Here is a 72,089-nt window from a genome sequence, read left to right on the forward strand (position 1 = left end):
TGCGCAGTTGCCAAAAACTGAGTCGCAAAGGCTGTGGAGAAGGAAAGAAGATCGTCTGGTCGGCCAAAATTAACTGGTTCTCCAGCCAGGCAGAATATTAAAATCTCTAGCAATGATAGACCAAATAGTTCCTAGAAGTTCATTATTACTTGAGTCAATCACCTAATCTTTTACCTTAAACAAATTTACAAACACTTTGCCCAGACACTCCGCCCTGGAAATGAGGTCATTCAAGTAAATTTAAGTACATGGTTTTGCCTTGGGCATGATGAATCCGTCGTTCAGGTGATATTAGGAAAACGCATGTTGGAACCAAAGTAATTCAGTCATGGTTAGGTTATCTACTGCCAGAGCATGGTTTAAAACAAGATCCCTAGCGCTTTAACTTAAAACGCGCCTACTCCTGTCTCATAACTGACATCTAGCCTCGCTTTGCAGCCGTAAGTTACAATTTCTAAGTGGCAAAAAGTGTCAGTGCGACCTCAGCAATTGCCGGCGACATCTGTTCCACAAATGCTGTCACTGCCAGTACGGAGGATGAATTTCTCGCTTCAGATCTCCATCATTAGTCTATACAGCTTTCCGACCTGACCGAGTCAATATCACTTTGCTTCCTAGCTCAGAGTTTTGTTGCCCTTAGTGTCCCAACCAACAGTCAAGATAAAACAACACTCTTCTAAGCTCTCTGCAAAAAGACGGCCAAAATTTACTGGTTCTCCAGCCAGGCAGAATATTAAAATCTCTATCAATGATAGACCAAATAGTACCTAGAAGTTCATTATTACTTGAGTCAATCACCTAATCCTTTACCTTAAACAAATTTACAAACACTTTGCCCAGACACTCCGCCCTGGAAATGAGAGGCAACTCGGACCAATCTGAAAGAACTCGAGCTACCGGCTCTCCGAAAGACGATGCCAGTTTCACCACTCTGGCTAATTTTTAGGACATCGCGCAATCAATGAGTATGTATCCAACTTTCAAAACGAGTCAGGGTGATAAGCTACAAGCTTTGGTGCCAGGGAAGTGGAGGAGAAATTCAGGATGGTCCTAATTTGAGATAGCGGTCCTCGGTCCCCTCCCCAACGACCTTATATGTGGAGAAAACTGCTGCCTAAAATATTGTAAGGTATCCGCATTTTTCGGACGTTGCATAAGGTTCATACGTACGATACAGAATAAATTTCCCAAAAAATAACTCTATATTGTCAACAGGAAGTAATCTCATGTACCGAATTACAAATCAATATCTATCCTTATAACGATAGGGGCGGGTTGGAGACCAGCGCACGTGGCTAATGGCATTGGGAAACCCCAATTAACATAAACAAAAGAAGGCCCAGCTGCAGTGCAGAAAGAAATAAGGCGAGTACAATATAATACCTTATAGAATAAACACAGACGAGACCGTGGGTAAATGGTGATACTACATTAACGAGGCTAGCGGCGAGCCGGCCAAGAAAAATAAGAATTCACCCGTAACGAGGAAGCAGTTGGCCGAAGCCATACTGTGTGACATTGTAGAATCGCAGTGGGGAGAGTAACGTCATATAAAAGCATTTTGAGAATTAAATTAACACACAGACAGCTCTCGTCTCGCAGCGGGCCACACACGTGCATGTAGTAAAATTAGCGAAAACGTTGAGACTCAAACTTTACGTTTGCGAAGTGAGAGTGGTACTCTTCACCTATCATGGTGACAAATATAAGCGGTAGTTCATATTCCTGCGGGAATTTTTGCGGGCTGAGATTTGTACACGTCGCTCCATCCCATAGCGAGTGTGCAATTGCCATTAATTTCGACTAGGGAACATTCGACGTTCTACGGAACACAGGAAAGTTAAGACTGATTGAATTAAGTAAAGGCCAGAGTAGGGAATTAGTGTTTCAGATCCAGCATGGAGACAACGCTGCCACAGTTCTCGACTGGTAGTTTACCAATGCCCTTTAGGCAAGATTAAACGTTGAATCGAGATTTTGCTCGCTCCTACTTGCGTACAATTTGAATATAGAAATTCAAGAGTTAATTACTAACATACCCTCCATAGAATACATGAGAATTTTCCTTAGTTCAAAAGATAAAGTTCATTCTCCACCAACTTAGCCCATTGGTCAGCTACGACAATGTAGATGTAAATATCATTCATAAAGGTTTAATTGTTTCATTTGTCATAATATTTTCATACATACAGATAAAGTTTTCATAATCACATATTCAATGCCTAAATGTTAATTAATTGGTTGAGAGTTGAAATTAATTAAAGCTTTTTCTTGTTTATGACTTGAACCTTGACAGGAGGAGTCATGTGTGTCAGCGATCCCGCACTTCCGCTTTTCCGCCCGCAGCTGCCTCAGTGCCGCAACAGTACTCAAAAAGCACACTAAGCAGTCCTAGGTGCAACTCGAAGTGCAGTGAGTGGAAAAATATTTGGCAGAGTGGAATAGTAACCTCCGAAATCACCACATACGGTATGCCAAAAGGATCTCTTTATCTCTCTATTGATTTACTAACAATCTCAGTGAGAATGAAACCGACCGGCGGGATGTAACTTGACCCGATACATGACATTCCAACCCGGGGAAAATTTGTGCCGATCACGACGTACATTAATACGGAAATTATGAATTAAATCTTGACGTCTCAGTCTCCTGTCGTTAGTTACTAGAAAAACGGAAAGACGTAAAGTAGGTAATATGGTACCGTGCCAAGGGAGGTACGTAATGGGGTATTGTTGATTTCCTTACTGTTACTTATTTAATAATGTTCATAGACACTGACATTGCCATCACTCTTATTCACGAGAGGGTGCTCCGTTGCGCTAAACTTAACTGGAAGGTGGCGGTCTAGGTTGTCGGATGTTGACAGGTCAAATACACCGATTTGTTTGTATTCCGTTTGCGCCCATGCGGCTTAGATGACTCCTTTTGTACATTTCATCGGCTACTGGTTTTCTAGCCTGTAACCACGTGAAATTGTTTGTCTTACTTTGGCAACTTACTCCGTCGAAAAAAAAATTAGCGCAGCTGGAAGTCGATTTTGATCTGTTGACGGCAAATGCGACCTGAGGGATAGTAGATGTGCTGATATTGATTTCAACGTCGTCTGCCAACGGATAGCGTAGTGTCATAGCTACCAGAGCACCATCTGTTACTACCCTTTAACAGGGAACGCTCACAGCCAGAAGGTTCACTGCGTTGCAGACATGTGAAACACATAGGCAACCATGCCATGGAAACGCATTCGTACATTCTACAGCAAAGGGAGAGAGTTTGGAAGAGGTCAATTGTGGCCTTCCGAGCGGCGAGATGGTTCCTTGCAGAACTGCCACACAAGTTGGACGGGCTGCATCAGTTTTGCAACGATGCCGGTATCAGTGACCACGTGGACATTCTCACACAAGCAGACGAGGTTCTGGACGTCCACGCAGCACAGACGCCTACCAGGATCGTCGTGTTGTAAAGGCAGCATTGGAAAATCGTACAGCTACCACAGTGCAGGTAAGGTTGCTAGTGAATCCACGCATCTCAACACCTGTTGTTGTGAACCCGTTATTCAAATGGTTCAGATGGCTCTGATCACTATGGGACTTATATCTGAGGTCATCAGGCCCCTATAACTCAGAACTACTTAAACCTAACTAACCTAAGGACATCACACACATCCATTGCCGAGGCGCCTAGAACCGTTTGGCCATCCCGGCCGGCTAGGAGCTTCAGTCTGGAACCCTGCGACCGCTATTGTTGCAGGTTCGAATCTTGTCTCGGGCATGGATGTGTATGATGTCCTTAGGTTAGTAGGTTTAAGTAGTTCTTCTAGGGGACTGATAACCACAGCAGTTAAGTCCCATAGTGCTCAGAGCCATTTGAACCATTTTTGAGGCGCCTAGAACCGGTCGGCCACAGCGGCCGGCGAACCGGTTATTGCTAGTGGGACTGTGGGCACGCACACCTCTAGCCCGTCTTCCACTGACGCCACAGCATCAACGTGCACAGCTCGGCAGGTACCGTTGGTCATCAGAGATGAAAGCAGATTCTGCTTGCACGCAAGTGTTGGTCGGTTGTATAAAAGTGGAAATGGAGAGAGCTGTCTCGTAGAGTGAGTTACTCCATGACACAACCAACATTTCTTACAGCAGGCCTGGGATAACGTTTCCCAGGACGGTACTCGCCGTCTGCACTTTTGACTGGATACCGGAGTCAGCGCCCCCATAGCCATTTGTACTAATGTGGGTCGATGGATGGCACCTCTGAACCGCTTGTGTTGTTGATCTGCAAGTGTAATCATTTTATGTACTCCATATGACCTGTTGCATCAATAAATCTTGGGTATTTGGAAACTCCTATAAGGGTGTATTTTTCTTCCGGCCGTGTATATTTGAATTCAATATGAGACTGGCCACGGGGACTTTATGTTTATAGTTATTTCCCATTATGAGTTACTACAGCTGATTCCTTCTAATCCTGCTTAAGTACATTCAAGTAATTCGTCTCGAGGCGCCTTTTAATACAGGTTTGATTCGGTATGTTACAGGCCTACGCAATTTGCCATGAAGATCTTAGATTACAACGCCTCGTAGCTGGCTATTGCATATAAGGCTCGCTATGTTTATAAACCAAATTGTCTGTCCACACAGACGTGTTCATCTTCAATTCTTAACCAAATTTCATCTAAAACACTTCACCAGTTATAAAATTAGTTTGATTCTGATAGCCTGCATCTGTTAAATGTTACTAAAGTTATTTATGCAGTGAGATTTCGTACACGTAAGATTGGTCAGTACTGCCTCAAGTCGGTCTTTCGAGACGAGACGTTTTGTTTCGTAAAGACATCTGTATATAAAGTTTCATCACTTGAAACGGCCTCCCCTTGGCAGGCATTTATCAACTTCTGAAGTTGTTTGACCAACTATAGTTCTTGACCTGTAGTTGTCTTTTAAGGAGCAGCATTGTATGGAAATTAATAACGCTTACTGCAACTGCTTTTTATGGTTCAAATGGCTCTAAGCACTGTGGGACTTAAGATCTGAGGTCATCAGTCCCGTAGACTTAGAACTACGTAAATCTAACTAACCTAAGGACATCCATGCCCGAGGCAGGATTCTAACTTCAGACCGTAGTGATTTTTATGCTAATTACTTTGATAAGGAAAGGAAGGGAGTCTGCTTTTGTAGTTATTTCCTTGCAATGACTCGTTTTAAGCATTGTATTTACTGGTGCGGTAAGCCTTCGGTTTAACTGCCTTATCTGCTAGTCATCGGTGTTGCCATTATTAAATTGTGTATTCTACTAATTGTAAAGTGTTCAAAGGTTTTCTGATATTGTATCAGTGTAAACACTTATTAACTCTGCACCTGACTATTCCTTAACCAGCTCCCAACCGTCTCACTGATAATGGTTGAAACACAGCGAATATAAAATGCATTCTGCCTGGATCACGAAAAGCATTTGTGGTTCAAATGGTTCAAATGGCTCTGAGCACTATGGGACTTAACATCTGTGGTCATCAGTCCCCTAGAACTTAGAACTACTTAAACCTAACCAACCTAAGGACATCACACACATCCATGCCAGAGGCAGGATTCGAACCTGCGACCGTAGCAGTCGCGCGGTTCCGGACTGAGCGACCAGAACCGCTAGACCACCGCGGCCGGCGCATTTGTGGAGATGATTAATTTTTTAACATTTACTATAAATTTGTTATGAATTCTTTTCTGGAGATATTTTTCTCAGATACAGATTTGTACAGGCGTGTAACATGGCCGATATGCACTTCGGACAAGAAGAAAAGGGAAGCTTTTGATACGCAATGCTACAGAAGAATAGAGAAGATTAGATGGGTAGATTACACAACCAGTGAGTAACTGCTGGCCCAACATGAGGATCAGATGATAGGACACACCTAGTGGCACCAGGGAATCGTCATTTGCTAATAGAGGGAAGTGTTTGGGGTAAAAACTATAGAGCGAGACCATGGCTAAAATACGGTAAAGTTTATATTTATATATATTGCAGTAGATCTGCAGAGATTCAGCGACTCGCACAGGACAGACTGTCGTAGGGAGTTACATCAAACTGGTCTTTGGACTGAAGTCCACAACTCAATAAGAAGTGGAATGATAGACTCATTCGAAAGTGAAATACATGGTAGACTTTGGTTCATTCGTAGAACACTAGGAAACTAGGAAGTCTGTAGGCATGCGAGTTATCGTAGAAAGTCATGACTCCCATAGGAAAGGTACCAAATAGGACTAACGGCGGATACTGAACGCATTAAGAGATGGGGGGGGGGGGGGGGGGGTGAAGAGGGGCGTGAATGGTTCCAGGTCTGTTTGACTCACGCGGGAACGGGAAACCTGAAGCGTGAAGTGGCAAACTATTGAACATAGACGCCAATTATCCCATGACAGCTTGCTCCCAAAATTTCGCGAGCCATTGTTAACTAAAGAAACTAACAGTTTTCTTCATCTCCCACGTACCACTCCCGCACATTCGCCTATCCGAGCTTGCTCTTTGTTGATGGGACGTAAAACCCCAATCCTCTTTCTTTCCTCTACAGTTATTAAGAAGGGTGGCTTTTGGAACCTAACCTTCAGTTATAACTCAATGAAATAGGTTATTTCTTTCAGTGTTCCAGCGAAGGGTTATTAACAGATTGCTAAATAATATAGGAGTGGGAAAGCATGAAAATGTGCGGCAAATTTCATGCACTCTTTAAGAATTTAACAAGCAAGAAGTAGGATACTTGAGTAAAAATTGCTTGGAAGTTGGCGGATCTTTAATTAAGGAAAATGCTCCGTGGGACGGAATTCTGAACTTGCACTTTTTTTTTGGTCAACAATCATCCGACTGGATTGATAGGGCCCGCGACGAATTTCTATCCTGCGTCCTGTACCAACCTCTTCATCTCAGAGTACCACTTGCAACCTAGGTCCTCAATTATTTGCTGGATGTATTCGAATCTCTGTCTTCCTCTACAGCTTTTGCCCTCTACAACTCCCTGTAGTACCATGGAAGTCATTCCCTCATGTCTTAACCAATGTCCTATTATCCTCTCGCTTCTCCTTATCAGTGTTTTCCACATTTACCTTTCCTCTCCGATTGTGCAGAGAACCTCCTCATTCCTTACCTTATCAGTCCACCTTATTGTCAACATTCGTCTGTAGCACCACATCTCAAATGCTTCGATTCTCCTCTGTTCCGGTTTTCCCATAGTCCATGTTTCACTAAGATACAATTCTGTACTAAGATACAATTCTGTACTCCAGACGTACATTCCCAGAAATTTATTCCTTCAATTAAGGCCGATATTTGATATTAGTAGACTTCTCTTGGACAGGAATGCCCTTTTTGCCAGTGCTAGTCCGCTTCTAATGTCTTCCTTGCCCAGTCCGTCACTGGTTATTTTACTGCCTAGGTAGCTGAATTCCTTAAGTTCATCTACTTCGTGACCATCGATCCTGATATTAAGTTTTTCGCTGTTCTCGTTTCTACTACTTCTCATGATCTTCGCCTTTCTTCGATATACTCTCAACCTATACTCTGTACTCATTATACTATACATTCCATTCAGCAGATCATGTAATTCTTCTTCAGTTTCACTCAGGAAAGCAATGTCACAGCTAATCGTATCATTGATATCCTTTCACCTTGAATTTTAATTCCTCTCCTGGACCTTTCCTTTATTTCCACCATTGCTTTCTCGATGTACAGATTGAACAGTTGGGGCAAAAGGCTACAGCCTTGTCTTAAACCATTTTTAATACGAGCACTTCGTTCTTGGTCGTCCACTCTTATTATACCCTCTTGGCTATTGTACATATTGTATATGACCCGTCTCTCCCTATAACTTACCCTTACTTTTTTCAGAATTTCGATCATCTTGCACCATTTTACATTGTCGAACACAAATCCTTTGAAAGTGTCTCTATTTTTCTTTAGTCTTGCTTGCATTACTAACCGCAACGTCAGAAATGCCTCTCTCGTGCCTTTACCTTTCCTAAAGCCAAACTGATCGTCATCTAGCGCATCCTCAATTTTCTTTTCCATTCTTCTGTATATTACTCTTGTAACCAACTTGGATGCATGAGCTGATAAGGTGATTGTGCGATAATTCTCGCACTTGTCACCTCTTGCCGTCTTCGGAATTGTTTGAATGATGCTTTTCCGAAAGTCAGATGATATGTCGCCAGACTCCTCTATTTTACATACCAACGTGAATAGTTGTTTTGGTGTTACTTCCCGCAATGATTTTAGAAATTCTGACGGAATGTTATCTATCCCTTTTGCCTTATTCGATCTTAAGTCCTCCAAAGCTCTTTTAAATTCTAATACTGGATACCTTATCTCTTCTACATCGACTGCTGTTTCTCCTTCTGTCACACCAGACAAATGTTTCCTCTCGTAGAGGCTTTCATTGTATTCTTTAAAACTATCCGCTCTCTCTTCTCCACTTAATAGGGGAATTCCCGTTGTACTCTTAATGTTATCACCCTTGGTTTTAATGCCAGCGAAGGTTGTTTCGACTTTCCTGTATGCTGAGTCTATACTTCCAACAGACATTATTTTCAATGTCTTCACATTTTTCCTGCAGCCATTTTATCTTAGCTTCCCTGCAATTCCTATTTATTTCATTACTCAGCGACTTGTATTTCTGTACTATCGAGTTTCCCAGAACATTTTTGTACTTCCTCCTTTCATCGATCAATTGAAGTACACTCCTGTAAACTGAAATAAGAACACCGTGAATTCATTGTCCCAGGAAGGGGAAACTTTATTGACACATTCCTGGGGTCAGATACATCACATGATCACACTGACAGAACCACAGGCACATAGACATAGGCAACAGAGCATGCACAATGTCGGCACTAGTACAGTGTATATCCACCTTTCGCAGCAATGCAGGCTGCTATTCTCCCATGGAGACGATCGTAGAGATGCTGGATGTAGTCCTGTGGAACGGCTTGCCATCCCATTTCCACCTGGCGCCTCAGTTGGACCAGCGTTCGTGCTGGACGTGCAGACCGCGTGAGACGACGCTTCATCCAGTCCCAAACATGCTCAATGGGGGACAGATCCGGAGATCTTGCTGGCCAGGGTAGTTGACTTACACCTTCTAGAGCACGTTGGGTGGCACGGGATACATGCGGACGTGCATTGTCCTGTTGGAACAGCAAGTTCCCTTGCCGGTCTAGGAATGGTAGAACGATGGGTTCGATGACGGTTTGGATGTACCGTGCACTATTCAGTGTCCCCTCGACGATCACCAGTGGTGTACGGCCAGTGTAGGAGATCGCTCCCCACACCATGATGCCGGGTGTTGGCCCTGTGTGCCTCGGTCGTATGCAGTCCTGATTGTGGCGCTCACCTGCACGGCGCCAAACACGCATACGACCATCATTGGCACCAAGGCAGAAGCGATCCTCATCGCTGAACACGACACGTCTCCATTCGTCCCTCCATTCACGCCTGTCGCGACACCACTGGAGGCGGGCTGCACGATGTTGGGGCGTGAGCGGAAGACAGCCTAACGGTGTGCGGGACCGTAGCCCAGCTTCATGGAGACGGTTGCGAATGGTCCTCGCCGATACCCCAGGAGCAACAGTGTCTCTAATTTGCTGGGAAGTGGCGGTGCGGTCCCCTACGGCACTGCGTAGGATCCTACGGTCTTGGCGTGCATCCGTGCGTCCCTGCGGTCCGGTCCCAGGTCGACGGGCACGTGCACCTTCCGCCGACCACTGGCGACAACATCGATGTACTGTGGAGACCTCACGCCCCACGTGTTGAGCAATTCGGCGGTACGTCCACCCGGCCTCCCGCATGCCCACTCTACGCCCTCGCTCAAAGTCCGTCAACTGCACATACGGTTCACGTCCACGCTGTCGCGGCATGCTACCAGTGTTAAAGACTGCGATGGAGCTCCGTATGCCACGGCAAACTGGCTGACACTGACGGCGGCGGTGCACAAATGCTGCGCAGCTAGCGCCATTCGACGGCCAACACCGCGGTTCCTGGTGTGTCCGCTGTGCCGTGCGTGTGATCATTGCTTGTACAGCCCTCTCGCAGTGTCCGGAGCAAGTATGGTGGGTCTGACACACCGGTGTCAATGTGTACTTTTTTCCATTTCCAGGAGTGTATTTCTTCTGCTACCCATGGTTTCTCTTTGTACCTATGTGTTCTTTCCCACCTTCTGTGATGGCCCTTTTTAGAGATGAACATTCCTCTTCAACTGTACTATCTACTGAGCTGTTCCTTATTGATGTATTGAATTTCAAGCGTATCTCGTCATTCTTTAGTACTTCCTTATCCCACTTCTTTGCGCATTTATTCTTCCTGACGTCTTAAACTTCAGCCTACTCTTCATCACTACTATATTGTGATCTGAGTATATATCTGCTCCTGAGTACGTCTTACAATCCAGTATCTGACTTCGGAATCTCTGACCATGATGTAATCTAATTGAAATCTTCCCTTATCACCTGGTCTTTTCCAGGTATACCTCTTCCTCTTGTGATTCTTGAACAGATTATTAGCTAGTACTAGCTAAAGCTTGTTATAGAACTCAATAAGTCATTCTCTCCTCTCATTCCTTGTTCCAAGCCCATATTCTCCTGTAACCTTTTCTTCTACTCCTTCCCCTGCATTTGCATTCCAGTCCCCCATGACTATTACACTTTCACCCACCTTTACATAGTGTATTACCCTCTCAATATCCTCGTACACTTTCTTTATCTCTTCATCTTCAGCTTTCGACGTTGGCATGTGTACCTGAACAATCGTTGTTGGTTTTGGTTTGCAGTCGATTCTGATAATAACAATCATATCACTGAACTGTTCACAGTAACATACTCTCTGCCCTGCCGTCCTATTCATAACGAATTCTACTCCAGTTATACCATTTTCTGTTGCTGTTGATATTACCCGATACTCATCTGACCAGAAATCGTTGTCTTCTTTCCACTTCACTTCACTGACCCCTGCTACATCCAGATTGAGCCCGTGCATTTCCCTTTTCAGATTTTCTAGTTTCCCTACCACGTTCAAGCTCGTGACATAACACTCCCCGACACGTAGAACGTCATCCTTTCGTTGATTATTCAATCTTTTTCTCATGGTAACCTCCCCCCTGGGTGTCCCCTCCGGAGATCTGAATGGGGGACTATTTTGGAATCTTTTGCCAATGGAGAGGTCTCGTAGTAAGAAAGCAAATAATTATTAAAAACGTAAAATCATTGCAGAAATCTGTGCACTCAGAGAAAATTTTCGATATTCTAGGATGGAAATTCATATTAATAATTGTGAGAAGTAGAAAATGAATATAGTTAATCTCATACTGAAGAAAGTGAAAAATAGATGCTTTTATGTAAGTAATTTGTGGAAGACGCAGTGAAGAAACAGATAAAATCATAAGAGAAATCAAGCTGCAGTTCGCGGTTGTTCCTGCCCACTTGAATTAAATGAGCTGTGTTACCTATGAAACGAAAGCACCTGGTTAGAACAAAAAAGTTAAAGAAATGTTTTTGCAGTATCTGTTATTGTGCTGCAGGCTATGATAATTTTGCAAGTAAAGCAGACGAACAAGATAGAGGACAGACGAGAAAAGGTGTACATCAGAGGAATTTACCAGAGAAAGGGTGGTGTTAATTATAAATGTGCTGCTGCATTGAGAAGAATGTTAGCTGTTCTTTAGCAGGAGACGTAGATGAAGAAAAGCTCGAGGTAAACAAGAAATAGGGAATATGACGTGAATTACAGATCCCGTTGAGTGTGATAAGCATAAATAGATGGACATACTTATACGAGATGTAAATCACTGGAGAAATATAAAGTAATATGATTTACCCGATCTCCCTTCGTTAGATCTGATCCCCGGTATCATCTAGACTGGTTGATGAACTGCTTTAAGTAATTTTATCTGGTGCGGTCGCCAGCTGTATCATACCTTATCTTATGCTGGATAATTTTGTTTTAGCTGGGTAGTTAGCGGAGTTGTGGCAGCAGAGATAAAACTGCTCTAAGACAGCATTCTTCAAATGGTTCAAATGGCTCTAAGCACTACGGGACTTAACATCTGAGGTCATCAGTCCCCTAGACTTAGAAATACTTAAACCTAACTAAACTAAGGACATCACACACATCCATGCCCGAGGTAGGATTCGAACCTGCGACCGTAGCAGCACCGCGGTTCCGGACTGAAGCGCCTGGACAGCATTCTACCGAAAAATATCGCCGGGAAACAACAGTAGCTTCCGCGAAACAAAACTGAAAAACTACTGTCCCTAGTGAGGGAGGCACATGTACTAAGTGCTTACACTTAATAGCGGACATAATAATCTCAGTTGCAGTAGGAGATGAGGTTATCTTTGAAATATTTGCATGTCATTTCCGTTTTCAGTTAATCAGAAGGAGAATACAGACAGGCGAATACAGCATAATAGAAAATTAGTATCTTAAATGAAAGACACCTGAGTGTAAACTTCCACACTGATATTATAAGTGAGAAAGTATCTCTGCCTGTTGTTTTTTGACTACTAATCCGATTAACCGATATCGATAAAATTTGGTGTGGAGAGAGTTCGAAATTTGAGGAAGAACACAGGTTACTTTAGAAAGTGTGTAGCACAGATATTAATTGATCTCAAGAATATTGCACGAATTAGGGAAGAAACATTTATTCTATGAAGAAACTGTTTAGTTTGACTTCCGAACTGCGTTACATTTGTAAAATGGTTACACAACCCATTCAGAGAGATTAATGCATACTTTCATACTGCTATTATTAAATCAGAAAGTAATTCTGAGGAAGTGTGAAACCTGAGGAAGGACATTAGCTACTTAGAAAGTTGTGTTATCTTTTTCACTATATTCCTTTACAGCGTCAATCCAATGTTACTGTGTGCGCGGTTCACAACCTGGCATAGATGTACAGTTTTTGTGGAGGTACAAAGTCCGACGGTAACACCGAGAACCATATTTAAAAACATTACGATATCCGCCTAAAACGAAAGTCAGATTTAGCACATAGATGATAGAGAGTTCGAAATGAGAACGTTACTCCAGCGGCCGACTGTGCAGGGATCCCCTTCAGAGAGAATAACTGCTCAGCAGTTAGTCGCCCTGAAGAGACCTTTGCAATTCGGCCGAAACGTCAATACTATGGTTATTTCAGCATTTCATAATGATGCATTATAATACCCAAAAAGTTTTTAATAAAAATCAACAAAATGTCTCTTGTGTGGCTGTTGTATGCATTTGTGCAAATAGCTTATCAATTTTAAAGTAATTGTAGTATATATTTTAGATAATGTCTTCGTTACTTTTTTAATACTGCTCTCTATTATTTGCCTAACCATTCCCTCTCTTGCTTTATTCTTCACCGCCCTATGCATCGTCTATGACGGATGGCTCTGCGCTGCAGCAGTTCAATAGAAAATGTAAACACAAAACACACATTCAGCTGTCTGTATTTCGGATGTAATTCATTTATGCGACCAGTTACAGCGTTTCGCTACGCCGTCTTCAGGCCCCTGTGATAAAACAACAACAAGAAAGGCATAATAAACTGGCGCGATATTAAATTTAAGAAATCAGTCACATACAGTTGAGATATGTAGTAAACATTCAGTTCAATCATAAAACCAAAGCCATATTCAACTGTATGAGAAGCAGCCCTTATACATAGTAACACAAAGAATTACGTGACATACGACCCAAAAACCAAACCAGGAAAGTGGACGACATATAATCATATTTGACAGCGAGTAGGATTAGCCAAATACTTCGTACCAGTTAGTAATAGAAAGTACTCTGTAGAATACTTAGTTGTTGGTCCACTCTACCATTATCATGTCCCTCCTTTTCGATATGTGAATTTAATGTTGTTTTATTGACGACGTAACGAATAGCGAGTACACTCAAGAATCACAAGAGAGGGAGGTGTACTTCGAAAAGGGCGGGAGATTCGGAACGATTTCGCTTAAATTACATCACGGTGAGGCAGATATTCCAAACGCAGAAATTGAATTGTAAGGCATAGCCTACCCAGGAGCAGATATACTCAAATCACAATACAGGAGTCGTAAAGAGTAGTGTGAAATTTAACAGACTAACTAGGAAAAATCAGTAAGCAAAGAAATGCGATAAGAAAGTACTAAGGAATGAAGAAATAGGCTGGAAGTTCGCTAAGCCTATAGATACTGCGTTAATGAAATGCTGTGTAGGCAGTTCAGCTGAATAGGAGTGAACATTTCTAAAAAGAGTAATCACTGCAGGAGAAAAGAATAACGTAAGTACAAAGAATGTAACTGGGAAGAAGCCGTGGATAACAGAAGAAATACATCAGTTAGTCGATGAAAGACGGAAGTCCAAAAATGTTCAGGGAAAGTCAGGAAAACAGAAATACGAGTCGCTTAGGAACGAAATAAACAGGGATTGCAGGGAAATGTGAAGAAATCGAGAATGAAATTATTCCCTGAAGAGCTGAGTAAGTATACAGGGAAGTCAAAACAACCTTCGGTGAAATTAAAAGCAAGGGTGGGAACATTAAGAGTGCAATGGGAATTCCCCTATTAAATGCAGAGGACAGAGCGGATAAGTGAAAAGAGTACACTGAAAGCTTCTATAGGGAAGACTTGCCTGATGTGACAGAAAAGAACCGGAGACCGATGTAAGAGAGACAGGGGATGCAGTATAACAGTCAGAATTGAAAAGTACGGCAGAAAGTATAGATAACAATCTATCAGAATGTTTAAAATCATCGGGGAAGTGGTAGCAAAACAAGTATTCACGTTGGCGTGTGGAACATAAGATTCTGGCAATATATCATCTGCCTTTCGGAAAAACTTCATCCACATAATTGAAAAGAGAGCAAAAGCCAACAAGTGCAAGAATTAACTCACAGTCAGGTCAACAGCTCACGAATCCACATTACTGACAAGAATAATATACAGAAGAATGGAAAAGAAAAGTCAGGATGTGTTAGATGACGATCAGTTTGGCTTTACGAAAGGTAATGGCACCAGAGTGGCAATTCTGACGTTTCAGTTGATAACGGAAGCGAGACACGTTCGTAGGATTTGTTCACCTGGATAAAGCGTTCGACAGTGTCAAATCTTATAAGATGTTCGAAATTCTGAGGAAAATGGGGGTAAGCTATGGGGAAAGATGGATGACATACAACTTGTACAAGCACCATGAGGGAATAAATGACAATGGAAGACCAAGACCGAAGTACTCGGACTGAAAAGAGTGTAAGACAGCTGTGTAGTCTTTCAGCAGTACTGTTCAATCTATACATCGAGAAAGCAATGATGGACATAAAAGAAAGGTTCAGGAATGGAATTAAGAGTCAGGGTGAAAGGATATCAAAGATAAAATTCGCTGATGACATTGCTACCCTCAGTGAAAATGAAGAAGAATTAAAGGATCCGCTGAATAGCATGAACAGCCTATTGAGTATAGAGCGTGGGCTGAGGGTGAATTGAAGAAAGACGAAAGTAATGAGAAGTAGCAGAAACGAGAACTGCAAGAAACACAACGTCAGGAATGATGATCATGAAGTAAATGAAGTTAAGGAATTCCGCACCTAGGCAGCAGAACAACCCATGACGGACGGAGCAAGGAGGACAAACAATGGCTCTGAGCACTATGGGACTTAACTGCTGAGGTCATCAGTCCCCTAGAACTTAGAACTACTTAAACCTAACTAACCTAAGGACATCACACACATCCATGCCCGAGGCAGGATTCGAACCTGCGACCGTAACGGTCGCGCGGTTCCAGACTGTAGGGCCTAGAGACGCTCGGCCACACTGGCCGGCCAAGGAGGACATCAAAAGCTGAGTAGCACTTGCTAAAAGGGCATTCCTGGTCAAGAGAAGTCTACTACTATCAAACATAGGCCTTGATTTGAGGAAAAAAATTCTGGAAATGTTCGTTTGGAGCATAGAATTGTATAGCAGTGAGATAAGACCTGTGAGACAACCGAAAAAGAAGAGAGTCGAAGCATTTAAGATGTGGTGATACAGACAAATGTTGAAAATAAGGTGGAATGTTAACGTAAGGAATGAGGAGGTTCTGCGCAGACTCGAAGAGGAAGGGGGTATGCGGAAAACATTGACAAGGAGAAGAGACAGGATGATCGGGTATGTGTTAAGACATCAGGGAGTAACATCCGTGGTGCTGGAGGGAGCTGTAGAGGGTAGGAAGTGTAGAGGAAGACTGAGATTGGAGCACATCCAGAAAATAATTGAGGACGTAGGTTGCAAGTGCTGTTCTGAGATGGAGGTACACACAGGAGATGAATTTTGTGGCAGAACGCTTCAGAAATATGATGACTCAAAATGTTATTACATGCCTGCGGTAGGGCTATTCCTCTTATTTTGCAGCTTATGACCATAACCTTTTTTTCACAATTCGTGACTGATCATAAATGAGAATCGTTTAAAGTTTTTTAAATCTATGTTATTCAGTTAAACATAATCTTATCAGTGTAATATGTTTATTTATAGACCTGAATATGATGATTAAGTGAATGAAAGTAGTTATCAACTCCGACTGTTTGCTGTTTAAACTGTTGCAGTAAATTTCCGTGGCTAATGCTTTCAGAGACTCTCGAGACGTAAAAGTCTTTTATCGAGCGGGAGCCGGTGGGAGCGGATGGCACACTAAACCTCCGCCCTCTCGTCTGCAGACGCGGCCTCGGGGCCGCCCAGCAGGTAGCCGCTGCAGAGCGACCCGGCGGTGCGGCCTGTGCTATTGGCTCCCGCTGCCCGCTGAATAAACGACGGCAGCGCCGCTAATGGCGCTTGCGGTCGCCGCTGCAGGTTTTGTTACGGTCTAAGCAACGTCGCGTGCATATTTCAGTAATCGCGAACAGCGGAAAGCACTCAGCAGCCACCGCGCCCTGATTTGGGCAACTTATTACTTATAAACAGCGCGGCCCGGCCCGGCTCGGCTCACCCGTGTGCCGTTTAAGCTGCCGCCGCCCCCACCGCACGCACGCACTTATCACGTCGCCGGCGCTTCACGAGCGCCGCTCTGCCTCCCACGTTGACACTTGTCCGCCGCCGTGCAGCGACACTCGCTGCCGCCGCTGTTCACTGCGGCTAATAAATAACGGCGCACTCGACACGCCCGCAAATACAGACGGTCGGCGTAGGAGGTGTGCCAAGTGCTGTGAGCCGCTCGGACGCCGGGGTGGCAAACGTCGCTGGCGACTGTTTTTGCACATACGGCCACAACTTCCATACGTTTTGAAACTGAAAACATGGTCCGTTACGGCCTGTCTAAATGTCAATCTACTAATGACAAAATAAACACGACACTGATGTCATATTCTATAATACATATTACGAGGGTCGTTCAAGAAGTAATGTCCCACATTTTTTTTCCTCTGAACATATTTATTGTTAAGAGTCAGAACTTGGTGACAACATGCATCAACATGCTTTGTCCATGTCCTATTTTTCTACGTAGTCTCCATCACGTACTATGGCCGTTCGCCAACGTTGTGAAAGAACATGTATTCCCTGTCCTGTTGGCGCTGCTGTGTTTTCACTGCATGACTGATACTCTCGTCATCTTCCCCGCAGAGAATCCCTAAGCGGCCCAAAGAGATTGAAGTCCGAGAGTACCAGGTCTGGACTGTAGGGTGGATGATGAAATGATGTCCAGCCCAATTTGGTTAAGTATTTCCGGGTTCTCAGACTTGTGTGTGGGCGTGCGTTATCGTGTCGGAGCAAGATTTCTGCTCGATTCTTGTCCGATGGAACACGTTGGAAACGGTTCTTGAGTTTATTCAGAATCTTCACGTATGCCACTGAATTGACGGTTGACCCTCTTGGCATCACATCCACGAGAATGACGCCCTCCAAATCCCAGCAGACTGTCACCATGACATTCCGGTCAGAGGGGGTTGTCTTCAATTTCTTCTTTTGGGGTGAATGAGGATGATACCACTCCATGGACCACCTTTTTGTTTCCGGTCCAAAGTGATGCACACAGCTTTCGTATCCTGTAACGATCCGTGACAGAAAGGAGTCTCCGTCGGTCTCAAAACGCTCCAACAAATCAGATGAAATGGTCTTTCTTTGAATCTTGTGGTCCGCTGTGAGCATTGGTGGTACCCATCGTGAGCACCTCTTTGAATATCCGAGTCTCGGTCACTGCAGACGCACATCTACATCTACATCTACATGGATATTCTGCAAATCATATTTAAGTGCCTGCTGACCGACAACTGTGGAGGCAATCGTCGAGTTGTGATGCGCCGGTCGTCACGAATAATGGCCTCTGCACGATTCATCATGCCTGGAGCAGTGACTGTGACAAGACGTCACGAGCGTGACTGATCATGGAGCTCTGTTTCTGCATTTCGTGAGGCTATAACTTTCTTTACCCATCGCCCAACTGTATTCCTATCAACTGCAGCATCGCCATACACTGCACAAAAAATTTTATCGATGTTCACCACCGTTTCTTTTTTTGAACACAAGAATTTAATAGCAGGACGTTGCTTGTAACTTGAATCGTACGTATACGCCATTATGACGCTCTGCTACGGCTCTGCCATCTGTCAGAACGGTTCGAAACTTCACCAACGCACAGAAAAAACATCAAATGTGAAGCACCAACAAGGACGTTTGTCTTTGTATATTAATGGCTTTAAAAAAAAAATGGGGTGTTATTTATTAACGACCCTCGTAGTTTATAAAGGATTTTCTGCTCTTACACTACCTTCAAAGAATGGTAATTAGTAAAGATATGTCCACATAACAAAGCTTAGTACTGAATGATTAGATGCACTTCCCTTGTTTTTCACTTGTAACTTCAGATATTGCTAATAATTCCATCCAGACAACTTTGTAAAACATCCCTCTCACACACATGCCTTTTTTTTTTTTTTGCTGTATGTGCTGTAGTTTCTCATACCTTGTAACAAAATTGACTTCGTATACTTACAGTTCGCACGCATCCAAGGGTCAGAAGGGTTGGACCCAAATGAAGATTAACCCTACATTCCTACTGGTGGGTCTCCCGGACCCTGAATTGTGTGAGCGATTCGTTTTCGTTAGGTTCACAACACTGCACACGAGCATTGTTCCTTGTAGCTTCCTACCTTACACAGCTGTGCCACTTGCTCCTCAAGTGACGGCGGAAGTCCACTGTCTAGGAGTGCTTGTAGCGTGTTTGAGTCAGCCAGACCGACCATAGCAAATAGGTAAATTCTTGTTGGGGCTATAGGACCCAGAGTAGCGATGGTGACATCGTTTGTCCCAACACAAATACGTTTGTAGCACGCATTCAGACTGCTGAATCTGCCTATTTATTTCAGACGACGGCTATAATGTATGTAACCGAAGTTCTGTGTTCACGATGCAATGCGAAATGAAATCGTTAGTGACGAATCAGGTGACGGAGACGTAGACGTCGAACTGTATAGTGAACACGATACGGAAAGCGACGAAAGCGGGGATAACAGTGATAGATATCAGAACAATAAGAAATATTTTGTTCGTAAGGACAAGCGTACTAAATGAATGAAAGACGTGCCTCCTCCACGTATCAGAACGAGGACACATAATATTGTCTCACATATTCCTGGTGTGAGGGGAATGGCAAACAATAAAAGGTCAGATGTAGAAATATGGCAGCTGTTTTTTACGACCGCGCGACCACTACGGTCGCAGGTTCGAATCCTGCCTCGGGCATGGATGTTTGTGATGTCCTTGGGTTAGTTAGGTTTAAGTAGTTCTAAGTTATAGGGGACTGATGACCTCAGCTGTTAAGTCCCATAGTGCTTAGAGCCATTTTGTTTTGTTTTTTACGGATGAAATAATGGATGAAGAAATGATACATACTAACCAATGTATCGAATCCGCTAAGTCGAGGTACTCTTCGTCTCAGACCTTCGTTCATGAGACAGATAAAGGTGAAATCGAAGCATTTCTTGGTCTGTTGTATTTTGGAGGAATCTACAAGGTTGGTAGGGTTAATTTAAAAGAACTCTGGGACAGAAACTGAACGGGATTGGAATTATTCTACCCTACAATGACCGTACAGAGATTCAGGTTTCTGGCACAGTGTCTGAGAATGGACGATAAGTCATCGAGGTCCGACAGGCGAAAAGAGGATAAACTGTCTCCTGTACGAAAGATACTTGATTTTTTCACCAATAACGGCAAAGCACACTATTTTGTTGGAGAATATGTCACTGTAGATGAAATGCTTGTCAAACTTCGAGGACGATGTAGTTTTCAAATGTGTATTCCTTACAAATCAGGCAAATATGGAATAAAAGTGTTCAATCTAGCCGATGCAAGAGCGGTGTACACGTCTAATTTAGAAGTTTATTTAGGTGAGCAGTTAGATGGGCCGTATAAGTTGAGTAATCGTGTAGCTGATGTCGTCAGAAGGTTTTGTAATCTTATTTCCAAAACATCAAGGAACATAAGGATGGATAACTGGTTTACGAGCTATAAACTGGCCCTGTCACTTCAGAAACAACATAAATTAACACCTTTGGGAACAGTAACGAAGAACAAGATGGAAATTGCCCCAGAATTCGTGAACACAAGAGGTAGAAATGCTTTTACAAGTATCTTTGGCTTTCAGAAGACGTGGACATTACTGAGTTATGTAGCAAAGAAAAACAGGTGCCTACTTATAATGAGTACTGTGCAGCATGACAACAAAATAGATGCAAAAACTGGGGAAGAAATGAAGCCGGAGATGATAACTCTGTATAATGCTACTAAGGGTGGGGTGGATTTAGTATATCAGATGTGTACCACATGTGATATAGCAAGAACAACTAGAAGGTTGCCGTTGGCCTTCATCTTTTGCTTACTGAATGTAGCATGCATAAATAGCCTCGTTATCTTCAGAGATAAAAACCGGGGGAAGACCACGAGGAGGGACTTTCTGAAATCACTTGGGAAGGCTCTTGTCAGAGGCCAATTACTACACAGGGCTGGCAGTAAGGATATCAACCGACCTCTCAAAAGAGCTGTCAATAGATTGGCGGGGGTCGAACAGCAAGACGATCAGTGTGTGAACCAGAGTACTGTGCCTAAGAGAGGACGGTGCTATGGGTGTGAAGATAGCAAAACGCAATATATTTGTTACAAATGCTACAAGTTTGTGTGTCTCAAAAAACACTCAACTTTAAATTTTAAAGACTGCATGTAGTGTCCTGGTGTGGTAAAACAAAATGTGGAAAGAGTGCGTTCAAATGACATTGTGGAGACTCTCCGTTTACTTGCAACGTTTTCGTACACGTTTTCTACTCATATGTTCATACCTGAGTTTGGTTTCCGTAGCTTTTATTGCTCTACTTTGTGTACTATGACACACGACACTCACATTGTGTAACCGTTTTTGTCCTGTACGGTATGTAAATGTTAGAATCACTATCTAATTTGCTTACGTAGTTGTAAAGGACAACAATTTACTCAAACCAAAAGCAAAACGTGTTTGTTTACTTCATGTAGACCACATACTTGAATGTGAAGCCCTTTTGTGCTCCCTATACTTAACATATCAGACTGATACGCAGGTCCGGTCTGTGAGACCCCCCGTAGCAACGGTGGTACAAACGAACACAGTAGCAACGCAGGGTTAAGTACCATTCCTAAACTTCATAAGAGTGTTTATTGATAAGTACACAACACGACTGAAATGCTATCTTCAGACAATATTAAAAACAAGTTTAGTACTTACTACAGTAGTCCGATGAATACAGAACAAGAGCCTCCAGGCTTCGTTAAAGCTTTGAAATAACAGTTGAACAATTATTCTGAAGTGCTAATGGTAAAATAACTTCCAAGTCGAATGTAATTTAGCAATAATTATCAAGCAGTTTTTAAAACTACAGGAATGATAATTGACTTTACTAAATAGAAACTCAAAACGGGAAATATCTAGCGCTCCAAGAGCTGCACCAAAGCTAAAATAAAATCTTACCAATAAGAGAAGTTGTAGAATAACCGCGGTATCACAAATACCGTCGCTGACTGGCCAACCGACCCGCCGCACCGACTTTTGGGATAAGCACGGGAGCAAAACATATTTACAACAAACACAGTACTCTTTTAGAAGTACACGTAACAATTAAATACCAATTCAAGGCTTCCACCGCAGTATTAGTTCTGAGTTCAGCTTGGGGGGAGATCGATGAAAACATTGTCCGTTTGATCAGTACAAATGTGAAACTTATGAATGAGAAAGCACACGACACTGGTATAAAATTGTACAGCTGTTTTCGGCTGTTCTGCTACCTTGAAGAACTGGAAATTAATAAACATATCTCTACACGTCCATGCTTAGTACTGAGCGATCGGACACACTTGCCTCACTCACCACTTCTAACTACAGATATTGGTAACAATCACATCCAGACCACTCCTCCTACTCGGAAGTCGCATTTTCCTTCATTTCAGTTACTGTGGTTTCAAGTTGAGCCTTCAGCTGTATACGTGAAACCTCATTTCTCAGCCGGTTTCACGTATTACAAGCATCATCACTGGATAAAATGCTATACAGTGAAAAATGAAAACGACGTTCATATAAAATAAGGCATCATCATTTGTTCTATACAAATAAATGTCATGAGGAAGTACATACAAACAGTAAAACTGACTCCAGTACGATTCTTACAGGTAGTGTCACCTGTAGTTCCACTTGCCCTGTGTAGAGTTTTTATTAAATACAACGAATATTTACATCTAACACTCTAGTTATTGGCAGAGACAGGAATCGCTTACAGAAAGACGCTCTGAATTTCTTCCGCCAAATGTTTTGGGTGACTGCATTATTTTACTTGTCCCTGCCCACTTACTCTGTCGTCAGCCATTGAGCAAACCGAATGCAATTAGACACCACTGCTGGAGAAGCTCACTTAATAGTATTATTGTACTGAATATACCAATGGCGCTCGTATTAGTACAGGTGACCCCGGCTGATATAACTTGATATTTTGGAAAGAAATAATAACGCTAAGGTAAAGAAATTTACTGCTTAAGCGTACCCGTTTCTTAGTCGTAGCAAACATGAGCGTTACTAAAGTTCTCACTCAATTTTTATTCTTGTACAAATGTACTCCTCTCAGAAAAAGTGTTGTTATTCAGATATTATTCTGAAAGACCTGAAATTAGTTTTTACAGAAGAGCCATCTACACAGATCACAAATTGAAGTACTAGTGTTTAAGTTGAGATATTTAATTTTTCAATTAATTATATTTTTTCTCGCTGTATGTGGCACGCTATACTTGTTTAAAGGTTAAGCAGTTTATAATTAGTTGTTAAGAGAAGATTTACCTTGTCTAGTTACCTCACTGGAACATGTCACCATACATTTGACTTATTTTTCTTCATTTCAGAACCATTGTTGTAATTTGCCATTTAGTTCATCATTTAATGTATCACATACGTTGAGGAGTGCGCGGCTCGTGATCATACCCTTTATTGTTTGTCATCTTCTCCTTACGATACTACCGCCTCGTTTTCTTATTCGATCTACTGGTGTCACTAAGTTCCTGTCTTACCTGCCCGTGCGTGGCAGTAGCAACGCTTATCGATAAGAGCACTGTCGTATTATCTTTGAAGCGACCGCCAGTATTTCCAGCTCTTGTGGAGCTGGGAGCTCACTCGGTGTGCAGCAGTAATGGAGTCGGGATGGAGCTCCAGTAAGGACTACACAGCCAGTACTCGCCGACCGCTGGCGACACACATGCACTGTCCGGCGGAAGGAGACTTGGCGGGGACGACCGTTGGTTGGTCGTTCGGTAGGTCGCCTTATGGAGCGACGTGTATTTGGCCTTCTGACCGCTTCTGGGCGCCTTCAATTGGTCATCTTGAGCGACTTGGGTCGGTTCCTTCCCTGTGCAGAAATGTCGGGTGACCAATGGGCCGATGTTCCCTGTCTCCGGGTCGTCGTGTCTGGAGTTCAATTGGGAGCTCAGTTGGACACGGAGCAGCAATAGTGTACGGAGCAGCGGTCAGGGACGAAAGAGCGTCGGGCACGGAGCCCCAGTGAGGTGTGGACAGCCAGTACATGCCAACCGCTGGCGACACACTTGCACTGTCCGACTGCAGAAGACTGGAGTGAGGAGGACCGTTGGTTGGTCGTTCGGTCGGTCGTCTCATCGTCCGACGTGTGTTTGGTCTTTTGACCGTTTACGGGTGTGGGGAGTTGCTAGGTTATGGCGGAGCAGCGAGGAAGTCTCTGCGGCGTGTAGTCGGGCCGGGGCCGCTGGGGGCGTGCTTGCGCCGTCGGAGTTGTGTGGCACTAGCTGCGAGAACTGCTAAGTTCGTCGCCCACAGCCATACTGGAGTTAAGTAATCAGAGAACCCATCATGAAAGCTCAACTGTTGTGACATCCCTTTGTTGATTGCTGGTTGTTGCTTCCTGGGCTGTCTGGACAAGCAGCAACGTGATGGTGTGTTAGAGTCGGCAAAATTTTGCAGCCGTCTTCCTGTTTGGTGTTTAACCTTTGAAATGATTATAATTTATTAGTGAAGTGCACCAGTGGTATCTTCTCCCTGGTGGCCATTAACGTTCCAGTTACGTGCCCTGGTCGTTAGCGTAGCCTTGCAGCCGTGTGTTTTCCTCGCCATGATGATGCTGTCCGGCACAGCGTGTAGTTCGACAGCTTGGTGTTGTTCTCTTTTTCTCTTTGAGTGTTTATTCTACCTTGACTGTGTTTATACGCCAATTATTAAGACATAATTTTGCTGCGATCTTCGTCTTCACTGGTACTTTTGGCTGTCGTACTGTTCTTAGGGTGGAAGGGAATTGATAAGGCGGAAGGTTGGTTCGTCAGTCGTCCGTAGATCTTGCTGCAACCCGATTGTTTAGTGTTACGCTTGACTGTCTGTCTCACTTAAACTGTGATTAGAGTTTCCTCCTCAGGCCGACCCTTGGAACAGTTCTGAGCACCACTGTTTGTTGTTTGTGATCGTCATTTTATTTGGTCATAGGTTCTGTGCCAGGCCTCTAGCCGTGTATTAATATTGTCTGTTTTATGTTTAGTATATGGCCTTCAGCTGAACTTCATAACAACGGCCTTCAGCCGTGTTTCATTTAAAATTCTTGTTGCTCTGTATTTAGGCCTTCAGCCGCGTTTGTTTCAGAATCAGTGGCTTTAATATGCAAATTCTTGTCTATAAGGTTTGTCTTTAATTATTTTTAATTCTTGAAATGGCCTTCAGCCGTGTTCTGTAAATGTTTATCATAAGGTTGTCTTTAATTATTCTTGAGTAATTGCTTGCGCCTTCAGCCGACAAGATACTTACAGGTTTTTTAAGATGTTTTTCTGTTCTACTGTGTAGAGGATTATCTTTAAAATGTCTCTTTATTTATGTAAAGAAATTTGTAATGGTGCTTTCAGCCGAAGAATTAACTTCAATTTTCCGTAATATGGCCTTTACCTGGAAGATATTGTAGTTTTACTTAAATTACTCTAAGCCCTGGTGTTTTAAAGTTTTAAAGGCAATCATTTAAACTTATTCTGGAGAAGTTACTTGGGCCCCCAGCCGTGAAGTGATCTTTGTTGTTTTAAAGAGAACTGTGCATTGATTTAAGGAGTAATGTTGTGTGTGTGTTCCTTTATAACTAACAGTAACTGACCTTGGCCACTTTCCACAACCTGATCCGCTCTGTCCTGCGAACCCAGATTTCATATGTAATCCAAGTTAAATAGTTTTACACCACATTTCATTGAAATAATTTCTCTCTTTTTAGTCATAAATTAAACATCAACGTTTATAAACACGGAAAAGCTACTGTGATACTGTATAGATGCAGCAAATTTGAAATTACACAATCACACATGTATTTATTGGTACCTGATAATCGCGTAACAACCGAAAACCAGTTTGTGAGTATTACAGGTGTCGTGTGTTTATTTTTCAGTTTTAATGCATAAATTATTGTTCCAGAAATCAAGGGAAAAGTCACTTAATGCAATATCAAATTAATTTTCCCAATGGCCAATTGTCGCGCGGTATTAGCCGAGCGGTCTCAGGCGCTGCAGTTACGGACTGTGCGGCTGATCCCGGCGGAGGTTCGAGTCCTCCTTCGGGCATGGGTGTGTGTGTTTGTCCTTGGGATAATTTAGATTAAGTTGTGTGTAAGCTTAGGGACTGATGACCTTAGCAGTTAGGTCCCATAAGATTTCACACACATTTGAACATTTTGAACAATGGCAAATTTAGATACTGAAATCATTATCAAGAAACCAGTAAACATGCCAAAATTCAGATACAATAAAAGATGTAACGTACACCAAATGACACAGTCATGAATTTAACATAGAATACAGTATAACAGATTCATATAAACTCTACTTTAACCAGGAAAAGTAGGTAACAGCATTCCTAATCTTCGTTTACGTTATGGTCACCAATTTTGATGGTAAGTTTCTCTCAGTTCTCATGCCTGCTACTTCAAATTACTTTCGCACTCCTTCGCTTTACTCTCAAAACATATTCTGTACTCGTTAGACTGTACATTCCAGTTCACAGAACCCGTAATTCTCCTTCACTTTCACTGGACGTATTTTATTTCCGTCGTTGCTTCTTCGATGTTTAGATTGAATAGCAGGAGCAAAAGACTAAATTTTCGTCAGACATCTTTTTCAATACCTGCTTCCACGCACTGGGGTAGTTCCATGTATACTTAAAGATATCTTAGATAAATGCAGTTTACGTAACTGTACAAACTGATAGCAAAATTGTGGTTTCATATGTGTATTTTGTATTGCTACTTTATCTAACACATAGTTCTTGACGTTCTTGATATTGGGTTTATTTAGCTATGAATTTGTAACCAGTGTTACGTGTATTGTATTTCGGGACTTAATTATGTGATTATTCCCATTCCTTAAGCCGAGGACGGTGATCTACCTTTAATATATGCCATCTGTGATACTTTTGAAAAGTGTCACATATATCTTACTCGACAGATAGATCTTCACAGATGGACATTTTTTACTTTCAAATGGTTCAAATGGCTCTGAGCACTATAGGACTTAACGGCTGAGGTCATCAGTCCCCTAGAACTTAGAACTACTTAAACCTAACTAACCTAAGGACATCACAAACATCCACGTCCGAGGCAGGATTCGAACCTGCGACCGTAGCAGTCTTGCGGTTCCAGACTGTAGCGCCTAGAACCGCTCGGCCACCCCGGCCAGCTTTTACTTTCATTTTGCGTTTTGCTTTTTCTTAAATGTCGTTTTGTAACTTGTTTAACTGAAAAATTCCTATCCACTGAATTGTTCTCTTCCTTTTTATTTTACTATGTGTTAAACCATCATCTGTCTCTTCCACTCTGATTATAATTAATACCGTTTTCACGTAATACGAGTATGAAGTGTGTGTTTTAAGTAAGTGTCGTTCCTAAAAATGACCACTAGCGCACAGTGGTCAGTAATTCGCGCATGCATGCTGAGTACCTGCTTGTACTGGCTACTCATACAATCGTCGACACAAGGCCGGAAGGAGTAGGTGTCGTGGGGGTCATGGAGATTGTACTTCTGAAGCTTGTGTGATTTTATACAAGTAGATTATGCGGATGACGTTAGTATCCAGCAGTAATGTTTGGTAGTCTACTAGAGTAATAAAGCATTCCAAGCTACTGGAGAAAAGTTACAGGTCTTTCGCCTGCCCTGTTTGTGTGTTTTGCCGATGCTGTTAAACGTATGTCTGTGTAATTGAGGTCTGTCTTTAATAGGATAACAGAACTCGTTTTATAATGGGTTACTATAAACAATTAGGATACAGAAAATTTCCGCTGTGGGAATCAATAAAGGTTCTGCAGACTGCGACGATGTGATACCTCGATCTGTTCGTCTATAAGTTCTAAAAATGGCACAGATGATTACAAAATGTGATTCAGTGTACCTTACTTGTCATCTTATGAGTAAAAAGAAGCTTATGGACTACGAGACAACTCTGTCAATGGATTAATAACTTCCCAATAAACATAACTCTGGAAAGAAAGTGAGATTGATGAATTAACTTAGGCTGTATGCGAGAAGGATTGCTCACGATATACATAAATGCTTAAAAAATTTATTACATGAGACAATTGCAGATATTCGCTGTTTTAACAAGGTCTTTCAGTCTGTTTGCACTATGTGATTAAAAGTATCAGGACACCCCCAAAAACATACATTTCTCGTATTAGGTGCATTGTGCTGCCACCTACTGCCAGGTACTCCATATCAGTGACCTCAGCAATGATTAGACATTGAGAGAGAGCAGAATGGGGCGCACCGCGAAACTCACGGACTTTGAACGTGGTCAGGTGATTGGACGTCGCTTGTGTCATACACATGTACGCGAGATTTTCACACTCCTGAACATCCCTAGGTCCATTGTTGCCGAAGTGATAGTGAAGTGGAATCATGAAGGGACACGTACATAACACAAGCGTACAGGTCGACCTCGTCTGTTGGCTGACAGAAACGGCTGACAGTTGAAGAGGGTCGTACTATGTAATGGGCAGACATCTCTCCTGACCATCACACAGGAATTCCAAACTGTGTCAGCATCCAGTGAAAGTAGTATGACAGTTGGGTGGGAGGTGAGAAAACTTGGGTTTCATGGTCGAGCGGCTGCTCATAAGCCACACATCACGCCGGTAAATGCCAAACGATGCTTCGTTTGGTGTAACGTGCGTAAAGATTGGACAATTGAACAGTGTAAAAACGTCGTATGGAGTGACGAATCACGGTACACAATGTGGCGATCCGATGGCAGGGTGTGGGTATGGCGAATGCCCGGTGAACGTCATCTGACAGCGTCTGAAGTATCAACAGTAAAATTCGGAGTCGGTGGTGTTATGGTGTGGTAGTGTTTTTGATGGAGTGGCGTGCACTTCTTGTTGATTTGCGTGTCACTATCACAGCACAGGGCTACGTTGATGTTTTAAGCATCTTCTTGTTTCCCACTGTTGAAGATCAATTCGGGGATGGTGATCGCATCTATCAACGCGATCGAGCACCTGTTCATATTGTACGGCCTGTGGCGGATTGGTTACACGACAATAACAGCCCTGTAATGGACTGGCCTGCACAGAGTCCTGACCAGAATCCTAAAGAAAACCTTTAGGATGTTTTGGAACGTCGACTTTATACCAGACCTCACCGATCGACATCGATACCTCTCCTCCGTGCAGCACTCCGTGAAGAATGGGCTGCCATTCTCCAACAAACATAACAGCACCTGATTGAACGTGGGAGAGTGGAAGTTGTCATCAAGGCTAAGGGTGAGCCAACACCATAATGAATTCCAGTATTACCGTTGGAGGACCTCATGAACTTGTCAGTCATTTTCAGCCAGGTGTCCGTATACTTTTGATCACATAGTGTATAATAGGTCCACAACTTTGATTTCACCGTTTCTCCGTTTCTTCTCGAAGTTCTAGCCTTTATTGCGAAAAAGTTACAAAAATTTACAAGTAATAGCTATAGCTGGCCACTACTTTTGCCATCTTTCGAGCAGCATACGAATTTCGCGGCGGAAGAACTGGATGTCGTTTGAGAAGATCCATGAATCGGTCCAATTTTGCACTTTTTCATACAACCAGAAGTGCTGGTACGTTAGGCCCTGTGCTATTTATCAAAGACGGTAGTAATCGGAGGGTGCAACGACTGTAGAATTGGCAGGAGGCGAAGGGTTCTCCACTTCAACGTTTCCAAGTACGTTTCGATGGGTTTTGCTACGTAGATCCAACACTGTCATCCTGGAAAATCATCTTTTAATTTCTGTCACTGTATTGTCGCCGTTTGTCTTTCAGTGTTCGACTCAAACGCATCATCTGCCGTCGATAACGATCTCCTGTGATTGTTTCCGTCGGATTCAGTAGCTTCACAAACCTTCTTTCTTCCACTGCCATGCCGGTCTTCGACGTCAGAATCACCGTCCTTGACATTTTCTAAACATTCTCTGCACGTTTTTCCGCTAATAGTTGCCTCACCATAGGTCTCACTCAGCATCTTATGAGTCTCAGCCGCAAATTTTTTCATATTATAGAAGAAAACTGAACTTACCGCAAATGACGAGAATTGGCTAGTTGACATAATAAATCGAGAAGAACTGTATGATGCTATCGCAAATCGTCTAGTATTTTCATGGCGCTATATTTACAGATGTCTGAGATTATTGTGACACTTATGACCTACCATCTGCACCACCACTTGCCATGACTGCCATCGCCGGCCGCTTTGGACGATCGGCTCTAGGCGCTTCAGTCTGGAATCGCGCGACCGCTGTACTCGCAGGGTCGAATCCTGCCTCGGGCATGGATGTGTGTGATGTCCTTAGGTTAGTTAGGTTTAAGTTGTTCTAAATTCTAGGGGACTGCTGACCTCAGATGTTAAGTCCCATAGCGCTCAGAGCCATTTGAACCAATTTTGACTGCCATCTGCCGCAAACGGCGGAAGCGAAGTTCTAGACCTAATATAAGAAATGATTAACCACGTGTCAAGTACATTTCACAGACTGTGACCAATTCCGTAGAACTATAAACCTCAAAAACTAGGAAAACCTTTGTTAAGGAATTTTTGATTGTGTTATTTATGGACTACTCTTCAGCTGATCCTTAAACTCTTTCTTTGAAATAAAATTTCGCTCTCCCAAAGGGAATTTCCAAAACAGAAAACTCATTCTACTCTTGTACGAAAATCAAAGCACAAAATCAGACGTGAATGGAAACTGAAGGCTACATCCACTGAAGGGGAGTGGGACAGGGTTCCGCACTATACCAGTACTTGTTCAACGTGTTCACTGAGGTAGTCGTGTCCAAATTTAGGCGGAAGACAGAAGGTATCACAATCAATGGACAACAGATACACTGTATGAGGTTTCCAGATGTATTGCATTAACGGCAGATTCGGAGAAGGAACTCAGTAAAATGCTGCGAGATTTATCTACACTAAAGGAAGGAAAATTGAAACTGAATGCTTCAAAAATGAAGCAATAAGGGTAGGGAATGTAATGGAGATACCCCTACAGGCATCAAGATAGCTGTCTGCAGTTGGACATCATAGTTTTTCATGAGACATGCTGTTTCCTCCTGTATGGAACTACAACAGCAAGTCTTTGCTGCCTACGTCAGTGCTGCTACTTTGTAGGCAATGTCATCACAAAAATCGGAAGGAGAATTACGCTTCCTAAACGGGCCTCCGGGAAAAAGAGACAGCTCTTGACGAACAGGACATTAGTATCAAAACTACGAAAGAATTCTTCAAAACATTTGTCTGGAGTATTATGTTATATGGCCGTGAAACTTGTGTCGTGAAGAAACATGATATACAACGCCTGGAAGCAACGTGAAGGTAGAGAAGGTTGCTGAAAATAAGTTGGAAAGAGAAAAACTCGGACGTGGCTTCTCAAGGAAGCAGATGAAACAAGGGAGTCGACCACTGTCATAGAACAGAGGAAAATTAGAAGAAAATAAAATTCGTTGTCCACACGATGCGTCAACACGAATTCTTGACCACAATGTTAGAGAGAGAGAGGTTTTAGGGCATAAAGGAAGAGAAAGATCGCCGAAGAATCATTTGGATCTATGATGGATGGGGTTAAATTCAAACAGTATTCTGACTTTAACAGCGACAAGGGCTATCATATAGAAAATAATAACGGTGGGTCACAAACGGCCTATACAACCATTAAAGTGTCTAAACTTTTCATGTCCAATATGTCCATTAAGAGCCGAAAACATTCCATAATATGTTCGTTCATTCATTAGAGACGGGCAGCTAGCCGTAGTCTCACTTTGTAGTTTTTTTCGCGGGATTCGAAGTTTGCTCGTTTATGGAGGTACAAGAGTAAGTTTTGCTGACTACGCATCCGCTCTGCATGCCGTATTTGAGTCCCCTCACATGTTGGGGAGCAAAAGGAATGAACTTTCCTCCTTGTTGGAGAACTTTAAGTGCCATGGAGGAGTTCCGCAAAACATCGGTGAAATATATTTGTTTACGTCGTTTGCGAGAGACGAAATAGCCTTCAATGCATTTACCTTCGCTGCTGAGGGATAACAGCGCTGTAGAGAAATGGGCTTTTCCAACATTTCGTCTTTTATTCGAGGTCATCGCAACATTCTTGTAAAGGGCTCTTATGTGGATTTATTGTTCATTCCGTCTGGCTGAAACAACTTGTTACCTGAATAAAAAACACTGCAAAGTATTAATGAAGCAATATCGATGTATGAAGAGACATATTGTGACGGATTTTTATTGTTACTTTTCGGTGACTTTTCTCAATACGTTCGATCAATACATTTCTGTAATTCCAGCGTTTGGAAATTCTTGCTTAACGTCAGTTCACAATGAACAGTCTTCAGTTACGTTACCAGATATCCTAGAAAATTTAAAATCGTGTTGTTTGTTTACCATGTTAAACCATACGGGAGCAGTTTACCATTACTTTGGTTATTCTCTTTGTACACCAGTTCTTCTGTTCTTGCTTTAACTTATTCACAATACATTCTGTTTTAGTATTCACATTAGCTTCAAAATTTAGTTGAGGTGTCATCCTCTAATGTATCATAAGTACATTTCCAGTTATGAACGTGGAGTACTAGGATACCATAATGAAAAACTTTTCATCTCTAAGCAATTTGTAACGGAAAAATGACAATCATGTACTTCCACTGCCAAATGTTACCTTAGCAATGAAAAATGATACAGCGTATTCAGCAAATGAATCCAGTATTGCTGTAAACGATATTGTTCCTCCTTAGAGCCCAGTATTCAGTAGCACTTTCTCAGGAACCCAAATTTATCTATTAGTCTCTCAGGATCATACCTGCACCTGTGGTTTTCATTAACTGGAGTTTTAAATTAATCTTTAAGTATGAGGGTTAAATCACGTTTGATTGTCCCAAGTATCCTAATAATTCAGACGGGATATCGTGTACTTCAAGTTCCTTGTTTCGATATAGGTGAAATTGTGGTTAATCAAATTCTTCTCTCAGTAGTGCGACCTCCATTTCCCTTTCCGTAATATTTTCTTCAGATTTCTTGCCTATATACAGACCTTTAATATATTTGCTATCTTTCAGCTTTCCATTGTTTGTTTAATACAGGAATGCCTTCAGGACTCTCTATATTTATACTGCTGCTCCTCTTTTCTCTAAATGTTTCTTCAGGTTTCCATTGCGGAGCGAACATCATTCCCAGGCACATGAATATTTCTGCAACTTCGAAATTCCAGCTTCTCCTGTTTTTCCATTTTCACCCTCCTGTCAATCTCATTTTTACACATCTGTATTCAACTTGGCCTGCTTTGTTTGCCGCATGTTTATATTTTCTGATTTCATCAGTGAAATTTAGTATACTTCATTACGGACCACATTCAGGATCTTGTCTTCTAGCGAGTTGATCTACTGCTGCCATTGATATTTTATCTTTCAAAGGTATTATTCATTGTCTGTTCCACATATTTCATGTATTTCAGCCAGTCGTACCGTTATGCTCCATACGAAACGGCCAGCTCTAGTTCTTTCAGTTCATCCAGGCACCATTTTAGTTTCTTACTTTTGAATTACCTGTTCAGCTTTATTTCACCTTTTATGAAGAAATGTGACCAGAGTCTGCCGTATGAAATGTTTTGCGTTTTAGATGTCGGGTTTTCAAGTCTTTCTTACCATTACAAAATCTGTCTGAAATCTTCTGCTGTCTTTAGGCACCGTGCGAGGTAGCGAAGTAGTTAGTACACTGGACTGTTAATCGAAAGGACGACGATTCAAACCCACGTCCGGCCGTCCTGTTTTAAGTTTTACGTCATTTCCGTAAGTCCCTTTAGGTAAATGCCGGCTGGTTCCCTTGAAAGGACACGGCAGATTTCCTTCCCCATTCCTCTCTCAGACGATGGGATCGATCACCTCGCTGTTTAGTCCACTCCCCCAAATGAACCAACCAGCTGTCTCTAAGTCACTTCAGCCGGCCGAAGTGGCCGCGCGGTTCTGGCGCTGCAGTCTGGAACCGCGAGACCGCTACGGTCGCAGGTTCGAATCCTGCCTCGGGCATGGATGTGTGTGATGTCCTTAGGTTAGTTAGGCTTAACTAGTTCTAAGTTCTAGGGGACTAATGACCTCAGCAGTTGAGTCCCATAGTGCTCAGAGCCATTTGAACCATCTAAGTCACGTCCGCGTACACAACCTCCATTGATGATCCTTCAACAATGTGTTAGTAATGATTAAATGGCGCTCTGTGCAAATATCCTTTCTTTCAGTCCTTTCGTCCTTTCATTTTCCGCTATAACTTTTCGTTCCCTTTCATTTCCTAGCGTGGAATGTGAATCTCCATCACAATTAAATTTTTATATCCCTTGTGTATCTGAATAACTCCTTTTATCTCATCATTCACTCTGCCAGTCTGATCTCCAGAAATAATACGTGTTAGACTTTAGGAAAGACTGGGAAGAGTAAGAATATCCGAAGGTCACAGCTCAGAATACGTTTGTAGCCTAATGTTTGGCCTCCTCTTTGCCCAAACAGGTTTTCTGAAGAGTTCTTCAATGTCTGCTAGAGTATTAAACAGCGATTCCGAATATAAAGAGCAGCTTGACTCCAGCAGCTTGCCATTAAAGTTATAGTACGACATTTACGGTATATCGAGTTTGGTGTTCGGTTTGATAATTTACTTATAATTTGTACTATAGGTTTGTTGCCAGAAGAGACACCTATCTGATACAGTGAGAGGGACTACAAATGATTCAGAAAGGCAAGTGACGGATAGATCACCAGTGGCTGACCGTCTTATTGGATTGTGCCAATAAAAAAGGTTAGATGACAATTCTTTGCACGTCGTTCTTGAAAAGTAAGCGATTGTTACAGTCTCTAACCACACATCATGACAGAATGTACTTTGTATTCTTTCGATGATAAGTCTAATAATCAATTTAAGGTAAGGATAAAGTATTATTGCAATCCGCTGAGCTCAGGGTTTGTAATATGCCCGAACGATCGAGAGGTATGGTTTGGTACAGAGGGTCGATGACTCACGCTGAAATGTGCACAGAAACACAGTAAAGTGAGTCATGACTTATTACATCAAAGGTGCTCAGCGGGCCATCTGGTGAACTCGGCAATGGCGCAACTCGCGGTGCGTGCGTATGTCAGCGCCAACGCCTACACCGGAAATTGCAACGTCAGCGCCCCGTCACCCAGTCTTGCGGACGTGGTGCCCCTGTGCACGCCACGGCTAAGTGGCCACCTCGTGCTTTAGCTGCGACTATAGCGCGGAAAACAGCTGACTGCTCCCTGAAATGCGCCTCGTGGATCCCATGCAGAGTGCCGAAGGGAAACAGCTGGTCTCAGTCGTTGTAGTGAGCCATAGCATTTCCAGCCATCCATCCATGGCGGCTCGGCACCCTGGAGGCCACGAATCCGCGCCCCGGCCCCGCCACTGCGGACGGCAGCTTGCAGTCCGCCGGACGAGGTCACCCAGAGAGCGGACGCCAGCAGCCATCTCGCTCCTCGCACCGGTGCAGCTCCAAGGTGTCGCACGCCCCACCGCAGCTATGACGCGTCCGTGCCGCGGAGGTTGGAGGTAGCTCCAGCGTGCCGGTTGGCCGCCGATCTCCACCACTAGAAAGTCGCCGTGGTTGGCATGCAACTTAATCATTCTATCCAGTTCTAGAGCGGACATAACGGTGACACGACTGCCTGTTTTCAGCGTCCGGGCCCATTTATTTACACGTCTTTTCCCCACGCCTCTGACGTAGTTCCTCTGGAGGGGCGAGTGGAGAGCTCTTTTACTTCAGTTTAAGCTCTCCTCAGCCCACTTCGGCCCCTGCCCTCATGTCACTAGGCACCGTTGTAACTCCATGGTATGGGTTCTTCACATCATGTCAGTGCCATATGCTGCCCTAATTATTGCACACTTGTATACACTCCCTGCTGGACCATGGCTTCTCAACTGTGAGTGGTGTCGTAAATCTGCCTGGCAGAATCGTCTGCTAAACATCAACATTGCCTGCACCAGCCATCGATGTGCCAATCGGTCCCTTAACAACTATGTTCCAGCAATAACTGCACGAAATTTGCAGAAATTGCCCAAATCCACGCCTTTACTTATTCGTGGCGCAGCAGTGTGAAAGTGAATTTGTGGATCAAGTACGAAAATGTCGAGAATAATCCACCCTAGACATTGTAGATCAATGGAACACAGTCGGCATATGTATGAAGAAGACCGAAAAAAAAACGTAACCAAGGTAACATTTCCTTAGATACTAGAGCTATTGCCTGCAGGATACGTAGTGATCGACAGCAATTAATCTACAGATAAATCATCAAATGTGGTTTCTTATTTATTATCAGATTCGTTCACCCAGTGAGAGCTTTTGGAGGTATTCGTTGCCTCATGGCAATACGCAGGAGCCTCACAGCTCAGCAGCATAGTCGGACACCACTTTTACGCAGCCAGCGAGACAGATTATGAACACCACTAAGATCCAAATGTTCAATTTCGTGACAAAGGAGAGGTAAAAGATACATAAAATGATAAAACGTATTTTTTACATTCAAAAATTATTTTTCTTGAATTATTATACTTGACATCGAAATTAGGCTAGTTCAGACAACGAGTCGTTTTTTGGCCAAAATAAGTCTCCTAGCATCGCCATCCCCCACAATTTCTGGAGACTGCTGTGTACGTTTGGAGCACATCATTCTATGGAAGTGAATCATAGACTGTGACATACTCGTGAAAGGAGAGAATAGAACAAATTGCGATGTGGTGCTGCCAAAGAATATTGAAAATTAGTTGGAATGATACGAAAAGGAATGGGGAAGTTCTACATAGTATCAGCGAAGAAAGAAACATATGGAAAACACCGAAAAGAAGAAGCGACAGGCGATAGGACACATACCAAGACATCAGGAAATATCCAACAGGGTGCTAGAGGTAACTGTAGAGGCTTAAAATTGTAGGGGATGAAACATATTGGAATGCTTCCAACAAATAATTGAGGACTTTTGCGCAAGTGCTGCAATAGGATGACGAAGTCGGCACAAGAGAGGAAATCATGGTGAGCCGCGCCAAACCAGGAGGAAGACTGATTACTCACAAAAGTAGATACGTCAGAGAAAAAATATAAGGGTTACAGGAGACAGAACACGTAATGCTGAAATCTTCATATTACGGCTAACAGTGGACAGAATAATTAACGCTGAGATCTTCGTGGGATATGACCTGTCTCTTTCCTCGAGTTTATGCCTTCATGTTCTCATTGTTTGCAAAATGTGTTTTAGCTTTGTTAGATGATGCCATTCCAATCCCCTGTTAATACATGTCGTTGCGTTGTCTGTAAGCGAAACGTTAAAATTTTTTTAATATAGGTATGAATAACCACAGCTGTATTAATGTACAATATTATACGCTGTCGGAAATATATTAGTGCACCCCCTTAGAGTTTTCCAGTTCACTGAAGAGCTACTGTTGGAACAGTGCATATGGAGTGCATGGAATGATTGCATTTACAGATCAATAGCACAAGCAGTCTTGAGGTAACAGGCCGATGCTGGAACACCCACGCCTCCACGGGCGTCAATGCAGCCACTGAGTGGCATCCAGTCGATCGCTCAGATGGCGAATACTGCCATGGGGTACGTTATGCCACAACTACTTGAACTGTTCACATAGTGCTGTAACAGACGTTGGTTGACGAGTTGCACGAGTCACATTTCATCCCATCACATCCCACACGTGCTTGATTGGAGACCAGTTCGGAGATCGTGCTGACCACCGAAGTTGTTGCGCTTCTTATAGAGCATGTTGAATTTCACAGTTAGTGTGAGGGCAAGCATTATCCTGTTGGAGCAATACACCACCTTCCCGGTGTAATAACGGCAAAATACCGGGTCTGGCAACGTTCTGCACTTACCGACCGCTGGTTAGTGTCAACCTCCAGAAACGCCAGAGGTGAACGAAAGATGCCGCTTAACACAACTCACTCCATGAGACTTGGAATGGGTCCAATACGTCTTGGACAAATGCGGTCTACGTGACAGCCCTTACCACGTCTAGGCCTTAGGAACAAACGACCATCACTTGTTTGCAGATAGAACCTACTTTCACCGCTTAAGACCAAGGAGCGCCATTCTATCTTTCAGGTGACCCTCTGACGGCGCCAGTCCAGCCGTGTAGCCGGCCTTGGTGGCCGAGCGGTTCTAGGCGCTACAGTCTGCAACCGCGCGACCGCTACGGTCGCAGGTTCGATTCCTGCCTCGGGCATCGATGTGTGTGATGTCCTTAGGTTAGTTAGGTTTAAGTAGTTCTAAGTTCCAGGGGACTGATGACCTCAGAAGTTAAGTCCCATAGTGCTCAGAGCCACTTGAACCATTTTGAACCAGCCGTGGAAGTGGATGCTGCGGCATGAATGGAGGACAGGTTAGAGGTTCCCCGTCCCCTAGTCCCACAGCTAAAAACCGGTTCGCTACATTTCGTGCTGACACATCTGAGCTAACGAGCCCTCTTACCTGCGCTGTGCTGGCTGTACGATGTGACGCTGTCATCCTTACGGTAAGACTATTCCACCAGCATGTGTTTCGTGGACGTCCAGAACCTCGTCCAGGATGTAAGAACGTTTACATGGCCACTCACACCAACGTCGTTGCGCAAATGACAGAGCACGGGGCACTCGTGTGGCATTTCTCCGAAAAGACGATATTGCCACTCGGAAGGTAGCAATTTGACTTCTTTCACACTCCCTCAGTTGGCTGTAGGAAGCACGAGTGTGTTCCCTCGGCATGGTTGCCAGCTTGGTTCACACGTTTGCACCTCACTGAGCCCTCTGGCAGTGAGCGCTCCATATTAAAGGGGGGATAGAGATGGCACTCTGGTAGATATAACACTACACTACCGGTTGGCAGACGATGTTGAGGCCATTTTTAGCACATCCACTATACCCCAAGTGGTGTGTGTCGTCATCGGATTAAGATGGACGTCGTCTTTCCACGAGCACTAATTTGTGTGTCCGGTATTGTATATGACAGATATTTTGCTGAGGGGGTGATCCGCAGTTTCTAGTGTCTGGAGAAATGCTTCAGAGAAAATTTCAAAATTTATCTTAAATTTACGACATGTTTCAACAGTAATTTTCTGCCATCTTCGGATCTCATCTTTTTCAAAATCATCCCACACATTTACGCGATACTTAAAATTTGATAAATGGCTCTGAGCACTATGGGACTTAACATCTGAGGTCTTCAGTCCCCTAGAACTTAGAACTACTTAAACCTAACTAACCTAAGGACATCACACACATCCATTCCCGAGGCAGGATTCGAACCTGCGACCGCAGCGGTCGCGCAGTTCCAGACTGAAGCGCCTAGAACCGCTCGGCCACACCAGCCGGCCTGAAAATTTGAAGATGAGATGTATAGATGATTCGAAAGTATTGTGGAAACTGGGCATCAATCCAAAATAACTACTTAAATGTGATCTTGGCTGTGAAGTATTTCTTCAAATAGTACATTATTATGTCACGACAGGTTTGTTTCACCGAACACCATCTGCTGACACTGTCAACAGCATAAAAAGATCCTCACAGAATTATGCCGATATCATGGCTCAAGTAATCTAATTAAGTGTAGGTAATACAAATAAGTTGAATGGAAGGAACACTCTAATACAGTATATGGGCCGAGACTGAATCAAAGAAAGACGAAAGTAATGAGAAGTAGAAGAAATGAGAACTAAGTGAAACGTAACATCAGAATTGGGAATCACGAAACAGACGAAACTAAGGAATTCTGCTTTCTAGGCATAACCCATGATGGACAGAGCAAGGAGGATATGAAAAATAGACTAGCACTGCCAAAAAGTACAATTCTGGTCAAGAGAAGTCTGCTAGAATCAAACAGAGGCATTAACCTGGGAAAGACGTTTCTGAGAATGTATATCTGGAGCACAGCATTGAATGATAGGGAGACATGGACTGTGGGAAAACTGGAACCGAAGAGAATCGAGGCTTTTGAGGTGTGCTGTCACAGAAGAATGTTTAAAATCAGGTGGACTGATAAGGTAACGAATGAGGAGGTTCGCAGAATCGGCAAGGAAAAGTATATATGGAGACACTGCAAAGAGGAAGAGAGAGGATGACAGGACATCTGTTACGACGTCAGGGAATAACTTACATGTTACTAGTGGGAGCTATAGAGGCTAAAACCTGTAATGGAAGACAGAGTTTTGCATACATCCAGACAGCCTGCAATTAACTGAAGAGGTAGGCTGCAGATGAAAAGGCTGGCACAGGAGAGGAATCCGTGTCGCGCGACATCAAACCCCTCAGAAGGCTGATACATTGCTCACTCAAGAAAAGAGAAAACTACGCTTCTTGTGTCATGATTTCGACACAGTTTTTTGAGGCTTTATTAAGCAGCATGTGGGCAGTTTCAAGTGATGATATACATTCAAAGACGACTAGCGTTTGACTAGACGAGCGTGGTGCACCAGCTAATAACACACTTACGGTCGGTCGGCGTATCAGAACAGAGGCTTTTCATCCCGTCAGCCGGATTCTAACCAAGCCTGCCTCACCTTACAGTCTTGTAACACACTGCGCTGCGCTTACAGCTAAACGAACAAATCATCGTTATAGATTACGATATGTCCTTCAAAATAAGCAGTTCCTACAATATTTGTAAGATTGACAGTGTCTTTTTCCCTTCATTGCTGTGCACATAGAAGCCTACGGTGGAAGCTTGTCTTAACCGACTTATATTTAGTCATAATTTTAAACAGTTCAGTAATGATTAACGGGACATTTTTCTCAATTTTAAATATTAGATATCTTGAACTTGCTAAAACACCAAATGAGAATCAACAGAAACGGCAAAACGAAAACACGCCAAGTAATTCACGATTGCCTGATTACATTGGCTGAAAAAAAATCTCAACACTAAGAGTAAATGTAGGGTAATGAAATTTCGGGAATAAATTTCACTGGGTAACATATTTAAATGGTTAACATTGCTTAAATGTCCAAACAAAGGATGGATAAAGGACAGGAGACTTGGAAGGGCGTTCCCAGGCTGAGCACATCGTTTTTCCTCGAGAAATTACTAATTTATTTCAAAATATACCAAGTCAGAATGCTAATTAAAACCACTCTATCCCCTCGCAACTGATACGTAATAAATAACAACAAATTTCTCTCACTCAAGCAGTCCTTAAGACAAGAGAAATATGAATTTAAACAACAAGCTTCACTTAGCCAAGACCATTTAAAAGGAGAAACAGTAGTTGAAATAACTACCGTTAATCACAGTAACTACGTCGAAGCCACCCTTACCCAGCAGGCGCCACTCTTAAAAGTCAGTAAACATCACGGTAAAGTAACCCAAAATTTTTTATAGCCGGAGGGCCTTAAATAAAACTCACGCAAGTACAACATTCGAATTAAGTAAAAGCTCCAAATTTAAATTACACAACAACTAAGAACAAAAATCAGTCTCTTAAGAAAGAGGGCAAATTTAAAACTAAGTCTGGTAATCTTCAAATTAGTTACAACCAGTGTGCAACCAAGTTGGGCCAGAAGCTGACTTTCAGTAGCAGTGAATTACAGACCGAATTTAAATGTTTAAAAACTTAAGTACAGTATCTGTTCATAAAATAAAGTACAGGAAATAGGGTCTTAGGTTTGTAACGTTAGATCACAAAACAGGGCAAACATGGAAAGGCAGATACTTAAAACCACCCATCAAACAGAAGATCCGGACGTCGTCTCCGGTGGCTGTTAGCTCTCGCTGGAGCCCTGCACATTAAGTATCGCTGGCAGAATATGAGCAAAGCAGTTGAAAGACAAACTTACCACTACAATCAGTGACCCATCTGAGTAAACATTCATGTAACCTGAGACTAATTCGAAGATTCTAACAGACCAGTTACCCGTGAAACACTTCTTATACATCCATTAATTGAAATAACTAAGCAAATCAGCAACGTAGCACTCGCAGCCTCAAACAGGTTACAACAATTTCGAGAGAACCTCATGTTTCAAACTCCACAGGCGAGGTTCACTGAGGTAATAAACAAAATGCACACCATAACTTCTTTAGTACTCCATATGCCACATTCAAAGCACTGTTCCGGACACTAGCATGCAGACAACACACGGCGAGAACATTCTAGAAGACAAATTGCTGGTGCACTCTCTTTCCAAAACCCAGAAATCAGCAACAATGGATGCTGTCGTGCATTCGGCTTCTAATACACTAAGACGCCTCAACGGCCACCATTTCAACCGACTGGCTCCTCAGTCTGCACCTGCTGCCGCCTCAATCCAACATCAGCTCACCAACCGCGGCACTGGTCCCCTATTTTCTCACTCCCCAACACCTAAAACCGAGCGAATCAATGCAGCATTCGCGACTCCTGCAGGCAAGCCAGTCAATCAAAGGATTCAAAGATAAAATACCGCCGCCACGGCTCAATTGCAAGATCACATGTTAATGTAGGCGCGAGATAATCCATTGCAAATGTAAAATACTCACACGTTAATAACCAGTATAGCCGCCAGAATGTTGAATGCAAGCATGCATTTGTGCTTTCGTGGTGGTGTACAGGTGCCGGATGTCGGTTTGTGGGTTGGAATACCGCGCCTGTTACACTGGGTGGGTCATTACAGGGACGCTTAATGCTGTTTGTTGATAACGTTGGAGCTGTCTTCCGATATATGCTCGACTGGAGACAGATCTGGAGATAGAACAGGTGTGGGCAACCGTTTGACGGTTTGTAGACCATGTTGTGCTAAAAGGGTGCTTGGGATAAGTACGAGAGTGCTCCTGCTGTCATACGAAATCACACCCCACACCATAACCGGAGGTGTAGGCCCAGTAGCACGCATACAGGTTGGTTGCAGGCCCTCAATTGCCTTCCGTCTAACCAATATACGGCCATCACTGGTACCGAGGCAGAACCAGCTTTCATTAGAAAACACAACAGACTTCCACCCTGCCCTACAGTAAACTCTCGCTTGATACCGATGAAGTCGCAAATGGAGGTGGTTTGGGGTCAAGGGAATGTATGCTACAGGACGAATGGCACGGAACTGTCCTTGAAGTAACCGATTTGCGATAGTTCGATGTGTCATTTTGATGCCAACTGCTGATCAGGTTGCTGCTGCAGATACAGTGCGACACGCCAGGGCCATACGCTGATCACAATGATCTTCCCTCTCTGTGTTGACAAGTGGCCGTCCTGAGCCCGGTCTTCATTCTTGTGACCATCTCTCGCAGCTGTCACACATAGTGGCTACATTTCTGTCAAGTATTCCTGCAATATCGCTCAAGGAACATCCAGCTTCTCGTAGCCCTATCACACGGTCTTTTTTAAACTCAGTGAGGCATTGAAAATGGCGTCTTAAGGGCATCCTTGACTAATATCAACTCACCACATCTAGTCTCAAAGGAAACTAATGCTCACGAACGTAACAGACTGTATTTAAGTGTAACCTGATTTGCATCCTCATAATGGTACTATTAGAACACGCTCATGCGTCTGGCGTGAAATATGATCAGAGATGACGTTTCAGATGTAGAAACAGGCCTCTCAATTTTCATTTATGTCGCAAAACTCCTTCTTGATGTAGCGATTTTATTCCGTCAGCGTATTATCATCACTTTTCATTTGATTTAGCGTGAAGTGTATTGAGCTCTGCCGCTGCGGCGCTAGGTCGGACGAGACGGGCAGCCAGGGCCACTGTGGGGACGCTGGCGCAGCCGCGCAGACAGGAGGCTCCTGGCTATCGCCGCGCTGCCTCCGCTCCCGATGATGACTCCCACTACCGCCGCCGAAACACGCATAATAATGAGGCGGCCGTGCTAATCCGCGTATCTGGATGATTAATTACGGGGCCCGCTTTGTTCGTTAATTAAGCAGTGTGTTTGCCGCAGGTGCGACACAAAGGGCGGCGGTCTCTCGGAGGAGGAGGCAAACAAAGGCCTTCTTCGGTCGGCCAGCCAGGCGGCGTGATTGATCGCTTCCCTCCGGTTCCGGCGCCTTCCCTCGGCCAAAGAAAAGGCGATGAGTTTCGACGTCTTCCACGGCGTAAAGCTTCCTGGCAACGTTATTCTCACGTAAACAAAATATGTTTTGCTGGCCATCATTACGTATACAGTACGAGGAGTACTACCCTTAAACAATTACAGGCTTCATAATCTAGAACAATGCCCAAGAGATAATGTTTTCTCGATTCTTTATTTTACTTACTTCTAGAAAGACAGTTGCATTTTACGCTTTGTAGACCTTTCAAGTAGTTCTACAATTAATATACAAATTTCGGCCTTTGTACATTATTACAGCATAGCAACTTAACCCATGGAAAGTCATAGGGAGTTTACTGTTAGTAGTTTTTTTCACTAATCCGTAACCTAATTACTAACCCACCATTCGAAATTAGGCTACCAAATTAATTTCATTTGTGGATGTAACTGAGACAAATATCAATGACTGCGAATCTAATAAGAACTTGTGAATTTTAAAATTTTCCCGGGGAATTGACTGTTCAAACAAATTTCGGGCTGGCAGCCGGTCGCCGTTCAATACTTCGCACGATATTTCAACTTGGCACCTGCCAGTCATCTGCAGATGAGCCATCGCAGACTGGCGAAAACTTTTTTTTTTTTCCTTTATTGTATTTCAATTCCCCATCGGGGCGGGCTGGCAGCAGCATATGCGCTGCTCTTCAGCCGAAAGACATAGAACAAAACAATAGAAGACATGTAAAAACAGCAAAGGAGAGAAGAAGGCGAACATAGATATAAAAAAGGGAGAACATCATGGGAGGCAATAGACAAAAAACCGGGGTGACTGTAAAATGGAGATAAAAAACTGTTTAAAAGTAGCACACACAAAAGGCCACACACTGCGACGATTAAAAGAACACAAGGCACAGTATGACCGGAGCATAAAGGTGTTGACGGATGGCATAGCACACAACGTAACACTGACGGCGAACCTCAAGGCAGTACACAATTAAAATCACACCTCTTGACGCACACGAGAAACAGCACTAAACACAACACTGATGTGGCACACTGATGATGATCAAGACAGAGGATCTGCCAGGTTCAAGGAGATGAGGGAGACCCGAAGAAGGGAGGGAGGGGAAGAGATGGGGGAGGGGAATGGGGGGCGCGCGGAAGAGGACCAGGTAGGGAGGGATGTGGGAAGGAGAGAGGCAAGTATGGGGTGCAGGGTCTCAGGGGAGGGGAGGATGGAGGAAAATCCGCTCTGGGAGAAGGAGGAAAGAGGAGAAGGGGGCCCTGGGGTGGGGGGGGGGGGGCGAAAACGTCCTCCGTTCCGCAATATATAGCGTACAGTAAGTATTCTGCGCGTGTGTCGAAAACTTGATAGTTGAACCACACTGCCCGCCGGCAGCGCCCTCGCTGGTGGAATAGCGGAACTCAGTCGCCCTCTGCGTTGCTGTTTGCCACGGCCGTCGGCCCACTCTGTCGTCTTCGATTTGAGCAAATCGTGGAGATGATGGGATTCCATGCACTGTCCAGCTGGTAGCCGCTGTCAGGGTTTAAAAGATTTTCCGCCAGTCGTATTTCTACGGATTCTTTAATAATGGAGTCCCAGGAAGACGTTGCTGTGGACAAAATCATTGTTTTCTCATACTCCATTCAATGTCCAGTAGAAATACAATGTTCAGCAATAGCGGACTTGCTTGGCTGCAAAAGGCGGGCGTAACGTTGATGTTCAGTGCAGCGTTCTTTCACGGTGCGTGTGGTTTGACCTATGTAAGCCATACCACATTGGCACGGTATCTTGTAAATTCCGGCCTTTCGTAGTAACAGATTGTCCTTAACTGATCCCACAAGGTCCGCAATCTTCGATGGTGGGCGGAAAACCACTTTTACCTGAAATTTTCGGAGGATTCTTGCTATTTTAAACGAAGTGTTGCCAACGAAAGGAGGAAGAGCTAAAGATTGTTCCGGAGTGTTCCCCTCTTTATACACTTCCTGCTTCTTAGTTTTAACTGTTAGTGCCCTGTTAATCTGCCGGATGGAATACCCATTTTCGCTGAATACTGTCTTTAGATAGGCGAGTTCTTGAGGTAAGCTATCTAGTTCTGAAACAGTATGAGCTCTATGAACAAGTGTTTTAAGCAAACTCATGGTTTGCGATGGGTGATGGCAACTCGATGCTTGCAGGTACAAATCAGTATGAGTGGGTTTCCGGTAAACTGAATACCCTAGAGAACCATCATTCTTCCTTCGAACCAGGACATCCAAGAAAGGCAAACAACCATCTTTCTCTATTTCCATGGTGAACAGGATGTTGCTATGAATGGAGTTGAGGTGATGTAGAAACTCCATTAATTTATCTTCTCCATGAGGCCACACTATGAAAGTGTCATCCACATACCGCCAAAAAACTGTTGGCTTCAGGGCAGCTGATTCAAGCGCTCTCTCTTCAAAATCCTCCATGAAAAGGTTGGCCACCAAAGGAGACAGGGGACTGCCCATGGCGACACCGTCAGTCTGTTCAAAATATTCTTGATTAAACATAAAATAAGTTGAGAAAGAGCGTGCCTGAACAAAGCAGTGATATCAACAGGAAACATGTTACCAATCAGTGTCAAAGAATCTGCAAGAGGAACTTTTGTAAAAAGTGAGACCACATCAAAACTCACTAGAAGGTCTACACTGCTAAGACGAAGAGCCCCCAGTCTATTAATAAAATCAGCTGAGTTTCGTATGTGATGTGAGCACTTGCCTACGAAAGGTCTCAGTAAGGAAGCGAGATGTTTAGTTAAATCATATGTAGGAGCTCCAATGTTGCTCACTATTGGACGCAGAGGAAGACGCTCTTTATGAATCTTTGGAAGGCCATACAGTCTTGGAGGTACACAACCCTGTGGTCTTAACCTCTTGATGGTCTATTGCGGTAAGGAGAAGGAATTTAATAGTGCTGAAGTTTTTCGTTGCACACATCCTGTAGGATCGTAATCAATCCTCCTATAGGTAGAGTCACTTAGCAGACCATACACACCACGAGGTAACAAAACAGTTGCATTTCCTTTGTCAGCTTTCAATACCACTACATCAGGGTTCTCTCTCAGATTTCGTAATGCAGCCCTTTCTGCAGAGGTTAAATTACTGCGTTGAGTAGGAGCCTTCAACAGAGCACGGCAAGTTTCCCTTCTTATTTCGTCTGCAGCATCCAAAGGAAGACGTCGTACAGCTTCTTCAACACCACTCAAAATACTTATTAATGGCGGTGCTGTAGGTGTAGGTGCAAAATTGAGTCCCTTGCTCATGGACTTTTAACGTGGTCAGGTGATTGGTTATCTCTTGTGTCATACGTCTATAAGCGAGATTTCGACACTCCTAAACATCCCTTGATCCACTGTTTCCGCTGTGGTAGTGAAGTCGAAACGTGAAGGGATCACGTACATCACAAAAAAATGGCTCAAATGGCTCTGAGCACTATGGGACTCAACATCTGCATAGCGTAGTCCCAATAAGAACTTTCCATTTTAACTTTTTCGGTTAAGGTAATGAGTTATGTTTCTCTGTAAGCTGGATCCTCTGGCAGTCTGCGAGAAGTGAAGGATGCAAGGATTCAAGGGCATGCGAGCCGTGAAACTATTTTTTCACATAAAGGACAGACCCTCAGAATCTCGGAAGGGCTACACCGAGTGGCTAACGATAATCTGGTGTTGGCAGAAACAGTAAGATTTTGAGAAGGAGAACAGATACGCGTTTCATCTCCAGAGAGGGAACACTTCGCCATGGATCACCTGAGAAGAAACGTCTCCGTCTTGGACCGTCAGAACGACAGAAGCCTCCTATTTAGATCTGCAGAAAGGGAAAATTCTGTCCTAGAGCTGATCATAGATGTCAGGGAGCTGGTAACTCCCAGATGCCATTGTAGCCGAGATTGTTAATTCCTCTGTTGCGAGTTAGGGTCTCCCTTTTCTGAACTAATTCAAACAGCCGGGTTTGCTTAGGCAATGGAACCGGTTCTTGCATGTACTTTTAAGTGTCTTTTCTTCAGTCGGTTGTTTAACTGACCGGTTTACGTGAGGTAGCTAATTATTTCGTCTCATTTCCAACTCCATCCACGTGTGCCAGGAGCCTTAGTGTTACTTTTTCAATGTTATTCAACCGTTGTGCACTTTAATAATTTTAATATCATTATTTGTTTTGTCTATTCAATGACTGGAATCGAATTAACGCATTTGAGTAATAAAGATAATTTTACTGTCACGTTTGGTTTCATTTCGTAGTTCGATGAAACCCCTTTCCCATTATATCCGCGTGAGCTATGGTAAGAATGTTTCATGTTACACTGGATCACATTTTATTGCATTCCGATATTCATTAGTTTCCACGCGACGTTTTCTGAATATTTCAGATGATCTTATGGGAAGCGTTTTGATCACTGTATAGGTCACCGATTTCAGAGCTTGTTAGCATCTCAGGGATATGCCAAATGCTCAGCCGTAGTTTGAGGCAACACACCATAATTATCCTTTAATCTCACGTATTTCTTGTGAGGGACCTTACGATTTTTTTCACATTTATAGGATCTGAAGCTCAATATCCTGACATCGGTTTCCTAAACTAGCATGTCACAGTTCATTTAGGAGCGCTGTAACTGTTAAACTTTTGCAGGTTGTTAACAAATTTGTAGATAGTAGAGTGCTGGGGATGAAATTCTTGTAATCTTAAAATAGATGGTTCGAATCTTGCTAGTAGCAGATATTTCTTGTATTAGTTTTATTAAAACTGCATATTTACTGTCAAACAGGAGCGTCATTTGGCATACACGTAATCACAATTTTACTAAAAGTAATGCACTGTTTTCAAATACTGGTCATATGGAAACGGAGTGAAATTTTAATAGAAATCTAAACGCCTTACTGTTATATTGAAATAAATTGCATCCACATTACTATTCAATATCTTGCAAAAGAATAAATAAATAAATATATAATTTCCTGTTTGATAATTGATAAGATGGCAATAACTACGCCCCTTACATGAAGTCATTAAAGATCACCTAACTCACGTTGAGCAAACAGTAGGGCTGAACAAAAATGACTGACAAGGCACAATACATCTTGAAGAGGGTATAGTATGGACGTATTGAAATAATTGCTGTCGGTTGATGGATTTAAAGTAATTCACACGACATGAAAACTTTGTGGAAATGCGTCGATGTACTGGAGGATAGTTTATCCCAGGGAAGTACTCAGAAATGACCGTAGCCACCCGGGGAGCGGCTAAGGGAAGCGACAAGAGGCAGCTTAGGGCGGCCCAAGCACTGAGAAAGCGGTAATGGGGTGTGGCCTCCAGCCGCCTTAAGATGAGTGACTATGAGTGGGTGGGTGAACCCGCCCCTATGCTGGTGTACCAGGAAGCAGACAGAGAACTTGTATGCCTATTGATAAATGTCCATCATCCCGTTTTCAGTGAAACATGCGAGAAAGCCACGCAAAGCTACTGTGGAGCGGGCAACAGAGGTCAAAATATGCGTGTTCGTGACTATAGCAACATCATGCTGAGTTCACGGTCCGCAGAGTCTGAAGTAAATCAGGTGAAGAGCGACAGAAAGAAATACGCTGGCCTCTGATGGGAACGTAGGACCAAGGAATTCGAAGTACTCTCCTGGGAGTCAGAATTCCGGAAAAATTGGTGTTTGTGCATACGCTAACCTTGATGGGTGGCCTGGGAGGAACTAAATAGCAGAAGTTTGGAGGAAGGGAAATTTTGTGGGAATTTGTTCACTTCCCAGAGCAGGCATTGGTCGGCGCTGGGAAGTGACACATAATTAACGCAACTTGCGCTGCAATTGGCGTAAGTGATTTTGCTGGAGGGGAAACCGAGGCGAAGAGTGGACTGTGAGGAGTCTCTGTAGAAGTCTTCTGTTCCCAGCTTGCCTAGAGTGTGGGCGTGGCGTTCTTTACTCAGCTTGCCTGAGAGAGAGTGAGCATCTCTGCAGTTTAGAACTTAGCAAACAGATCGATTCAGCTTGGAGATAGAATGTTTTCGTTCAGCTATGTATTGAGCAAGATAGCTAGGAGTGAATAGACAAGCGCAGCCTTGCAGCACCATGAGGTCGGCCGACGTCCACACAACGACACCGCTCCGCCACGCTTTAATCGGTGATATTGTGCCCACTCTGGCCACTGATTAATTTGTTGGATCACGTCGGCCAAGTTTCCACAAGGGTTTCATGGACCATGTATTGTAGAATTCTTCTTGCACTTCGCATTACGCCTGGGTCAGTCGATAGGAATTACTTTTGAGTTATCGTGCTTTACTCCACGCAAACGCAATTTATTACCACTGCCTGGTAGGAGAGTCAAGTAATGTGATGATTAAAGGTCGTGAGTTAAAATAAATTTGTACTAATCGACTGCATCTGTTTTCAATCAAGTAGTTGAAATCCAAAGTCACTTTTTTAATTAATTTTATGTTCAACATATGCATCTGGTGTTCAATAGCTGAATATAACGTCAATGTGCACCCCTTTTAAATAAAAGGGATCAATTCTGAATCAATTAATGTCAACTGCCACCGCAGTTCAATCAGGAGTCACAGGGCCTTATTACTTTCTTTGCGTTATCCGACATTGTGGCAGTTTTGCATTCTCTGTTGATCTGTTAGTCAATTACCTGAGGTGAACACACACTAAAACCAGATAAGTGACGGGTGGGGTGTTACAAACTCAATATACTTATTTATTGTGAAACCTATCATTTTCATTAAACTATTAACTATAGATTACAAGGTGTTATTTTTAATCAAATAAATGACTAAATATTTGTTAACTGACATTTCTACTTGACATTAAATGTAGAAATAAAATAAAAGTGAAGAAAAAGTTTCTTCTAGCGAAATTATATACAGCGACTTCGCCATTACAAAACTTTTAAGCTCAGTGCTCACCTACCAACAGTTACGTTAACAAAATGCAAATGATTCGTAATTCACAGTGCTCGGGTATCTTTTGATCTTTAGAGAAGATTTTTCTAGGTCTTTTGTTTTTTGTTGTTTTCCTTTCAGAATTGCTTTGTGCTGCCTTAGGAAATTTATGCCCAAGCGCTTAACAAAAATCATGTAAATAATGAAGAAGTTATTGCACAGTGGGCCAGTATGAAAGTTTTCCTTCTTATTTTATCTCAGAACATACAATATTCATTGTTTGAGTATATACTATACACCATGTTAATGCCACTTTTGTAGAACATCATAGCATAAAGTGAGTGCATTGCCTAGGTTACTTTTCCAGCCTGCACTGTGATGGTTTGGACAGATGTCTGCCTCTTACACATTACGACCCTCTTCAACTGTCGGCGGTCTCTGTCAGTCATCAGACGAGGTCGGCCTGTACTCTTTTGTGCTGTACGCCGGCCGGTGTGTGGCCGAGCGGTTCTAGGCGCTTCAGTCTGGACCCGCGCAGCCGCTGTTGTCCGCAGGTTCGAATCCCGCCTCGGTCATGGATGTGTGTGATGTCCTTAAGTTAGTTAGGTTTAAGTAGTTCTAAGTTCTAGGGGACTGATGAGCTCAGATGTTGAGTCCCATAGTGCTCAGAGCCATTTGAGCCAATTTTTTGTGATGTACGTGATCCCTTCACGTTTCGACTTCACTACCACAACGGAAACAGTGGACCATGGGATGTTTAGGAGTGTCGAAATCTCGCCTAAAGACGGATGACACAAGTGATAACCAATCACCTGACCACATTAGAAGTCCATGAGTTCCGCGGAGCATCCCATTCCACTCTCTGACGATGTCTAATGACTACTGAGATAGTTGATATGGAGTACCTGGCAGTATATGGCAGTACAAAGCACCTAATATGAAAAGCGTATGTTTTTGGGGGTGTCCGGATACTTTTGATCACATACTGTATATCGGAGCACCACTGAAATAACTTGACAATTCAGAGACTTCCTTTATGAGGATACAGATTAGCTATCAATTTTTCCAGGAGTTCCCATAGTGGGGGAGTGGCTATGTACGTAAAAAAATAGTATTTCACTTAAGTCCATAGACGTATCATGGCACTGCACTGATTAGATATTTGAATGTTGTGCAGGGACAGTTGAATATAGTGGAACTAAACTTCTAATTGTTGTTGTTTATAAGTCCCCTAACTCGCACTTAAGAGCTTTTCAAATAAAGCTAGAGAGGGATATTGATTCACTTTGTAGGAAGTACCAGATAATAGTTACATGTGGTGACTTCCATATAAATTTTCTACATGGTGGTAGAAGGAAAAGGATGTTGGTAGATCTCATAAATCCATGTGATCTGATGCAGACAGTGTTGTTTCCAACTAGGGTGCAGGGAACCAGTAGCACAGTCACAGACAATATTTTCATTCACTTTTCATGACTAGATGGGCATTCCGTTAGTACAAGGGCGAATAGAATTCAGACCATGATGCACAAATTTTAACACTAAAAGGCTTTTCTACTGAAACAAATGTGACATATAATTACAAACTATGTAGGAAAGTTAATCCAGCAGCAATAGAGAATTTTTTAAACCTTGTTAAGGAACAAGAGTGCCAGGATGTTTATAGAGCCGATCACATATATGATAAATAAAATGATCTCTCTATCACATTTATCATGTTCTTTGAGAGTTGATTCCCATTAGAACAGTCTAAATGGGGCACTAGAAGTAACAGGCAGACTGGGTGGCTGACAAGTGGGATTAGGATATCATGTAGAGCAAAGCGGGAATTATATCAATTGTTAGGTCACAATCAAGCTACAGTAGTCCATTAAAAACAGTATTGTGAGGTGCTTAAAAATGTTATTAGGAAGTCAAAGAGTATGTGGTATGCCAATGGAATATCTAATTCACAGGATATCAGTTGTGAAGGAAGAGGCTGGTCAGTAGCACAAGGTCGACGATATCAAGTCAGTTGGTAGTAAGAATATTTCTGTTACTGATAAACCAGATATATATACGGTCTTTAACAATCATTTTCTGAACATTGCTGGTGAATTAAATAAAAAAATAGTTTCTATGGGGAATAATATAACATTCTTGGCACATGCCTTTCAGAGAGTGATGTCTGAAATACTCATTTTTGACACAGACAAGGGGGAGATTGAGTCAATATTTAAATTACTGAAAAATAAGAGCTATCATGGATATGATGGAGTGCTTAGCAGAATATTAAAGTACTGTGCTGCACATGTTAGCCCTGTTTTTAGCCATACTTTCAATTTTTCCTTTATGAATGGTCAGTCTCTTGCACAATTAAAGAACTCAGTAGTAAAGCCGCTTTATAAAAAGATAGAAAGCGATAATGTAGACAATTTGAGACCTATGCCGTCAGTGTTTGCTAAAGTTATTGAAAAGGCGGTGTATGTAAGGATAATTGATCATTTTATATCGCACGATTTCCAGACAAGTGCATGGCTCGGCTTTAGAAGTCGTTTAGCAACTGAAAATGCTATACTTTTTTCTCTGTGAGGTACTGGATGGGTTAAACAAAAACTTTCGAACGCTAGACATATTTTTTGATTCAGCTAAGACGTATGATTGTGTTAATCACAAAATATTGCTCCAGAAGTAGGACCATTGTGGAATACGGGGAGTAGCTCACAACTGGTTCACCTCTTACTTTAGCAACAGACAGCTAAAGGTCATTATTCACAATGTTGGGAATGGCTATGATGTGGGGTCTGAGTTGGCTACAGTCAAGTGGGGTGTGCCCCTGGGTTCAGTGTTGGGGCCATTCCTGTTCCTTACTTACATAAATGATAAGCCCTTAATATTACGGGTAGCTCTAAAATATTTCTGTTTGCTGATGACACTAGCTTAGTAGTAAAGGATGTTGTGTGGAAAACTGGCTCGGTTTCAAATTCATGATCCTAAGTTTATGGCTTGTAGAAAATGAACTAACGCTAAATCACAGTAAGACTCAGTTTTTACAGTTTCTAACACGCGATTGAACAAAACCTGACGTTTTAATTTCACAGAATGGGCATATAATTTGTGAAACTGAACAGTTCAAATTTCTAGGTGTTCAGATAGATAGTAAACTGTCATGGAAAGCCCACTTTCAGGATCTTGTTCAAAGACTTAATGTTGTCATTCTTACTATTCGAAAGGTATCCGAATGTTAGTTCGACACGAAAATTAGACTACTTTTCTTATTTTCATTCGCTTGTGTCGTATCGTATTATATTTTGGGGTAACTCTTCAGATTCTGAAAGTATATTTTTGGCTCAGAAGGTGTAAATTCACGAACCTCTTGTCGACTCCTGTTCACGAGTCTTGGTATTTTGACATTGGCCTCTCAATATATATATTCATTACTGTTGTTAACAATATTAGCTTATTCCCAAGAATAAGCAACTCTCACTCAGTTAATACACGGCAAAAATCAAACCTGCATTTAGATCGGACTTCCTTAACTCCTGTGCAAAAAGGTGTGCAGTATAATGCTGCATCCATTTTCAATAAGCTACCACTCGTATTCAAAAATCTTAGCAGTAATCTACCCGTTTTCAAATCGAAACTGAAGAGTTTCCTCATGGATCATGCCTTCTATTTTCTCGAGGATTTCCTTGAAAAATTAAGGTAATTCTTTTTGTATTGCTGATTGCGTTTACTTAAACTTATGAACTGACTTTTTTCAAGTTCATAAACATTTCATTCTATCTCTTATTACTTTTATGTTGTTATTTCAGGTACTGACACGTTCTATGACCTTGAAGACTTCCCCCTCACTTTGGTCCTACGGGATATGGCATGTAAAAAAAGAACTAAAAACACAGTACGTTTGCACCATCAGGAAGGACTTGAAACAAAATAACCCCTTTCTGAGTCTCAGAAGACCTTAGTCATGACTTTACCGGCTGAACGTTTCCTTCAGAGAGGAGATGTGTGATACCACTCCATGGATTATTGTTTTGTTGCCAGTTCGAAGTGGCGAACCCCTGTTTCATCGTCTGTGACGATGATGGACAAATAGTGGTACCATCAGCATCGCAACGCGCAAACAGTTCTGCACAGATGGCTCTTCGGTCCTCTTCAAGGTCTTCTGTTAGGTGACAAAAAAAAGCAGCTGGCACACCCGCAAATGCCGGCATCTGTGGCCGAGCGGTTCTAGGCGCTTCAGTGTGGAACCGCGTGACCGCTGCGGTCGCAGGCTCGGATCCTGCCTCGGGAATGGATGTGTGTGATGTCCTTAGATTAGTTAGGTTTAAGTAGTTCTAAGTTCTAGGGGACTGATGTCCTCAGATGTTAAGTCCCATAGTGCTCAGAGCCACACCGCCAAATTGAGGACGACTGTGTTAGCACTCCCAACAGAGACGTCCAATTCAGCAAAAAGATGTTCGAATGTGAATATGATCACCTATAATGAGAGCGTCCGCACGTCCCAACATTTCAGGACTGACAACTGTGTGCAGCTGGTTGGCATGTCAGAGATCGATAATGTTTGATCGAACTTGTTGCCATGACAGACTTCTCTCCCAACCACTGGGAGTGTTTTTTTTTTTCTTTCGCTTCCAGGTTTTCGTTTAAACATTCTACAAGTGCCTATGAATATATGCGATTCTTCGGTTTTCCGCCAAAACAAACTCACTGAGAGCTCTGTGCTTTCAACGTACCTCAGTTACAGACATCATTTTAAAGGCTAGGTATAGTGCCAGCATTAATCGAAACTTCGTGAAATTACAGGGGCTGAAGCGCGGATATCCCACGATGTCCAGAAAAAAAAAAAAAAATTCTGCACTTTTCTTCAGAGAGTGGCCAGGAAAAAGAGTGTTGCATCACTTAATGAAGCTTCTTATCTCTCGAATGAATTGAGAACTACAGAAGATCTTAGAAATCTTACAAAAATTTCTAATCACGCTGTACTCGCTGCGGTGTTATCTGATTTCCTGCAGTGGAGCAACAGAAAGAAAGATGTAAGCTAAATCGGTCGTAACTGTCAGGAGGCGGGTGCTCAGTCACGCGGTGGGAGGCCGCCGTTTCCGGCGCGGCGTGCCGCCCCTCGGCTTGCGCCCCCGACCGCAGAATTTATGTGGGCTAACGACGCTAATGCCGCCCAAAGACGCGCGGGGGCCCCGTGTGATGCACGGCCCGCGCGCACGGCACGCCGCCCCCGGCGACTGTATCAGCACACTCTCCCTCCGCCACACACCGCTCCTCGCTCGCCCACGGCCACCACTCACTCGTGCACCTAATCGATGCTGGTGTCTTTTTGACGTGAATATCGAAAACCAACAAATCATCTTATTGTCATTTTTATGTACGCCACCAAAAAGTTGTTAAGATGTTCATATGCTGTAACTGAAGCGTTCCTTCCGATCGAGCCTCGGGGCGTCTGTGGCGCCGCGCGAATTTACAGTCCTGACTGTGGCCTGAATTCACGCTCTCTCGCTAATGTGCAGTGAACGAGACGTATCACGCAACTTTCTGTTAGGCAGATTCAATTGGAAACGTCAACTGGCCATAACTAGCGAAGAGCTATAACTGCAGTAAGTACGCTCAGAGACGCCGTCTGCATGGCTTTAGAAAGTAAAATCAAACCTGTCTTAGCATTCATAGATTCTGAAAAAGCTTTCGATCGAATCAACGACGTGTAACTACTGCAGATGCTCCAGAACATGGGTTATGGAGACAGTTTGACGAACTTTTTAGGAAATTTACTTTGAATACTACGAGTAGCCCTGTTGGGAAACAGATTTCATCTCTCTGCCTATTTCGGTTCAAAAATGCGGAATTGGATGTGGGACTTCGTGAAATATTCTCACTTCAACCGGTACAACTTCATCAAGTTGACATGCGCCGCAACGCTATATGTAGTCTTCAAAATGGCGTCGGTAATAAAGGTGTTTTCCAAGCAGAGAGCTGTCATTGAGAATCATTCGGTAAATAACCAGGTCATAGAAAATACTCATAGGCGCTTGAAGATTGTGTACTGAGATCTGGCAGAGCGTGTGGGATTAGCCGAGCGGTCTATGGCGCTGCAGTCATGGACTGTGCGGCTGGTCCCGGCGGAGGTTCGAGTCCTCCCTCGGGCATGGGTGTGTGTGTTTGTCCTTACGATAATTTAGGTTAAGTAGTGTGTAAGCTTAGGGACTGATGACCCTGGCACTTAAGTCCCATAAGATTTCACACACATTTGAACATTTATGAACCTGGCAGAGAACAACAGCACACCGAGTCGTTGGGCGAGACGCCTGCCGTCATCGCAAGGTAGCTCCAACATGTCCGATTTCCTGCACGTCGGCCGGCGTACAGAGCTGTGACTCCTGCAATGCTGACACGTGTGGACACTCTAATACTAGGTGATCAATGGATCACACTCAAACATCTCATTGCTCAGCTGGACGTCTCTGTTGTTAATTGCTGATACACTCGTCCACAAGTTGCGGTATTCAAAAGTGTGGGCCAACTTGCTTCTTCAAAAATAGTTCAAATGGCTCTAAGCACTACGGGACTAAACATCTGAGGTCATCAGTCCCCTACACTTAGAACTACTTAAACCTAACGAACCTAACGACATCACACACATCCATGTCCGAGGCAAGATTCGAATCCGCGACCGTAGCAGCCGCGTGGTTCCGGACTGAAGCGCCTAGAACCGCTCGGCCACAACTTGGATCCATGGCTCCATGAGATCTGCTCCACATTCGAATCCTACCATCAGCTCTTCCAGCTGAAACTGGGACTCATCTCACCAGGTCACGGTTTTCCAGTCGTCTAGGGTCCAATGGATATGGTTCGGAGCCCAGCAGAGGCGCTAACGGCGACGTCCTGCTATTAGTAAAGGCATTCACATCAGTCGTCTGCTGCCCTAGTCCATTACCATCATATTTCTCCACCCCCCCTCCTTACGGATATGCTCATCGTATGTCTCACATTGAATTCTGCCGTTATTTCAGACCATGTTCCTTGTCTGTTAGCACCGACCACTCTACGCAAATGTCGCTGCTCTCGTTCGTTACGTGAAGGCCGTCGTCCATTGCTTTGTCCATGGTGATAGGTAATGCCAGAAATTTGGTATTCTCGGTACGCTCTTGACACTGTGGAATGTGGAATATTGAGTTTCGTAAGGATTTCCGAAATGGAATGTCCCATACGTCTAGCTCTAACTACCATTCCACATTCAAAGTTTGTTAATTTTCGTCTTGCGGCGTTAATCAAGTTGGAAAGTTTTCACATTAATCACCTGAGTACAAATGGCAGCTCCGCCAATGCACTAGCCTTTTATGGCTTGTGTACGGGATATTTCCGCTATTAGTAAAAGTGAATATCGCTATCCCATGACCCTCCTCAGTGCATACTGACTAGAATATGGTTTTCTGGCTTACCAGTTATATGTCAGTCACTTAAAAATGTAGCTTTTAGATGATCTGCTGGTAGATGTTCCACTGCAATTACTTCAGGACACGTAATTCATGCACTATGGGGCACTGCCTCATTTTTCTCTGCAGGCGGAAGCAATTTTAAATAAGCGCTTTCCGAATAAATGGTTAGGTCGTGGGACAGCAATATCTTGCCTGCTCGGTCACCTGATCTCAATCCACTGCATATTTATCTTTGTGGGCATTTACATGAGTCTATTCAAGACCTATTGCAATAGTTATTGGTCGCCAGTGTGTTCCAGAAGGATTTTTCCAGACGCAAAGACATCTTGAACATGGGAGGGGATGGGAACCCATGATGCGGCATTTATGAGATTGTGTTACAGCTTATGGTAGGCAAGTTGAGCATTTCACTTAGCCCTCAGAAGGAAACATTTGGAAAGGAAAAGATTCTGTCGAACCAAGCTGGAAATATGAAAACGAAAAAACAGGAAAGAAGCGAACAAGTCCCAAAAAACCAGTGTCGGTAACTAAAAAATTTCAAACATTGATCATTAGATTATACGACATATTATGGGGCTTTTAAAGTACTCCATCCTTTCCCAGCGGTTTCGCACATATTAGTTACAATCTTGCACATTTAAATCGAACACAGGAAGATGCCAATATTTGTCAAATACACAGAAATCGTTGGCATCATGTTAAAATTTATGGCCACCCCAATAACGAGAATAAGGCGGAGACGAGGTAGCACAAGATAACCAACTGTTGGCAGTGATGATGCTGTGAAAGGAAAAGAACTTTAAACTAGAAGTGCTGAATAAGAAAGACAATTTTGTGCGCTACATGATGTTAATACATCTATATTACATTGATAAATTGTACAGTTATTATTAATAAATTATTTTTGAAAAAATTGGCGGACACAGATTGTCTTCACGCCTGCATTACCGTATCAATATAAACAATAAACAAAATCTCCAGCCTTGCTCAACCCGAGAGGCTGGGTTACACTTCATAGCTCTAAAGTCAGTAATGGAAAGCGCTATTGCTGTCTGAATACTCTCACGACAGTTTCCGAGATGCGACCACTGGACTGTCCACTGCTGACGGTCCCGTACACTGCCTTCAACTGGCCGTTATTAATTGTTGTTGATATACCCCATTAAAAGAACACAGGAATACAATTCAAAGTCACTGAAAAACACCATGCTTAAATTTGCACAGAAATAAGTGAAATTTATATGAATCAATTAACAGAAGCGAAGTTTATCTCTTTTATGCAGCCCACCTCCAGCTAGCTAAAGGCTCGAGTGCTCTGCTGTGAGCTCACTCTCTCATTATCGACAAAATCCATTCTCACTAATCCGCAATACTCGCTGTGGCGAACAGAAAAGTGCTAAGAAGGATATCACACCCACCCCCGGAATGCGCTCTGGATCCTCTAAGTCTTTCGTACGGCACTATGACGCTTGGTTGATGATGATCATCTGCTCCCGACTTCTGACACATACAAACAAGGTATCTCCTCCATCCCCGTAGGCGCGCAACTTCTTCACCTCACGAGGGCTGCTATCGATTGCTCGACTTTGCCCTGTTCCAAGCCGCTCCATGAAGTTATTTAAAGAACCGGCCTTTCAGCCTGTCAGAATTCGGATCAGAATATAGGCATTCACATTGGCCATTTACTGCTCCTTCTTACACCGTATGCCAAAAGCTGTACATAATATGTCCATTCTCTACCGGTTTCAGTTATTACAACTATCTTCATAAGATTAAAACAGTGTACATCAGTGCATCCATTGATATATGCTGTATTACTCCAGTGAAGATGGTTGTAATAATTGAAACCGGTAGAGAATGAACATATTATCTACAGCTGATGGTACAAACATCCTTTTTTCAAATTATTTAAGATTTGTAGACAGTCATCTATGAGAAGCTTTGTTAACACTTCTGTAAAGAAATGCCTCCTGGCGGGACATTAAGAACCTTTGCTGTAATAGAGACACCAGCTGCGCTGGGAAAATACGCACCCTTAAAATCAGACAACATCCATTCAGGAGGATTACGGAAAACTGCTTCCTCCTGCAACCGGAAACTAGTTGAGGCAACTACAGAAGAGAACAGGGCTAGTACACGTGGGCTGTCAGCCAATGATATGTTGCTGTCCTTCGATCTCCTGCTTGTTGCAGCCCTACCCACGGATTTAAACTGCCACGCACGTTTCATTTCCGCCTTGAGAATGACTGGCTGTTTCTGATATTTACCCCGTTTAGTCGACTACGAAAATGACGATCATCAAGTGAGACTAATCGGATAAGAAAATTAAGACAATCGCTTCTGAACTAATTTGGGAAGGATGTATACATGTTACTTCCTCCTATACTAAAATTGCAACTATTGTAATAAAATAGTGCAAATTACACACAAAAAACAACTAGAATCGCAACTAACTTTAGAGTAACACACAATGTGAAGCCATTTCTAAAACAAGTTGCCAATCCAATTGGAGAAAAACTTTGGAGTACGCCATCATTACCACCAAAAGCTGCGGATAATATTTATTATTGACTAACCAGTTTTGGTCCAACGAGCACCATCAGGTTCACAAAAATATTTGCATCATACTAGGGTATTAGACGATATACAATCAATGCCTTAACGTAATGAAACCCATGAATTCGTCACTGTTTTCACATAGTAATATAAATTACATCGTCAGTCATAATATGTGCCAGACAGGGCACTCATTCTTGCTACATCAAGAGTCTGTTACTGACAGTAATGACTAATAACGTACTAAGCAACAAAGGGGACGTACTGTGCGTGGTAAAATAAAAACGATGCACTCAGACAACATTGTCGGATGTCAGTTTAACTTCATATTCATACCCACTGTCGGTGTGTTGCAACTCGCAGTGACAGGTAGAAAGATCACGAGAGTACACTACTTTTGTTCGTGTTTAGTTTAGTTACCAAGCCTGGTAGGGTACGTAAGGGGAGTGAATAGCGTCAGACGGTGATTGATCCCTATGAAGGATGTGGAGATCGTATGAGACAGCGTTATCAGCACCTAATAGTTACGAACGAACACACTGTAGATCTCCATTTGGCCAGCTAGTAGAATTGCGCAATATCCATGTTGTGGAGCATTCAGATGTGACGGTAGCCTTATGGTGGTCTGCATGGGATCACTGAGTGCTGGCATACCCATCGTCGAGGTTCCGGTCGGCCACGGCTGCTCACCGTGCGGGTGGGTTTCTATACTGTGCACCAACTACATCAAACTCCATCTGTCTCTGTCATCTGAGGACAAGTAACTGACCCCGCTGCAATAGTCTGTATCTCCCCACTCTATAGAGAGTAGACTAGGAGCAACCAGACTAGGCACTTACCGTCCCATCCACTGGCAACAGTTAACTACACGCCACAAACGGCTTGCATTTGGCGTGGTGCCGCGACATAGAAGGACGGACTGCTGATGAGTGGCATCGCGTTATTATCGGCAATAGACTATGGTTTTGCATTACCCACGATGACGATTTCAGCAAGTATGGTAGCTGCCTCGGGACAAGTCCCTGTATTCTAACGTCTTGAAGATGCACAGTGGTGATTATCTTGGCGACACGGAATGGGGAGCCATCGAGTGTGACTTCATGTCGCGGTTGGTAGTGACTGGCGGAAGTCTGATGGCACTACGGTAAGCCATGGACATCCTTCGACCTGATGTGTCTCCTCTCACTCGACGGTATCATGGTGCCATCTTTCAAATGGACATTCGTCTTCCACACACGGAACATGTCTTTATGAACTGTTTGCCTTACGTTGAATCGCTCCCGTGGCCAGCAAGATCCCAGATTTTCCCCCAATGGAGTGGGTGAGGGAGCAGCTCCGACATTAGTTCCTTCTCGGTGCCAGTATCCAGGATATCAACGAGCAGTTGCAAAAGATATTGGCCAGTTTGGCTCAGCAGAGGAGGCAACAACTTTATGACCCCATTTCCAAACCAGTCAGTTTATACATCGAGTTTGTACAACCTCATAATGATACATGACCCGAATCTGTAATCAATGCGATAACATCAGACACCCGCCGCTCTTCTGCGTGATTCACTTCTTTGTCAGGCAATGTATTAACTTCAGTTTTAAATTACTGAAGAAATATCATTCGTATTAATTTGGAAAAAAATTGTTTAATCATTACGGAAATAACTCTCCCTGGTAGGCCTGCTATCAAAACTGCAGTACTTTGCAGTAAGGTTTACCCGCACTGGGACGTGTCATGAACTCCAAAAATACAGATTAAAAAGTGGCACCGTTGGAATAATTGAACCTCTTCTCATGAAATGAACATAATGAATGATCAGTGCAGTAGCAAAAGAAAAACTTTCATCAGGTGAATGACGAAATACACATTTTGAAAAACGAGTGCATACTGTTTGTCAGCGTTACTAAATTTAAATGATTTTGTTGTTACTTTAATATTATTTGAACTATCTCTGATTCACTGAGATACTGTACCTGAACAGCTTAGATAGATTTCCTGCAATAATAAGATCAAATGATATTTTAAATAATTTTCTTGCAACGACAAATTAGAAATTACTCACAGACACTCGGTTCTATAAAAATGGGAAAGGTGTAGTATTCTAGTCGAGGTCAATGAAATTCACGAGGTATGCTACACAACATTTCTAAGCTTGTATTATGTGAGCAGTCTTACAGGCAGTCTACCATGGTGTCGGTGTCTAATACACTATTTGATCCATTCACCACTTATTTTATTCATATATTTATTTGCTATTTTCTTTTAGTTCGTTATCTTTGTGTATGAGAATTGATTACGGACGATTTTGGGGCAGCCTGGCGATGCTATTTGGAACTTAATCCTCCACTCAAATACATCGCTACCACTGCGTCTCGTGATGTACGACTTTGCTTCAGACTGTCCAGCAGCTCGTCTTGCATGCGACACACGCCCTCACTCTGCGGCGCGCCTGCTACGGGGTGCTGCGAACACACACTCTGAGGTAACAAAGCAACGCCCAGCAACTCTTTGATAAGAGTAAAACCACCTGACTTCCCCTAACATTACCCTGATGACAAGACCCACTCTAATAGTAATTTTCATACAATTACACAGGTCGTTTTACAAATCACGTATCAAAAGCAAGAAACATAATTTGTTTTACTCACAGCTCAAATATCAAAGTTACACTAAAATAAATATTTTTTCCTTGTAGCAGATTGTACGATACTTATGAAAATACTGAAAAACAGTCAAATCAGGAAACTTACTGGAAAAAATGACATCAGTGTTATAGTAATAGATATTCAACTGTCGATATATCGCTGTTCTCGATGTCGTTAGGCGAATGCATTCTTTCATGAGCTATTTGAACAACTGAGCTGAGATGCCATTTACTTTTGGAGATTGTGTGGGCGGTTTCCTCTCACAACGCTAATCTATTTAACATGTCATATAACAATAAACACGTGGTGTACCGTACTTTTGACTCTGAAGTCTACTACACAATGACATAAACCATCGGTACTGGTGGTGGCATAATAAAACTTTACCGGGTATTAGACGGGATACAAAAAATGCCTACTGCCAGGCTGTGGAGCACAACCGGATGTCCAATCTCAATGTCTTATCTTGCAGTTCAGTACCCAATGATAGATCAGAAATTGGTTTGGAATGACAGTGTAGTTTGTTAACACTTTGAAGCTCGAAAATCTTTATGTAACACGTAATAGCTGTGTGCTCGTTCACTGGAGAGGAAATTAAAGTTCCTGTACTAGACCTGCAGCCGATTATTTTATATGAGAATTTGCCATTTTGAGTACTATTGGCTGGTGAATCGTGAATAAGATGTATCGTAGCTAGTACCTCTACTATCGTGCGATATGGCTGAAAATTCGTCCCAGTTAGGGCTATCTGTAACAATACTGACAATCCTACGCCTAGTAACCCACCTACTTCCAGAATATAAAAAATTATGTAGCAAAGGGACAGAAACAGGCGTGATTGATCGCCAATAATCGACACGGTGATTTTTTCGAAGAATTTGCTTTGTAACATATATGGTTTCTAGAACCACTTATAATACACCGTTTTTCATCCATTACATATAGCTTACTAGAGCACACAGGGTGCACAGGGCAGATTTCTTCCTCTATGCAAACGAAGTGTAACAATGTCATATGACTGTCCACCCATTCTTAAACTCCAACTCGGAGACAAATACGGTTTGATGTATACAAGGTAAACTAAGAAAAATCTGCATTTCCTGCCCTGTTATTATGAGGTGCAGTTGTTCTTTCTATTCTACGAAAATCATAGTCATATAAGTGGCACAACGGTACGTGCATCGTCGATTCTTTATCTGTTAACTCTCAGATAGTTTCGCTTCGCATTATTTCAGTCAAATGGTTCAAATGGCTCTGAGCACTATGGGACTTAACTTCTGAGGTCATCAGCCCCGTAGAACTTAGAACTACTTAAACCTAACTAACCTAAGGACATCACACACATTGATGCCCGAGGCAGGATTCGAACCTGCAACCGTAGCGGTCGCGCGGTTCCAGACTGTAGCGCCTAGAATCGCTCGGCCACCCCAGCTGGCCCATTTCAGTCGGTTAGGGATGATTTCTCAGTGAGACACTACAATAAATAAGAAATATTATGCACACCGACTATCATGGGCATAGGACCAATGATTTTAATTGCGTGGCCAATGGATGCCAAACTTTGAACATCCTTCTCCGTTCCTTAGCCAGTGGACCTGCCAACTCTTTTAGGCAACACTCGGACGAATGTGGTTAAAGTTTTAAAGTTCTGTGCCTTGTCAAATGTTTTTACAAAGATTTTAGGGAGCGGATTTTAATTTGCTCACTGTGTGACAAGCTCGCCCATCTTTTCTGTAAGTGGCCAGCCAATGACACATTCCTGTGTCATTCTTGTTGCTATGTTTTCCCTTCCCTTCGGTTATACTTTCTTATGTAGTAATTTCCCTCTTTTCCTGTTTTCTTTGAATGTGTTTTTCAGTTTTATTCGGTCTCTCCACATTCGTTCCTTTTAATGTGTGTCAGGGCGCTGATGACCTCGATGTTGAGCGCCCATAAACCCCAACACACACACACACACACCGTTCCTTAGGGCTTCATTGTTGAAGTGTCCTTTTGTTAACGGATGCCTAACTCATTCAGTGTTCCATCCAAGTTTCAGTTTTCTAGGACTCGTGGTTTAAGATTCGCACTGATATCCAGTTTGTAAACAACAACTGTTTACAACGTACGACAGTGGAATAGAGGAGATTGAGGTGACAAATTTGGTTCAGGACTTCAGTGGTCGATCAAGTGGGGAAACTACTTCAAAATGAACCACAAAAACCACCTAAACTTTCAACACACTCTCGCTGTCTTTGCTCAGACTATTACTTATAGAGAAAAAATGAATCAGATTTTTTTGTAGGAAATGTAATGTGCTTATAGTTTAATTTTGTTCTGTGATACGTTTTCGCTAGAGACCACAAGTTATTCAAGGAAAATTTACAAAAGTGAGCTTAAAACGCGCCTCAATCCCCACACTCACCCCTTACAAGTTGCGATTCTAAGATGGTTTTGATAGCACTGCCTTCTACCATTGTACAAAAATTTGCCACTACACGAATAATTTCCCATATTCATCCTGCCTTGGTCTTCCTTGAATGGGCTGTTACATCATCGGCATAGACGCCTATTTTGTTAATGTAAATTTTATGATGTTAAATTTCACAAAATTGTGAGGTGAAATTCAAACGTCTATTGCACAATTTTCACGTGCACGACAAAGCCGATGATGTAACAGTCCAGGCAACGAAAGCCAATAAAAGACTTTGAAATAAGGGAAATATTTGGCGTAGTCCCTCATTTTTGTACAGTGGTAGGAGAGAAGACATAAATAACATTCTAGATACGCTGAATCCCTGCCGGCCGCGGTGGTCTCGCGGTTAAGGCGCTCAGTCCGGAACCGCGCGATTGCTACGGTCGCAGGTTCGAATCCTGCCTCGGGCATGGATGTGTGTGATATCCTTAGGTTAGTTAGGTTTAAGTAGTTCTAAGTTCTAGGGGACTGATGACCACAGCAGTTAAGTCCCATAGTGCTCAGAGCCATTTGAACTTTTTTGCTGAATCCCTTTCCTTCCCCCCTCGTCCGCCGTCCCCGTCACCCAGCCCCCAACCCCCGGGGATGGTGATGCATTTGAATGTCACTTTTGTACCTTTTTCTTGATTAACTCGAGGAACCGCTGCTTCCAGCGAAATCATATCCCAGAACAAGATTAAACTGCATTGTTTTCCTAAAAAAAAGGTCCTATTCTTTTCTTCTCTAAAACGAAAAGACTGAGCGCAGAGAGAGAGAGAGAGAATATTGAAAGTCTAAGTGGTTTTGTAGGACACTTTGACGTAGTTTCCCCACTTAATAGATTACAAGCGTTCTATACCAAATTGTTCATCTCGACTCTGTAAACAGTTACCGTTCACACTAGTATGTACTATTCACATACAGCTGAAAATGGATGAACCCTACACTCAATGGTGATGGAGTCTCAAAAAATGCGTGCATTAAACTGGAGAGAGGCTATAATATCTGCAAGGACATTTACAGATCCCAAGTCCCTCAACTCCACAATACCGTAGCAACATGTTCGATTTTGTGTGCCTCAGAAAGTTGATGCATGGTCACATAGGCGCAAATCAGCCAACTACAACTAATTGATAGTAAGTTTCTGTGAAAAGTCATTGGTCCCAGCAAAGTACAAGGCGTCTATGGGATCAAATTACAAGGAGCTCTACTAACACATAGAGTACGTTACAACAACTATGTGATAGTGGAGGTTAATCTTTCAAGGTCATATAGTCAGGATGAACCCTTGGAGACTTACGTCGCGGTTCTGCAGCATTGATTCCGAGCATCTTCAACATTAACTGAAGAGGGAATGTGACTTTCGCCAAACGGATAAGACTATGTATTTAAGAGATTATGTGGTAAAGACCTTGGTAAGCTTGAAATAGGCCGCAGCGATGTTCCCGAAAGAGATCACTGCATAATGTTTATCAGAATATGGAGTTGTTTCCAGCACTAACAGCAGTCAAACAGCGTTCAGGAGCTGGAGTGCAATCTACTAAGGAATGTAAAAATACTTATAGCTCTGGAATGAAAGAGTTCCGGGCTAAGTAGATAGTGGTGGTGGTTGTTGGGATGTTTAAGGGGGACTAAACAGCTAAGGTCATCAGTCCCCCAGGCTAAGTAGAGAGCTTGTGAGAATTAATAAGTATATAGTCTAGTGTGGGCCTCAATGATCCTCAATAATACAGACCACAGGATGGGAAATTCATTGCTTTTCTTACATCCTCTGTGCCTTTGCATCTTAAAGGTAGTGGAAGTAGCGTTTAATTTTACAAAACCCGTTACGAACTTGAGGCTGAGATGCGGCGGATTATTCAGAACTGTTGGGTATGACACGTCACGCTCTTTAGACTATAAGTCAGTGAGTGAAAGTATTGAAAAGCATAAAACTGAGTAGCACACTATCGATAAACGGTAATTGAGTGTTGTTGTTGTAGAATTATCTATTCCTGAAACATCGGCGGAGTTAAACCTATTCCCTATTCCTTGCAGACAAAATCTGTTTATTTCCCTTATTTTAGGACTTTAGATCAGAATATGCACTTACAGGTGCACTTTTTTATCGTTAGTACTGTCCCGATTGTACCACAAAGACATACCTCACAACCCTAATGAATGCATTAAAATACCACTGTCAACTATCCATACGCTATGGAAGATCTTTCGCTATGCTACATGACTAATTCCTAGCTTCGTGGGTTTAACTGAGTTCAAAGGCCGGCCAAGGTGGCCGAGCGGTTCTAGGCGCTACAGTCTGGAACCGCGCGACCGCTACGGTCGCAGGTTCGAATCCTGCCTCGGGCATGGATGTTTGTGATGTCCTTAGGTTAATTAGGTTTAAGTAGTTCTAAGTTCTAGAGGACTGATGACCTCAGAAATTTAGTCCCATAGTGCTCAGAGCCATTTGAACAATTTTTTGAGTTCAAAGTTTCTTCTCACAAAAATATTGTGCTGCGTCGAATCTCCCCACAATATGGTAATTTTATCCACAATTACAACCGTAAGGCTGTGGTGAAGCCAAATTGTCCGCAATAAACATTTTAAAACACCGGATTCGTTCTGTAGAGACATATTGTCCCTAATGTTACCGTCGTTTACGAGGCATTAGTCTCTAACCTTCCTCTTTACTATATTTTTGTTCTCCATCGATGTCGGCTCCATAAAATCCCAGGCGAAATCAGTGCGTATGTTTAGCTTTGCAAATAGTCGTTTAGTTCCACGATTTGATCTGCGTATCTGCATTTTGTCTGTTGAGGTACCGAGCCAGACTCTACTGATGCGACCTCCATATCCCTATTACCATTTGCCCACGTAAAGAAATAAAGTACTTTGAGGAGAGTACCATCCTGCTAAGAGAATATTCATCCGTGTTCCACAGACTAATGAGTCATAATATACGTTATGAATTCCCTACATTATAACGAGCGGAGTGTGACGAGTCTCAAGTTAGCTGCGCACCTCCACGAAACATGGGGGATAAATTATATAACTAAGGACGTCAACAGTCGTACAGAATGCTATGCTGTGATGACTTACTCAAGTGTCTCTGTAGATGGAAACAGCTATTGATCTATGTATTCCAAATTATTCTAATAATTGCTAATACAAAAAATATTTTTAAACTGATGCCATAGTATTGCTATACCGAACGCTGTTTCCGAAGAAAGAGTTTTCTACCTACAGTATTAACTGCCTGCCTAGAAAAAATTTTGCCTAGGAGTATCAGTTGCCATCAGTATCAAATGGCTCAAATGGCTCTGAGCACTATGGGACTTTACTTCTGAGGTCATCAGTCCCCTAGAACTTAGAACTACTTAAACCTAACCAACCAAGGACATCGTATACATCCATGCCCGAGGAAGGATTCGAACCTGCGACAGTAACGGTTGTGCGGTTCCAGACTGTAGCGCCTAGAACCGCTCAGCCAATCCGGCCACATCTGTATCGCCATGCAATCATTAAAAAGGTTTGAAACAGTCATTTTAAAACCCGGTTTGATTTACTGTTTCAAAAATATGCGACACATTTTCGCACAATATAGTCTCTCATGAAAGTCTGTCAGATTAATGAGTTCTAGTTCCAAATTTCCGAAGAAGACCGCACATGGCTAGGATCAATGACCTCATACGAATACGAAGGTGATTGTCATTTTACGTGAGAGAGTTTATATTTTCAGTCCGGCATTCCGACATCTATGATTAAACCATGCAAAAGCGATTGCTTTAAATGTAACGGCTGGGATGATGCTGAAAATCTAGCATTAAAGCAATTTTTTTTTCTAAAGCGTGGTAATAAAAACCTAGATTCTGTAAACAAGTGTACGTACAATCATGTGTAGCAACAGAAAATTTCTTAACTGCTAGCCGTAGAGTATTTTGTAATACTGCATACATGATAAAGTGCAAAATTTTGGAATAAAATATTACAGCCGAATGTATACTATCAAGCACTACATGTGTATTCCATTCGTAACAAAAAACACATTACAACATTCGATACTCCACGGAGAACCGTCTGCCCCTCGTTTCCACGCGAGGTGCAGTACACGGGGGCGTAAACACACATAAATAATTTTCACTATTTGTCCCAGACGACCGCAGCTCCATAAATGTTGGTTCCGTCCACGAGTAACGCAATTTTTCTCGCAGCCCCCTACACCAGACCGCAGAAGGGACATTAAACAGCACACGCACGAGGGGACAGCACAGCGACCTACCCATTCGGTGCGGGAGATAAATGAGAAAGGGGGTGATAACGGCAGTTACAACAATATGTGCTCTGCGGGGGCGACACTTGTGGGTAATGAAGGCCGGCCGGACAAGCGGTTCCCTAGCGCGGTGCTACCCTCGTCATAAACATCGATATCCGGTCGACAGAGCATTCGACTCGATCGACCTCTCCCTGTGGCTGTCACAGTGTCTTACACTTCTTCAGCAGAGAAGCCCAGTACTCTCACAAAGCTTTCTACTTAACAAACTCCTGATTGTGGAATATTCTGTACGTATATGTTTTTGAGAGAAAGAGAAAGAGAGAGAGAGACAGAATGAGGGAGACGGGGAAAGAGAGAGAAACAGAGAGCGAGAGTGAAAGACAGATGAACACTTTTGATCACAATATTGCCGTTACTTGAAGGCGTCAAGCAAGGAACGTCAAATTGCTCTGACGTGTATTACATGCTTGATTATGCAAGTGGCTGGCATTGAAAGACATCCGCAAATTCACAGTAACATTAATGCGATCATCAGCAATCTTCGATGTCATCGTCCAATAACAGCATACAGACGACAGGTGACAGCACTAGAGTGAAGGATACATAAAATGTATCAGGGGAACGTGGAAGACAGTGCAGCTGTTGTCGTAATGTGGAAACGGAGCGATTTGTATGAAGTCCAAAAGAACTTGATCATTCACTTTCGGGCCAAGAGTGGAATCATTTCCGAAACGGCTAACTTTGTAAACTGCTTGCGTGCCGTCGTGGTTAAAATATACCGTGCATGGTAAAGTGACGCTATCCACATGAGTACCAAAAGTAATCCGGTATATTTCAGTTGTATCTAAAGACTGTAAATTCTACTAAATAGTTAGGAATTACAAATAACTTAAGGTGGAACGTTCACATTGGTAACGTTAAGGCAAACCAAAGACCACGATTTATTGGTATAACACTGAAAAAATTCCACAGGTCTACTAAAGAGTCTCAGATAGTATCGACGGAGGACATCGAGAAAGTTCAAAGAAGGGTAACTCGCATTGTACAATCGTGAAACAGAATAGGGAGACAGCCGCGGATATGATACGTGAATTGTGGTAACAGTCATTTAAAAAAATGGTCGTTTTTCGTAGCAGGAGGATCTTTTCATGGAATTTCAATCACAAACTTTCTCTTCAGAGTGTGAAAATATTTTATTGGCACTCACCATTTTGCTGGCGCCCACCTAGGTAGGGAGGAATGATCATTATAATAAAAGTGAGAGAAATCAGAACTCACACAGAAAGATTTAAGAGTTCGTCTTTCACGCATGCTGTTCGAGAGCAGAGCGGTAGAAAAATAGCTTCAAGGCGGTTCGACGGATCCTGTGTCAGGCACTTAACAGTGGATTTCAGAGTAATCATATAGATGTCGAGGTAGATGAAAGCCGGCGCCGAGGAAACTGTGGTGTACTACGTGCCGTAGATGACAAAGTTTAACTACGGCTGCGGAGATTTCTACAGGCGAACTTACGGCAACTGTTGAGCAACAGACCGCACCAGTGTCTCCTCAACGACCGTTCAGCGAACGTTGCTGTATATGAGCCTCTCCTCTGCAGCAGGCGACTCGTTCCTGCCACGTGCTGACCTCTGCTCATCGGCGACGATAGACATAGTTTTCACACCAGTACCGCAACTGGACCCCACTGAATGGTGACTGGTGGCTCCATCGGACAGATGGTCGTTGGCGTGTACGGCGTGAAACTTCTGAAACCAGACACACCACAAACGAGGGGGCGTTATGGTTGGCGAATGTTTTCGTGGTTTACACCCTGTGATCTCCTCATTCTGGAAGACACAATGGATCAACACAAACATGCAACTGCCTCTGGGGACCATGT

The sequence above is a fragment of the Schistocerca americana genome, chromosome 1 (assembly GCF_021461395.2).
Source record: "Schistocerca americana isolate TAMUIC-IGC-003095 chromosome 1, iqSchAmer2.1, whole genome shotgun sequence".
NCBI classification, from domain to species: Eukaryota; Metazoa; Arthropoda; class Insecta; order Orthoptera; family Acrididae; genus Schistocerca; species Schistocerca americana.